This window comes from Delphinapterus leucas, chromosome 9 (assembly GCF_059928025.1).
Source record: "Delphinapterus leucas isolate spDelLeu-1000000601 "Yukka" chromosome 9, BTC_Dleu_Yukka2, whole genome shotgun sequence".
Taxonomy (NCBI): Eukaryota; Metazoa; Chordata; class Mammalia; order Artiodactyla; family Monodontidae; genus Delphinapterus; species Delphinapterus leucas.
The window spans coordinates 33,363,515-33,435,603 of record NC_143137.1 but is presented as its reverse complement, the minus strand read 5'-3'; the positions used below and the strand labels follow the sequence as shown (position 1 = coordinate 33,435,603).

Below are 72,089 nucleotides of genomic sequence, written 5' to 3'. Positions count from 1 at the left end.
GGAATGTGAATTGGTACAGCCACTACGGAGAACAGTATGGAGGTTCCTTAAGAAACTACAAATAGAACTACCATGTGACCCAGCAATCCCACTACTGGGCATATACTCTGAGAAAACCATAATTCAAAAAGAGTCATGTACCAAAATGTTCATTGCAGCTCTATTTACAATAGCCCGGAGATGGAAACAACCTAAGTGTCCGTCATCAGATGAATGGATAAAGAAGATGTGGCACATATATACAATGGAATATTACTCAGCCATAAAAAGAAACAAAATTGAGCTATTTGTAATGAGGTGGATGGACCTAGAGTCTGTCATACAGAGTGAAGTAAGTCAGAAAGAGAAAGACAAATACCGTATGCTAACACATATATATGGAATTTAAGAAAAAAAAACGTCATGAAGAACCTAGGGGTAAGACAGGAATAAAGACACAGACGTACTAGAGAATGGACTTGAGGATATGGGGAGGGGGAAGGGTAAGCTGTGACAAAGCGAGAGAGTGGCATGGACATATATACACTACCAAACGTAAAATAGATAGCTAGTGGGAAGCAGCCGCATAGCATAGGGAGATCAGCTCAGTGCTTTGTGACCATCTAGAGGGGTGGGATAGGGAGGGTGGGAGTGAGGGAGACGCAAGAGGGAAGAGATATGGGAACATATGTATATGTATAACTGCTTCACTTTGTTATAAAGCAGAAACTAACACACCACTGTAAAGCAATTATACTCCAATAAAGATGTAAAAAAAAAAAAAAGTAAATAAATTGAAATGAGTTGAATTAAATTGAATGGAATTAGTAGCCTGCTGTAGGCAGTGAAATGTAACATTCTTTCCTTTTATTCACTAAAAGCAAAAGCACCAGGACAAAATTAACTGTATACCTATTTTGAATATGTATAGGTGTTTATTTTTTAAGGTTACAGAGAACTTGAGTCTTAAGGAGAAGCATACCAGTCAATTAATTCATTCACCTTTGATACTCTTGGAATGTCTTGTGCGCATATGAATACTGATACAGCTTCTATGACCTATCAAAAACAGATGAAATACGATGGAAATTTTATTGAGCAATTTCCTTTTCACGTATTCAAAAAGAACATGCTGGCCTTATTTGGCATACCTCTCACATCATTATTTTGACTAATCCTTTTGTTTAAATGATAGGCTTCTATGAGTTACTACATCCTCTTATGGTAGAAGAAATGCCTTTTAGAATGCATTCCAGGCTAGGTTTTTGTCCAGGGATTAAAAGCCTGAGTTTTAAGTGAACAAAATCTACATCTCTTTCAGAACTATAATTGATTTTCCTCCTTACCCAGCTATTACTGCAAGCATGACACTAAAATAGTCACCAATAGGCTGTTGTTATCCCTTTTTAGGGCTGATTCAACTTATGAAAAATAAATTAGTAGCTTGTGTTCACACTTAGGCTTACCAGAGACTCATATTTATACTATGGTTAAGAGGCGGTCTTAAGAGTACAACATTTCCATTAGCCATAACATATTGAGCTCTCAGGAAATGGTATACCCAAGGAAAATCAGTTTAAAAAAAAATGAGATCTGTGTAAACTTTTAAGGTAAGAAAATTTATTAAATGACAATATATTAGATAGAAGAATATTTTCCTGTAAAGTAAAATTATGATTTTACTATTAAGTAATAATACTCCTTTAAGGCAAGGTATTGTGTTGTAATTAATGTAGAATTAAAATATCTGTGAGCTTTGAGCTGTATAGGAATTGCACATAGTACTGTGTCTTATGTACAAGCCAACTTGTCTTTTTCTGTACTAAAACACTGTACTAGAAAAACCATAATTACATTGTTTAGAATATAAACTGCTAAAACAGTTAAAAGAATGTAAGACAATAATATTTGTTTAATTTTGCATGTTACTTGTCTTAGTCCTTTTGGGCTGGTATAATGAAAATACCATAGACTGGGTGGCGTAAACAACAAATATTTATTTCTCATAGCTCTGGAGACTGGGAATTCTGAGTTCAAGGCACTAGCAGATTAGGTGTCTGGTGAAAGCCTGCTTCTCCCTGTGTCTTCACATTGTTGAAGGGGCAAGGGAATTCCTTGGGGTCTCTTTTATAAGAGCATTAATCCCGTTCATGAGAGTTTTGCCCTCATGGCCTAATCACTTCCCAAAGGCCCACCTCTTAATACTACCATATCGGGGTTAGGTTTCAGCATGAATTTTGGGGGGACGCAAACATTTAGTCTATGGCAGTGCTCATGGTTCTTTTCCACAGCTGTTTTAATTACTGAGCAAAACTAAAAAAGCCCACATTGCTTATTCCTAAAAGGTATCATTCTACCCAGGGAGCGTGCTGCCATAGACAATGATTCCACAAATACCATTCAGCACTCACTGCATTTGCCCACAAGAAAATATTTATTCTAAAAATGATGTGAAATTCTCCATTACAAGACACACAGGGATTCCTAGCCAATTACCTCAATAAACTCCAATGCTATAATGTCTCATCCTTTTATTTTACAACCCTATCTTTTATATCACATTTTCCTTGTTTGCCTAGGAAAGTAGTGAGCATATACTTAGCATTATTATTAACATTTAACAATGACTTGTGGGAGAAACAGATAATTTCTGCTTTTTACATCATTTCTAAATTCATCCAGCAATTCAAGAGGGGTTATTCAGTGCTCTAGGTTTAGGGTAAAAATAAATATTACTAAATTTTGGTGCAATAGTATGGAGTTTTCTCAACCAAAATAACAAAAGAAACATTTTTTTTTCCTAGAATAGAAAAATGAGTATTTTGTGCCAGTATCTTCCTTAAGATTATAAGGGACTTAAATAAATAATAAAACCTTGTGACTCCTTAGTATAATAAAAGAAAGCTTGATTGATCATAGATCATTCCCAGAATTTTTCAAAATTGAACTTGTAAAGAAGAGCCTTATTTTATTTGGTTATGAAAGATGTGAGCTTGGACTATCCGTAGCCTTGTCACCCATGACATGGAGAAGCTTGTCTGAGAGAATGAACCTGAAATACTGCAAGGGGCGGGGGGGAGAGAGAAAGAGAGAGAGAGAGAGTGAGAATTATAATGAAGTCAATAAACCTAATTGGCTTAAACTAGTTCAAATTATGTTTCTGTCCTATGCAACTATATAATGGCAAGACATTGAGAAATTACTATCTGAAAATGGGGTATTGCAAAGGAAAGGCTTTAATATGTGAGTCTGTTGGTGGAGGGGGGTGACAATGAGATACAATTCTTTGAAAATGATATTAAGAAAGTTGGTCAAATTTCTTTCCAGTTTTCTGTTAGGACACAGGCCATACACATCAAGGCTGTCACTTAAAAGAATTCCATAGCAAATGTCAGGGTATTGGAGGGTATGGGTGACATCTTGAAGTCTTCATAAGTTACAAGACAGAGATAAGCTAGGGTCCAGGCTGGCTCATCAGAAAGAAGAAAGGATCCCTCGGGATCAATCAACAGTGTTTTTAAGAGAAGCACTTTCCACCTGTTGCCAGAAATCCAAAATAGCAGAAGCTCAAAAAATCATGTGTTCTGCTCATTACAAAGACTGAACACTTTGTCCCATACTAAATGTAGTGTGTTGGCTTAGAGTGGTGCTTTCAGAAGGAATCATAGGAAGGAAATGGGGAACATTTAATCTCCCATGATTCACCAAATTATCTCCTGTGTACTCCCTACTACACTACTCTCCAAAACCCTCATTTCAAGCCACAGTAACCTGGGATTAGCCCTGTGGCAAGGTGAAGCTTTCTATTATCTCTGTTTGAGGACAGTGGCCTAGAGCAGGCAATTAAATTGAGGTTAGAGGGGGTAGATAGAAACCCAAACTTGTTGCTAAGAGATCAAATCTATGGCTATAGGCTAGAGATACAAAGATTTTACTTGACAAGAGTGGCAGACTGTATTTTCCAAAGATGGCCACAAAAATATCTTCCATGCTATATTCTTACTATGTGATATTGACATCCTTCCTATTGCACAGTAAAGTCTATGACCCCGTGATCCTGAGTGGACCTTTGTGACTACTTTGACCAACAGAATTTAGTGAAAGCGATGCCATGAGACTTATGAGGCTAGTTCAGAAAAATGTCAATCACTTCCACCTTGCTCTCTGATGTTTAATCTGGAACCCAGCTACCATATGTGAAGAAGTTCAAACTAGCTCATGCTGAAAGAACACATGGAGAGACCATTTATAGATGTTCTTGTTGATAGTCCTAATCACCAGCCATCATCAGCTAGACACATGAAACACCATCCGATAATTCTAACCCTAACCATTGAGACAACCTCAGTTTTCAAGTCTTCCAGCAAAAGTGTCAAACATGATGTAACAGAAACAAGCCTTTTCCTATGTCTGTGGTCCCCAAGACCACTCTCAGATTCAATGATTCAGTAGAAAGACTCACAGAACTCAGAAAAGCTGTTATACTCATGGTTATGTTTTATTACAATGAAAAGATGCAGATTAATTTCAGCAAAGGAAAAAGGCACATAGGGCAGAATCCAGGAGAGACATGAGATTCTAGTTGTCTTCTCCCAGTGGAGTTATAAGGACAGCACTTAATTCTCCCAGTAATGATGTGTGACAATATTCATGAAGTATTGCCAACCAAGGAAGCTCTCCTGAGCCTTGGTGTCCACCGTTACTATTAGTAGTCATTCACATAGGCATGGATCTTAGTTACTCAGTCTACAGTCCCTCAAGAGGTCAAATTGATACAGCACAGTCCAAGGCCCTTACCATGAGTCACGTTTTTAATATAAACCATCTAGTATATCCTAAGTCTCCAGATATACAAAGACTTTGTTCTCAGGAAGGATATTCCAAAGGTTTAGAGGTTATCTCCTAGGTGACAATTAAAGCCAATCTTATATTTGGAATGTGCAGGGTTTGAACAACCCAGATCTGCTGAGTTAACCCTCTACTGAGCACAAGGCTAGTTCAGAAAGATGCCATGCACTTCCACCTTGCTGTCTGGGATCTTGGAATTCAGCTACCATGCTGTGAGGAAGTTCAAACTAGCCTATGCAGAAAAAACACATAGAGAGGTCATATTTAGATGTTCTTGCTGATAGTACTGGTCAATATCGATCATTAATCAGACATGTGAAGACACCTCCAGAGAATTTTGTTCCCCAACCATTTTGTCATCCTTAGCCTTTAAGACTTCCAACTAAAGTCCCAGACATCATGGAACAATACTTTCCCACTATGCTCTCTCCAAATTCTTGGCCCACATAATTTTTAACCCTACTAAAATTGCTGTTTTATGCAGCTAACTTTGGGGTGCTTTGTTACAAAGCAATAAATACAACAACAGCTTTTGAGCACTGGAAGTAGGGTCCTTCCCCACCCCAGCCCCCCCAAAAAATCTAAAACAGGTGGCACTGGCTTTGGGAAGAAGTGAGAAGAAACTTAAGGGGCCTTAAGGATACTATCTGAAAGTCTAATGGGCTTCTAGGCAACAGTTATCTGAAGCTAAAGGAAGCTGTCAGTGATGAGGACTTAAAGGAAAGTATGAAAGTGTTACTAGAAGCTGGAAGAAAGAAAGCAGTTGTTATGTAGTGGCAGAAAGTTTGCCAAGACTGTTGTCCGCAATAATGTAGAAAACAGAAAATACCTAGAACTTGATGACCGAAGAATATCGAAAGTGCCATCTGGCTTCTTTTTACCATCTATGATAAAATGTGAGAAGAGAGATGAACTAAAGACTGAAATGCACTGTTAAACAAAAAGGGACTGGTACTGTCTGCATTCAAAAGTAAAACTGTTTCCCGTACCCAACATTTCCATATGTCAAATAATTTTTAAATTAAGAATTGAGAAATGACTTCTGGGAAAAGATCAAATCCAGGCTGGTGTGTAACAGCCTTTGTTAAGACATCAGAAAGGTTTAACAGAGTGACTCATATATAAACTTTTAGACAGATGGAAGGCCCCCTAAGGATCTTAAGGGTGTGCCTCAGAAATCTTCTGCATTTAAAACAGAGAGTTTCTAAGAATATCTCATGGAATCCATGATATCTCATGGAAATTTCACACTGGTAGGACAAGATAAAGAAAGGATAGTATCAGAGAGGTTTGTGGATACGACTTTGGCTTAATAAAATAGATTATACATTGACACATAAGAAAACACACATGATTTTTCAAATAATTATACCAGCTTGGACTGAAAGGGAGAGAGTCAGTACAAAATGCAAAGGGTTTTGGATTCCTAACTTTTGCAATTCAGGAAGCAGATTGAGACAATGACTCAAAAGCAAACATGGAGTACTTTTGATGGAAAAGGAAGAATGCCTCAGAGAGCAGAGCCAAGATTCCAGAGAGTGGAGCCAAGATCCATGAAGAACAATTGCCAGGGAGTAGAAATGAGTCCTAATCAAGAAAGTCACAACATGGTCCTGGCTGGATTTCAGAACTGCTATGGAACAGTGATTGTTATATGCCTCCTGTTTTACCCATTTTTGAAAGGGATGGTTTACAGCAGGTATTCTAGGACTGGCCCACTATATATTAAGTGTGTGTGAGGTACAGATATCTTGTTTCTTTAGTTCAGAGTTTTTCAGATCAAGAGGAATGGTATTCAAAGAGCTGTAACCAATTAACCACACCTGAGTATCATCCACATCTAGACTTGATTTAGATGACAGATAATAGACTTTGTACTGAGAAGACCTGAAGATCTTGGAGAATGAAATAATTATATTTGGCATGTGGAAGGGATGTGAGCTTTTTTGACAATAGGGCAGAAGGTAGAAGATGATATTTTCCAAAGAAGATTGCAACAATATCTCCCATCCTCTATACTCTTCTTAAATTGTGATTTGGATACTCCTCCCATCAAGTTGGGGTCTATGTCTCCTCCACTTAAACTTGAGCAGATCTTTATGATTATCTCAAACAACAGAGCACTATATAAGTGGCACTATGTGACTTCCATAGCCAGATCATAAAAATGCCATAAATTCCACCTAACTCTCTTAGAACACTTGCTTTTGAAACTCAGCCACCAAGTTGTAAAGAAGTCCAAGCAGCTCACAGAGGCCCTAGCTGGAGAGGATCTGAGGCGCCCTCCTACAAACATCACTGAGGTCCAGCACCAACATGCCAGTCATGTAAAACCATTTTGCAGTACTCCAGTTCAGCCATCTCAGCTGATAATGCATGCAGCAGAGACAAGGGATTCTGGCCTTTCCTGCTCAAACTGCAGATTTGTGAGCAAAATAAATTTGTTGTTCTTATTGTGTAAAGCCATTAAGTTTTAGTGTGGTTTGTTACACAACAACAGATAATAGATTTCTGGAATCATTTAAAGCTGAGTGGTTCTCAACCGAGGATGATTTTGCTCCACAGAAGACATCTGGCAATGTCTGGAGATATTTTTGGTTGTCACAAGTGGGGAGGGATGCTACTGGCATCTAGTGGGTCAAAGCCAGGAATGCTATTAAACAGTCTACAATACACAGGACAGCCCCCTGCAACAAATATCAATAATTATCTGGCTCAAAATGTCATTGGTCTCATGCTTGAGAAATGCTGAATTAAAGTTCCCCTGAAATAAAAATGACAGGCATATAGTTACCTTAAGTCTCAAGCCTGGCAAAAGGTGTTATGTTACCCCAAATACCCCAGTCCTCCAAAAAGGTGCGTATGCTAGCACAGCTCTCCAGAAGGAAAACCTCAATCAATGCCTTTCTAGAAATTCACCTTAGGGAACACTGGATAAGGAAGAGTTTTCCAGAAGTAATAATCCAGTGCATCTATAGTAGAAGACAAAGGAACTAGCCCCGCTGACAGTAAATTTAGTTCTTATATTCTCAATTCTGCAAGATATAGTGTTTGCTGTGGAACAATGGCCACTGATTGCTTCTGCTTTTTCCAAGTAGCAGTTTTATTGTGGGTATGTTACTTTTGTTCCCCCGCTGTAATGGGTCATACTGTGTCCCCCCAAAATTCATATCTACCCAGAACCTCAGAATACAACTTTATTTGGAAATAGGGTTTTTATAGGTGTAATTAGTTAAGATGAAGTCACACCAGGTTAGGGTTGGCCCTAAATCGAATGACTGGTGTCTTCATGAGAGACAGGAGAGATTTAGACTCAGACACAGAGAAAACAGCCACGTGAAGATTCCTCAGGAAGGGCTCATGTGAATTGTATTTCCTAAGTTCTATGTTTATAAAAGTTTGTGCCCTTTATACTTGAAAGTCACTTCATACAAAATCCTTGGTTTACACTATCTTTCTTGAATAGCTTAAATATGTTACTCTACTTTCTTCTGATTTAGAGCATTGCTGTAGAAAAAGTGTGATGTTAATATAATTGTCTTCCCCTTGTAAGTCACACCCCTTCCTAAAGCTGGATACCCAAAGGATTTTTTTCCTATTGTTCAAAGTCCAGTAGCTTCACTAGAATATGTCTTGTGCTGGTTATTTTGAGTCAATATATTCTCAACTATGCAGTATGATCTTTCAATATCTAGTTTCATATCATTTTTTTTTAATTCAGGAAAATTTTCTTGAATCACAGTTTTTTAGTGTTTGTTCCTTTGGTTTGGTTTGCTTCTTCAGAGACTCCTATCATCCATATGTTTGATCTCTTTATCTTATTTTCAATATTTGTTACATTCTTTAGAAAACTTTATATTTGTGTCTTCATTATTTTTTTATTTTGTTAGAAAAAAGAATTTTTACTATCCATTGTTTGTAGGCATTATCAGTTTTTTGGCCTAGTATTCTTTTTACTTTAGTTTTCATCTATGTAATATTATTTTCTTCATTTCTAATTCTTTCCTGAGTTCTATCACTTCACTTCTGAGTTTTTCTAACTCTGATTTGTGTGGTTCTTTCATGACATGCATTAACTTTGTAATGTCTTTAACTTGTTTTAAAGTAATAGCTTATAGTTTTGTTCTGTTTTGTGGACACATCTTTCTGACGTTCTTTCTTTATCTGTAGGGAAGTTATTCTGCTCTGTTTTCTCTCTTTTTTTATAACCTTGTATTGGATTTGACCTTAATATAACATTTACTGTTACCTATTTTTATGTGATATTAATTTTCCTAAACTTTTACAATGACGCAGCATTCAGAAAACTGTGTCCAACTTGAGAGAGCTCCATCTTCCCTTGTTTTTATGGAGTGTTTAAAAATACAGCAGGACTTTTAGGGTTTCCTGACTCTGTTCCCCTTTCTGGCTGCTGAGCACTTGAAATATGTCTAAATTTTAAATTTTAATTAATTTTAGTTAATCTAATTAAATTTTAAACAACTACATGTGATTACTGGCTACTCTAATGGAGAGAGCTCCTCTAGCTTTTCACTTTCCACTGTCTCTTCTGCCCCATCCTACTTGATTTTGATTTCCTTCGACAAAGTTTCTTGTTGTGGGATCCTCTCCTAGAAAGGAGTCCTGGTGGGTTAGTTTTCAGATATCATAGGGTGAGATTGCTTCAGCCCCTTCAGTCACTTTTCACTGTTTCAGTTGCTGTTAGAAAATTGGCCTGCAATGTTTTAAAATGAGTAACTGGAGGAGAACATCTTGAATTTTCCTGTCCATCGGACACCAACTTATTGCTTCCCTCCCTCCCCGACAGAATTTTTTATACATGCATGTCTTGTGGCTCTTGGTGGTTTGTCCTTACCTCTTGTGTTTGGGGATTTATGAACATACCTTGTCACCCAGTTTTATTGTAAAGGTTGTCCACAGCTTTCAGTTTTGCTAACCAGTTTTTTTTTTAAATGTAGATTTTCAGGCAGATTGAAAAATTATGCTGCCACTGCCCTATCTTCCTAAAATGCTTTGAATACAGTAAGTCCCCTACATAGGAACCTTCAAGTTGGGAAATTTCAAAGATGCATCCTTGCTGTGCAATACAAGGAGCTTACTAATGAAGACCTGATGGAATTGGAGATCCATAGAAAGGACGAAGAGAGACAAGAGGAAGAAGAAGTAACTGAAGAACTAAGAGATTCATGATGCAGGAAATAGCAAGGGGATTTACTTTATTTGAGGAGGCACTGTTAGTTTCTGAGGCACAGGAACCGAACGTAGAATTGTACACGAAGGTTGCAGCAGCCGTTCAGTATGCAATCCGGCTACCGTGTCGTCTATTACGAGAAGAAAAGAGCTACTATCCAGAAACACTGGATCATTTTTTCAAGAGGGTAGAACTGAATACAGCAAGGAACCAGAACCTGTGCCATCAACGTCAGGTGAGTGAAATTGCAGCTTGCCCTCCGTCTCCTATTGCTGATGACCCTTCAGCTCTACTATGTGCCACCTAGACTCCCTCCTCCAGTCAGTAACTCTTCTTGTCTGTCACTTGATGCCAGACTCTGTATGCCAGCTGTTGTACTACACTACTGCACTTTTCAAGGTACTGTACTGTAAGATTAAAAATGTTTTCTTTATTTTTTGTATTTGTTTTTTATGTATTATTTGTGTGAAAAGTTTTATAAACCTATTACAGTACAGTACTATACAGCTGATTGTGTTAGTTGGGTACCTAGGCTAACTTTGTTGGACTTACAAATGCGCTCTGGGAATGGAACTCATTCGTATGTAGGGGACTCACTATATTATATTTTTAAATAAGGTTTTTCCATTAAGAAATATGCCATGATCATCATGGAATATTTTTTAAAGGAAGGAAGGGATCCCTATGGACCCACCAATCACAGACAAACCACTGCTGACATTTTAGTGAATTTTCCTCATGTTTCTTTCCTGTGCATGATGTTTTTGCATAGTTGTGAGCACAATCTATATAAATTCTATTTTGTTCCTATAACATTATAATTGTTTACTGTTACAAAACAATTTAACATAAACCTATCATGTGAATCATCCATTATTTGCTTAGCCAATCCCCAATGCCTAGTCAATTAAAAAAATTTTTACAGGTAATAGTTTGCTCTGAGAAATGTTGGTATATCCCCATAGAACAATGTGTAATCCTATACAAGCTGCTAATGAGCAATAATAGCTATGTCAGTAGCACAGGAGTTCCTCTAACAGGTGTTAATAAATGATTAATATTCACTAAAGAGGCCACCTTGGACCACATTAATAATTGAGGAGACAGGTACAGTCATTTTCACCTTGAAAATTTACCTTGCCTGCTATAGAAAACTTTCCAATTGGTGTTTCCTTTTCCTAGTGTTTACAGTATGTTGACCATGTGTGTGTGTTTATATGCACATGTGTATATGTAGATGTGTGTGCCTGCATATTTATAATCAGTCATCTGTATCTCCAGCCCAGATGTTTCTTTTGACTGCCAAACTCAGGTCCAATTGGCCTTGCAAAATCATTACATACAAATGAAACCCCTCATCTTTCTCAAACTTCCTCCTCCTGTTTCCTATCTTGAGTGATTTACAGCCATCATACCAGTTACCAAAATAGATTCCTAAGAGTCACTCTATGCTCATCCTCCCTCCCTTCATTTCAACCAGTCAATTCCAATTTTCTACCGCCTTAAAATCATTGGTTACTCCTTCTAACTCTCCATAATTGTTGCTGCCTCAGTTTGGCCCACAGCCTATTTCACATGGGATATAGCTATCACTTCCCAAGTTTACCAATGACTTCCTTTTTGTTAAACCCAATGAGAATTTGACACTTCTCCACAATTTGACATTGTTGATGAATTCCTTCTCTTAGTTGTTGGGACTCTAATTTTTTTTTCTTACCATCTGACTAACCCTCAACTCCTTTCTGTGCTTTTTTTTTTTTTTTTTGCGGTACACGGGCCTCTCACTGTTGTGGCCTCTCCCGTTGCGGAGCACAGGCTCCAGACGCGCAGGCTCAGCAGCCATGGCTCACGGGCCCAGCCGCTCCGTGGCATGTGGGATCCTCCCGGACTGGGGCACAAACCCGTGTCCCCTGCATCGGCAGGCGGACTCTCAACCACTGCGCCACCAGGGAAGCCCTGTGCTTTTCTTGCTCAGCTTTGCTCAACTGTAGTCTTTGATATTCTTTTATTTTGCAATATCCCATGCTGATCTTACTCCATCCATGGCTTTCAATTATTTGTCTAGGTAAGATGTTGACTCCTAAATTACAATAGCAGTCCAAGTCTCATCTCTAAGATTTATATTTGGATACCTTACTTCAATACCCCAACCTCAAACCCAATATATTAAAAACTGTACCCTTAGGGAGATCAGCTCCGTGCTTTGCGACCACCTAGAAGGGTGGGATAAGGAGGGTGGGAGGGAGACACAACAGGGAAGGGATATGGGGATATACGTATGCATACAGCTGATTCACTTTGTTATACAGCAGAAACTAACACAACACTGTAAAGCAATTATACTTCAATAAAGATGTTAAAAAACAAAACTGTACCCTTTGTCCCCACCTCACCCCCAAGAAAACACAACTAAAAAAAACACTGCCTATCATCCTGTATTTTCCCTTTTCCTGAACCATCTATATAAATGATCAAGCCAGAAACATGTGTCATCTTCTACTCATTTTTCTGTTATCAACTACATCTTGTCATCAAACAATGCCAGTTCTAACTCCTTAATATCTCTTTAGCTTAACACTTGAATAGCTAAATAAGAAATTGAAATCTAATCCTCCTAACTTAATATTTATCTACCTCAAAGTTACCTTCTATATAATTGGCATAGTAATGATTCCGGGTAGAAATCACTGCATTTCACCTTGCCAATGATACAGAAAGTGATGCCGGGAGGGTTGAGAGGGAAGAGAGAGAGAAGGGAAAAATATGATGGTAATAAAATGTCTCCAGATATCTTTCTTAGTGTTGTCTCTGAAATCTCACCAAAGAAGCCCAAAATTTATGTTACAACATTTGTTTGATGCCTTATTTAAACTGTTTCACTGGACATTTTAAGCTCCCTGAAAGAGATCAAGTTGCCTTGTCATAACTAAACCTCATGCTCATTGGAGCTTACACTGGGTAAACTTTGCAGGGGCCCAAACATTGTAGGATGGCTTGGGAAAATGGGATGGGAAAGTTTTACTTAAACTGAGTGAGAAGAAAAATTCATGACCACTTTGGTCATTCCATTTTTAGTTTATTCATAGGATAAGGAAAACATCACATTATAAATCAATGTTCTGTTACTGAACTGAACTTGGGTCTGCTCATCCAATGCACAGTAAAGCTAATCTACTGACATGAGATGGTGGTGAGGTAAAGTATAGTGTTTATCGCAAGGCACCAAGCAAGGAGAACAAGAAGCTAATGCTCAAAAGACTGGAACTCCCCAATGGCTTTTACAGAAAAGTTTTTAAAGGCAACATCAGGGGTGTGGGCTGCAGGGTGCCTGACCAGCTTGTGCACAATTCTCTGATTGGTCAATGGTGAATTAACAGGGTGCTGTTTCAGGAATCCCTGAAGATTCATTCATTCCAACTGGTCTGGGGTCTACACTCTGGTGGTCAGCAGTTTTCATCTTGGGGGGGAGTGTCTGCTTTCTGCAAAATCAACTCAAGGATGTGGTTCAGGATATTATCTATAGCCCTTAAGGAGGAACTAAAGGTCCTTGACTTTATTTTATGGTTAAACTATTATTATTTAGCCTTGCTTGACTGTTTTCCTTTGTTTCTGCATTTTCTCAGTTCTCTGTTTAAATCTGCTCTTTGGAACTTGGGAAAGGCCTAGGTGGCTAAAGCTCTTCTACAGACAAGGAGCAAAGGACACCAGGGGTCTGTGCCTGGGAAGGTCCTGCAGGGTCCTGCTTGGTTTCATGTTGAACAACATTAATAAATAGCCAAGTAAGCAAAGGGTTAAAAGTGTTAGCTAAAATGAATTTGGGGTGTTTTCAGTTACCAAATTTCCAGAGGTAAGGGGGAGAGGAATCTGGACCTATATATCTACATGATTTGGGACTTTTTCCTTTTTAAATTTAGATGCCAGATTAAGAGGTCACCTGCTATCTGACCATTTTAATTTTCTGTCATTACCGTGAACTGGGGAAAAAAAAAAAAAAAGGATTCTTCTCTTTTAATTAGTCAAAATTCTGTGTTTGCTGTCCCAAACATGCTGGAGGCATTGCTTAAAGACTCATGAGCACTAGCTCTGCCCCCAGGAGACTATGAAATTGGGCAGGTCCCTATACCTCTGGGGTCCTCAGTTCCCTGCAAAATGAGAAAGCTAGACTCTAATCCTTGGGATCCCTTTCAGATCCACCAAGCTAATGGTGTATTCATTGCAACTGCTCCTGAATCAGGCCATGATTTGTATCCAGCCCTAGTGCTTCAGTGCTGCTTGTTATGTCTATGAAACTGCTTCATCAAAACATGAGGCACATGAGCACCCTCACACCATTTCACACAACGAGGACAAAGGGCAAAGCTCTACTTCCAAAGGAATGGCATAACCTGTCTCTGAAGTGGTTCACATCATCCTCATCTTTGAACTAACAAGTGTTCAGAAAACACATAACCATCTTCATTGACATTAAGGCTGTGAGAGGAGATTCCCAGTCAGTGCTTGGGACTTGGAGAAAAGCATTTAAGAAAAGGCCATCTCCACAACTTAATAGTGAAATTAGGGTGCAACACCCATCACAAGGATCCCTAACAACCTCCACGATTTCTTTGCTAGGAAAAGAAACCAAGAAGCTAGTAGTGGTATATAATACTCCGCTGGACACATATCCAAGGTCCCAAGCAAAAACAGGTACAAGCTTACTGAATGGAAGGGCTCTTCTTCAGTTGGAGGTAGGCTGGGTTCCAATTCTTTACCAGCAGGTCGGCTGAAGGCCAGGGCAGCCTCAGACACCAGGTCAGGGATACTGAAATGCGCTCTGCAGGGCGCCGCCCCGGACGGGGCCCCGCCCCTCACCTTGCCTTCGCCGCGCTCCGGCCGCGAAGGTGCGTGCGGCGCTCGGTGATTGGCGGCTGCCCGGCGGGGCCAGGCTGCCATTGGCTGCCTGGGCCTCTTTGTTCCCGGTCCCCGCCTCAGGCCGTCTGTAGCGGACTGGGCGGCGGAAGTTTGACGGCGCCGGGCGAGTGGCTGCGGCAGCGGCGCAGGAGACCCAGCAGTTCTCCCCTAGTACCTGCAGCGGTGCCGGAGGCCAGGCGAGCCTGGGTGTTAGATACCGGACAGCAGGAGGAACCCCTCTGACACACAGATATGGACTTGGAGGCCAAAGTAAAGAAGGTAGGGCGGCGCGGGCAGCGGAGCAGCGGCCGCTTCACCTGCGCGGGGCGCCGCCCTCTGGCTGCCAGCGGCGGGTGGGGTGCACGGGCCACTGGGCCCGAGCCAGCTCTGGGTCTCCGGAACCCGGAGCCCAGGTACCCGACCCTCCCGGTAGAGGGGATCCCCGGCGGCCTCGCAAACTCCTGAAACCTGGGAGCGACGGAGAGTCGTGAGCGCGCGCGCGCGCGAGGGTGGCACGGGACATTTCTCCCCGTCTAACCACGTCCAACGGTTGGAAGTGTTCGAAACTTTCCTTAAGATGTTTCAGCTGCGCCTGTGCCTCCCTAAAAGAAAAGGATGAGGTTAGGGCGTGTTAAGGCGAGGCTGTGACACTACTTCTTCCTGCCTCAGGAAGTTCAACTTTATTAAGCCTTTGTGGTTTGGGGTCACTGATGTGACTTTGACAGCTCAGACCTCCTCCCCTCCCAGCTCGGCTGTCCGAGGCTCTCTAGAGTGAGCGTTGATTGAATGCGCTTCCTTCGCACCCGCGGCTGGTGATAACGTGAAAGGTGTTGATGTTTTTTATTTTTTCTTTGGTCATTCATTACTTGACTTCCAAAGCACTGCCTCCCTCTTCCAAAGAAAATGCTCTCCCTGTTTGGCAGCCATCCCCAAAGGACGATTGTCACCAGTGGTTTAGCTCCAGGAGACGTTTCCTGCCTGGCTGCCCCCCGGGCGTCAGTACCCACGGCCCTACCTGAGCCGCTCCCTGATTTGGGGAGCCTTACGTTTCTTGGGAGAAAGGGTGGGGGACCACACTGTGTCTGAAAAGGAATGCTGATGTCACATTCCAGTGTAACGTTCGGTGTGAAAGGTCTCATTCCAGGGAATTGCTCATATTTACTTTGCAGTAAATTTAAGCTAGCTGCTCCTTATCAAATAAGGAAGTTTTGCAGAGAGAAAAAGGGGAAAAAATAGAACCTAATTTTCTTCTCTTGCCCACTGTGGGTTGCCAACATTGCCATTATTTCATCTTCTAAAGACAAAGTTCCTGACCTGAGCATTAATTCTGTTTCATGCCCAGAACTGGATTTTTGAAAATGTATGCAAGTGCAAAATAGTAGGTCAGGAGGCTGTTGAAAAATGAAAACCTGCGGTGGGAAAAAAAGTTTGCCCCTTATGGCTAGAACCGGCACTCAAAACGGAATCCAAAGGATGGGAAAACATAGTGTAAATTCTGACAGTCCTGATTGCATTCTGTTATCTTCCAGTTTGGTTTCTTATTTTCTTTGCTTTTAGATGACACTAAAATTTTTTGTTAATTTTGCTTGCTACTAGGAAAGCATTTTGTTTGCCGCTAATTAGTCTTCTGTTGATGAACACTTCTTATTTTGTTTTTCAAGTGGGAAAGAATGAGTAATTTAGTACTTGTCAAAAATTTGGGAGGTCTTGTCTATTCTTAAACATATATTGCTTCAAAAATTACTTTTTAAATGTCAACATCCTTTGGGAGGGGAGGAATGAATGCGTGAAGCACAGAGGATTTTTTTAGGGCAGTGAAACTATTCTGTATGCTACTATAATGGTGGTTACATGTCATTATATATTTTTCAAAACCCATAGAATGAACAACACCAAGAGTGGACCCTAAAATAAACTATGGACGTTGGGGGATGATGATGTGCCAGTGTAGGTTCATCATTTGTAACAAATGTACCACTCGGATGTGGGATATTGACACTGGAGGAAGCTTTGAAAGGGAGTAGGGAGATATATGGGAATGCTGTCCCTTCTGCTAAATTTTGCTGAGAACCTAAAACTGCTCTGAAAAATAACATCTACTTATAAGAAAAAAAAAAAAATCAGCACCCAAAAGTGATTTTGAAATTATTTGAGACAAAGAACAAGTAATCCTGAGGGAGAAAGTACAGAGTTAAGAATTACATGTGCTAGGAAGGGAAAAATCCAGACATTATTTATAAACAATTTACTTAGTTTTAGAATGTGGATTATAATAAGTAATGCTCTTGATATATGGTGTAATTTTTCTCCTCCATCTCCCGTTTACTTTAAAAGGTTATCTTTTCAACCAAGAATCTTATCCTTCTCTCTAATCCTCCTTCTCCCCTTCCCCCACCCTCAAGAAAAAGGATTCCATAAATTTAAAGCTTTTACAGACAATACCATGACTGTAACAAATCCTTGTTTCACTACTTTGTCATCACTGGTGATTCTCAGGACAGAGTCCTTAACTAGTAAATTGGAAAGTACTAAAAGATCCCAAAGGTGTCCAATTTGACTGCCAACCATACCCTCTGTGTCTGTGCAGGACCCTTGACAGACTTAATGTTCTGTGAATTCAACAAAATGTTTCCCAGCACAAAGAATTTAGAGGTCCCAGGAACACATTTCATAATCTCAAAAAGAAACTTGCATTCCCTTTAGAAATTGCTTTCTAAGACACCAGAAGAAGGAAACATTACAAGATCATCTCTGATCTATGATCAGAGCCTTCTTACCCTATTTTGGTAGCAAGATAGTTTTCAGGTCTCCCTTCTTTTTGACTTGGGTATACAAGAAAACTAATAGTTTGAATGTACCTTTTAAAAAGCATGGTTGGAAGTTGGAACAAAGACACAACCATTTAAGTAAAACTAAATTTGACTTCTAGTTTAAGATACATGGCATTTTTTCCTTCTAAAACCCTTGTACTGTTGTTTTCATAAGAAATTTTCTCCAGGCAGTTGACAAATGTTACTTTCCTTTCCCATTAACATTTTGTGTAAAAAGAATTTAAAAGGGTTGTCTTTATTTCACAACCACCTAGGTGGATGATACTATTATAAGATTCTTTGTTTATAAAATGAGAACTTGGGTGTCCATATCATTGGCATAAATTTGGATTCATTACCAGTTAAAACACACAGTCACAAAGGCAAGGAATTTTTATAATTAGATTTTACTATATTTTGTTTTGTTTGAGGTAAGTGAGCTGTTGCTAGGATGTGAGAGCTAGTTTGGTTATACAGAGTTTTTGTTTCAATAATATTTTAGAGTAGAATTTGACTTTTACGTATTGGCCCTGTCGTCTGAGTTATTTGTCTAGATCTCTTCATTATAATTGACTTCGTGTAAGTAGACCCTATGTTTGCTTGGAAAAAGCAATGGACTTTGAGAAGCAGAAAGAGAGTCTCATTTTGGTGGTGACTGGTAAATCATGGCCCACAGCCAGATGTTTTCTTCTTTCCTTTCTGTGTTACTCTTCCATGAGAATCACTTTTTTTCCCTTTAAAAACATACCAGAGAGAAAGAGAACTCTAGTAATTTCCCTTATGCTGCCTGGAATTGCTGCAGAGCTTTAAATTTTACACCTTATTCATTGTTTGTCTCCATTCTAACCTCCATCTTTTGATCCTTCCTGATGTCTTGCATTTTTTTTTCTTAGGACTCTTTGTTTCTTTAATTTAATTTTAAAAAGATGAGATGTACTTTAAAGATTACAAGTCACTAAAAACCCCCTTTCTCAGCATCCAAACATGTTTTGAAAGCTGTCATTTGCCAAAAAACCAAAATGAAACCAAGTGATTGCGCTTGGAAAGAGTACTGAACCACAAAGATTGTTTCCATTAGAAATTAGAATGAGCCTTTTCTCTAAGGTGGCCCCTGATTGAATGGAAAAGGCAAGTAAATGGTGACCTGGAGGCAGAAATCTACAGTTGAATTCTCTGCTTGAAGCCATTCTTTCTGCGAGAATCATTGGCAAGGCTTGGGGTAATGGGAGGGCAGCGTACTTCCAGGGCTTTACCTTAGAGGCAGTTACTCTCTCAGAACAAGTATAGAATAAAGTGGTCCTCAGTGGGGCTTTTATCTCTTCCAACCCATAGTATCAGTCATTACATTAATTGGATATGAAAAGTCACTTTCTCTAACTTGGTCTGAATATTGGTTTGAATAGAACTGTAGTAGGTTATCTATTGATTTTGTTCCTTAACTTTATCCTATGAAGTAGAATTAGTGATTTATGTCTCTGCTGGCTGTTAGCCGTGTACCATCATCTCTCTCCTTGACTTTGCTTGCTCACCTTCAATACTAAATACTACTCATCTTTAAAGACACACTCCTTACCCTACCCACACCACACATCACCCTCCAGGTGATCTTTCTTCTTGTTCCTATCTGGATGGAAAATCTCTTTCTTCTGTATTCCCAAAGTATGTCATCATAACTCTTAGGACATTCATCACTTTCTCCCTCTAGATTATAGTCTTCTTACCTAGATTGCAAGCTTCTTGAGAGTGAAATTCATATCCTATTTATACTTGTATAGTTATTTTGTTTGCTGTTCAAAGCAATTTATGAAGTAGATCTTAGCCTCACTTTAAGGATAAAGAAACTAAGGCTTAGATACATTAATCTGAAACTGGCAGAACCTAACTGTGATCTTGAACCATAGTTTTCAGAATCCATGCAACTCCCACCATGCCACCTAGCCTGAGTCCTCTGATATCCTTTGCCTTGATCACTACATGTATGTTTGAATGAAGTACCCTAATATAAAAAGAGAAATAACCTGAGGTCTGATCAACATTTTTTATTGGCTTGTTTAAAGGAATTATATTGGAGAAATGGTTTCTATTCCAATAAAATTACCACCCTACTGGTTTTCTACATTTTATTTACACTTTATCCATGGTTATATGTATACCCTTTAGTGTAAGTTGCCTTTGACCTTCTTTGCACGGAAACAAAGTCTAAATAAGTAAAAATATCACGAAAAGGAACTTCTGCGAGACTTTTACAGTCAAAGAAATTCCATAAGCTCCAATAATATTCTGGACCGTATCTTCTGGATTCTTCCAACTTCCCAGCTTTTGTTGGGAGCAATGATAATGCTGCCTCCTAGCTACTTAATATGGTTCTGAACAATAGCGACCCTGCTTTTGGCTCTCTGCTTTGGGATTTCAACCAATGACATCTGGAATTGTATAGAGGCACTCATGGTTGGCCTGTTCAAGAATCTGTTCTACCTGCTGAAGCCCAGACTTGATAGAAAGCCTTACACATAGCATGGTAGGCTAAACCTCTCTTTCTCCTAGCAGCAAAGTGCTCAAAGTGCCACTGGAATGCAGACCAGGCAGCTTAGAATAGAGCAGTTAAAAACAAAAAAATAAGTTCAATGCTAGGAAGAGAACTGTTCATTAAAGAGCTACCGAGAAGCAGTAGGAAACACCAAAATGTTGAACTATTTTGTGAGGCTCTCACTGAGCTCTAGGATGATACCAGCATTGTGAGCACGAAATTAACATCATGGACCATCAGGGTTACTCTGAGGGGCCTATTTAGTAGAAAGAGAATGATAAATTGGTAAAAGAGTACTACTTCCTATGTTCTTTTTCTGAGAACCAGAAGTAGTTTGCCCCATGCTAATTTGAATATGTTTTTTACAAACCAGATCACTACAATGTGTTCAGAAATTAGAAAAGGTCAGTAAGTGCCAGTATAGGTAAAGAGCTGTAGTAGTATACAGAAGGATCTTCTGTACTATATCAGCTTTCTCACTCCTGTTTATCAGTATGATATCATTAAATTCACTCTGGGCTGAGAGTTAGTAGATCTGGGTCCACTCTAGTTTTTGTGATCTTGGCTACTTTGGATTTCAGTTTTCATATCTATAAAAATCAATAGGGGGGCTTCCCTTGTGGAGCAGTGGTTGAGAGTCCGCCTGCCGATGCAGGGGGCACAGGTTCATGCCCCGGTCCGGGAAGACCCCACATGCCGCGAAGCGGCTGGGCCCGTGAGCCATGGCCGCTGAGCCTGTGCGTCCGGAGCCTGTGCTCCGCAACGGGAGAGGCCACAACAGTGAGAGGCCCGCGTACCGCAAAAAAAAAAAAAAAATCAATAGGGGAACCAAGTGATTTCTAAGATTTCTTAAAACGCTGTTACTCTTTTTGACTATGGAAAACATTATAGTTTACCAAGTATAATAGTGTTCCACAGTGCTTAAAAATCATACAAGCCAAGAATATATAAATATATGTGATTTTAATGAAATGGCATGTATATACTCCTGTGAAGTCCATGAGAAAAATGAAATAATATTTTTTCATAGATCTTAGCTGTTTTTTCAACTTGTTTTTACTTAATTAGTTTGCCTTTTAAATATTTGTGGGGATTTGAAGACATTAAGTTTAATTAATTTAAATCTGTAGTATAAAGCTTCAAAGGCATATAAACTGCTCTGTTAGCATGAGTCAAATAAGCCTAGGCATGATGTATCACTTTCCTTGGTACTTAATTACAGGAAAATGAAAAATAATGGAGCTTTTATTGTCTTTAAAAGTTATCTCTCCCCAAATAAGATGAGTCATTTAAAAACTATGTGAGTAGTTTATGTGCAAAGCACTGTTCTAAACTCTGGGGGTATAGTGTGAACAAAAAGGCAAGGTACCTTGTATTATAGAACTTACACTGTTGAGAGGAATGATAGAGCAAAAAAAAGTAAATGACAAAATAAATGATAGAAAGTAAGCACAAATGGGATTATACCCCTTAGTGAACTCTTTACAGGTCAGGAGTACATTAGATTTCCAACACAGAATGTCCTTTTTTTTTTTTTTTTTAATAAATTTACTTTTTTACTTTTGGCTGTGTTGGGTCTTCATTGGTGCATGCGGGCTTTCTCTAGATGCAGCGAGCAGGGGCTACTCTTCGTTGTGGTGTGTGGGCTTCTCATTGTGGTGGCTTCTCTTGTTGCTGAGCATGGGCTCGAGGTGTGCTGGCTTCAGTAGTTGTGGTGTGTGGTCTCTAGAGCACAGGCTCAGTAGTTGTGGCGCACAGGCTGTGGCATGTGGGATCTTCCTGGACCAAGGCTCGAACCCATGTCCCCTGCATTGGCAGGCAGATTCTTAACCACTGCGCCACCAGGGAAGTCCCAGAATATCCTAATTTAGTGGTGATTCTTGGTATTGGTTCCCAGTTTTGCAAACTTTGTAATTAGGGGTTATTATTTATCTTAAGTAATGGCAAATGAAAAAGAGATGAGAAGGTAGCTTTTATGTATTAGAATATGAAAAAGCTCATAATTAGATAAAGCTAAAATATTTACAATCTTACACCTATAAAATACACAAACTGTCTTTTGCCTGATTACAAATGCCCTACAAGAGTCATTCCTGTATTGCGTTTACTGTTTACAGTCATTACTAATTTTTGTTTGGTAACTACTGTCATGGTACCTGAAAGAATGACTTTTAAAAATCTGTTTATTAGATCATTAATATATAGTACATTTAGGAAATTATTTTGCTTTTTACAAAGTGGTGATGTTCAGGGAGCATTATATAAATTATGAATTATGAAATCAACTTTTTCAAGGAGAGGAAAATAGAGAAAAGACTAACCAAATTCAAAATGGGTTTTGAAACCTCATAAATTTTCAAGATCTTAAGGAAAAATAGTTTGATAATTGATAAATTCACCCCTAGTCTTTGAGTAAAATCCATGTATTAAAACTTGCCTTAAGCACTGTTATTAGAGGATTAAATTTAGAGGTTATGCTTTTCAGCTGTCTAGCTCCAATCTTTGATTCTCCTATAAAAGAGCTCAAGTCATATTTGGTTTCGCTTATTTTTCTAAGTACCTGATCTACCTAACTCCCTACTTGAATAATAGGAAATTAGATAATAATATGCCTGACTGTAATTTTCTAATGAAAGTTCATGCTGTGACCCTAAAATGACTTTTTAATTACTTTTCTTTCTTTCTTCTCAACCACTTTAATCACTGTTCATTGCCAGTGACAAGAACATTAAGAAAGAACAGAAGGTGATAGAGGAAAGAACGAAAAGAAACTTACTTGGTGTAATTTGGGAACAGTGCTATGAAAGTGTTTCATGTTTCTATCACAATGAGTATTTAGCTATAAAAACTGGTTGATTCTAGGTACCATTACTTTTATTTCGGTCATATTCAACAAAGGAGAAGAGCATAGCTCAGGATTGCCAATTTCTCTTATCCTTGGCTAGTCTGCCAAGAAAGCAGGACTGCTTGGGTTTGAGCATGGCTTGAGGCGGGGAACTGTAGGAGAAGCCAGGCATTGAGCATTGCTGAGAGCTTATCTGCCAAATGACAGCCAGGCTCCCAGTATATAAATATAATTAATCTCTGAATGAGGCTGGATCATCCTCAAATCACAAATGATTCAGCCTGTGTTTATTACAGTGACATTCTGACCACCATACAGATTTTAAAAAGGGGTTTCAGGTTGTCTGTTGGTTATAAAGGTTCTTATCTGAACAGTGAGCCTAGCAAAAAAGAGGCTGAAAGCCTAGCACCAATGCCTTGGTGCTGAGTCCATTAATAAGTCTGCCGCCACCATGAACTTGCCTGTGCTTTGTTTGAAGATGAAGTGATATCATGTTTCATTGCAAAATGATTAGGCAAATGTTAGGTGGATTTTTATTTCTGTAAGTGTAACATCATAGAAATCTTGATAGAATGAGTCACAAAGTAAAGGTAAAGAATATATTTCCTTCATGGGGTACTGGCCTACAATAAAAATAATCGGGGGTTAAACAAAACAAAGTCACCCTCTGTTTTTCATAGAGAATATTAAAAGTTTAGTTTAAATGTAAGACTACAGAATCTCAACTCCTTTTCTATCAATATTACCTGTGGAGCTTGTATCCCCCAAAATACTGTGATGTCAGCTTTGGTGGATAAAAGAAGGAAGGTAGGCAAGCTAGCTAGTGGGCAAGACATGTACGTTAACTACCGTGCTAGATAGAATGAAATAAGTGCTGTATGCTGTAATACAGTGTTGCTCAAAATATCTATGTTGAAGAACCATTTTTTCAAAACTCTGAATCTGTCATGGGCCGATACTTTTAAAACAAACAAAAAATGAATTACTAAAAGGAAAAAAAGACAAATACGAGGCCAATTTTTAAAAAAATAAGTATATCAGACATAAAGCTACTGTCAAATTGCTTAACAATTCCTAATTGCTTTCTCTCAGTTTCTTTCTATGTCTGATCACAGACTGGTAACCAACAGTTTGCAGACTGCCACACTTTGTAGCAGTGCAATAATAGGAATAGACAACTACAGTATCCCCCCGCTTATCTGCGGGGAATATGTTCCAAGACCCGCAGTGGATTCCTGAAACCCCAGATAGTACCAAACCCTATATATACTGCTTTTTCCTATACATACATACCTTTGATAAAGTTTAATTTATAAATTAGGCAACAGTAAGAGATGAACAACAATAATAATAAAATAGAAAAATTATAGCAATATGCTGTAGTAATAAAAGTTTTGTGGATGTGGCCTCTCTCCTTAATTAACTTCTTCAACTCTGCCACAAATTCAGCAGTGGCTTCTTTATTGGCAGATGCAGCCTCTCCAGTAATTTTTATATTTTTCTGTCCAAACCTATTCCTGAATCTTTATAACCATCCCTTACTTGCAGTAAATGCTGTTAACACATTTTAGGGGATCCCTTGCTGAAGTCTTCATGTGGGCTCTATTGCTTTCTGGTGCCACATGTTACTACCAACTGGAACATGTTTTCTGTTTGTGTGTCCCACCCACAAATTTAATGTCTTTTCCATCTTAAATAAGCAATTAGCTTGCACTGTGTGGCCATAACTTCTGCAGTTTGAGGTGCGACAGCAACACATGAATTTCTTTTTCCTTCTTCACAATTTCATGGATAGAAGATTCCTTCTTACCATAGATCTTAGCAGCATCAGCATACAATTTTTGTTTGTTTGTTTGTTTGTTAAGTGGAGAACTTTCACCTTTTCACCTAAAGGAAGCACTTTAAGGCTCCTGTTTGGCAGATCCGAATTGCTATCATCGCTGCTTCTGCGCTTGGCCAGCGATTTTTATTTTGGCTGGCCAAAAATTAATTCTGTTATTTCACTAACACTTTGCAGGTTATTACAGTCTATAGTTACACGTGACACACCTGTAAATTCTTCCAGTTTTCATGAAATGCTGTCTTCAATCCACTCTTCTGTAGAAGCAAAGGAGCATTCTCTAGCACTGTGCGTTTCATTTTCACATTCCGTATCAGAATAGATCACTAAGGTTTTTTTGTCTTTTTGTTGGTCTAATATTCACATCATCTGAATCAGAACTATATTATGAAGAACTATCATTTTCTGAGACACTAGTATATATGTCGCTCAGACAGTCAGAGAAAGTATCTGCATAAAATTCACCGAAAAATTCTTCTTCACTCAACATTTCGCAATGCATCATTTTTGAAAGTTTTACGTTTATAATATACACAAGATTGGAACAAAAACCTAACGGAGCAAAATGTGAATGATAACGACAATCATAAGTTGTATAATGAACCCTTGATCAATTTTAAGCTCTAACAACTTCTCATGTTATGTTAATTGTACCACTGTCTAAAAACGTATTGATACATCTTCGGTCAATAACGTTCCGGTAACAAAACACTAATTAATACGTCTCCAGTCAATAATGTGTTTAAGTAAAAATAAGGGTTACTTGAACACAAGCACTGCAATGTACTGCAACAGTCAGTCTGATAACCAAGTTGGCTACTAAGTGACTACCTAGCTGGATAAACTGGACAAAGGGATGATTCGTATCCAAGGCAGGACTGAGCAAAGGCTGGAGATTTCATCACACTACTCAGAATGCAATTTAAAACTTAGGAATTGTTTATTTCTGAAATTTTCCATTTTATATATATATATATTTTTTTTTTTTTTTTTTTTTTGCGGTACGCGGGCCTCTCACTGCCGCTGTCTCTCCCGCTGTGGAGCACAGGCTCCGGACACGCAGGCCCAGCGGCCACGGCCCACGGGCCCAGCCGCTCCACGGCACGTGGGATCCTCCTGGACCGGGGCACGAACCTGTGCCCCCCACACCGGCAGGCGGACCCCCAACCACTGCGCCACCAGGGAAGCCCTCCATTTAATATTTTTGTATCATGGTTGACCGTGTATAACTGAAACCATAGAAAGCAAAAATGTGGATATGGGGTGGCTACTGTATTATGAAGTTTCAGAAGCAGAAGTAATTTAATTGGGTAGATTGGGAACAACATTATGGAGGAAACAACATTCAAACTAACTTCTGTAGGATAAATAAGGTTTCAGTAGGCAAAGAAGGAATTCCAGGAAGAATAAATAAATGAACCAAAGAAACAAGGATGCAAAAAGTCGATAAACCCTTGGTATTCACACCGTAACATTTTCAGTGTTGAGGCTTCTAAAACAAAGCCAAGGTACATGATCTGTAGTGATTTGTGACTTACCTAGATTTCAGGTTTGAATTTAGGAAGTGTGCCACTGAGCTTGTACAGGAACCTAACCTACTGCTGAGAATCTATATCTTTATCCTAATCTTGATTCTTATTTTTTTTTTTTTTTTTTGTGGTACGCGGGCCTCTCACTGTTGTGGCCTCTCCCGTTGTGGAGCACAGGCTCCGGAAGCGTAGGCTCAGTGGCCATGGCTCACGGGCCCAGCTGCTCCACGGCATGTGGGATCTTCCCGGACCAGGGCACGAACCCATGTCCCCTGCCTCAGCAGGTGGACTCCCAACCACTGTGCCACCAGGGAAGCCCTTGATTCTTATTTAATACACTTTGTCATCTCTTGAGGTAGAGGAGGAAATTTCACTGGAGTCTAGCTGATATAGTCTGGGCTTGGTTCCAAGCTGTGGGTTGGGACTACGTTGGCTCCCCGTATCTTTCATCTTCCTTAGATCATTGGATATCTTAAGCAAAAGTTTGGAGCAATAGCGGGCATGTCCAACTGCAGGAGCACATTTTAAGCCTCTGCTTGTGTCACAGCAGTCACATGTCCAAGTTCAAACTCAAGGGGAGGAAAAGTCCAGTTTAATGACTATGAGGCAAGGGTGTGGATGTTTAATAACTACCTGGGAATGAAGAATTGGGATCATTACTTCAGCCTATCACATATTCTATAGTGGGATTTTTTTTTTTTTAATTTGGGGGTGTAAGTGTACTTTTCTGAAGTTCTCTCATGTATCAGGAGTCCATTCTGAGAAGATATTCTGCACAGTTTCATAGACAGCTGGTATTTCAAAGCAGGGTAGTCTTTGACCCTTCTGAAAAACTATAAAGGAAAGTTGACCTTGGGGTATCCTTTACTTGATTTTTAGAGGGTTCTTTTTTTCATTTAGTCACTCTTCTGTTAGTTTTGAGACTAACAGACTTCTCCAAATTCACCCCAGCTAGGTCATATGATCTCCATATGAAGAAATGTAGAACTCATTTCTTTGGAAAATGTCAAGTTGCCAAAGGTTTTTAAGAGGAGTTAAAAAATCTGACCTTTGAAATACTACAACAAATTGGAAATAGATTCTACAGATATTCAAATGATGCCATGTGTTAGACTCTGCCAGTGGTAGCAGAATAGAAAATTATCTCAAGAGAAATAGGCAGAAATTAATGGTAGAGGGAGGCAAGACAGATTTGAGTGGCTTAATATCCGTATTTCTTTTAAGATGTCACAGGTAAAAACAATTGAGATGTTATTTGTTGGCACTTTTCTCATGGACCAGATGAAATTAAGCCAGAGGATGGAATCATCCAGTGGACCACTGTTGCCCACTCCTCTGGAACACAGGGAGTTTAGAGGGAGAAGAACAGAACTTTCATAGGTTTGAATCCCAGTTTGACACTCCCCTAGAAATTCGGACAAGTTTCTTAGCCTCCTTGGCTTTAGGGGACTTATCGGTAAAACATAGATAATACCTCCTTATTGGGTTATTGTGAGATTAAATAAAGTAATGCTTGTAAACACTTAGAACAGTGCCTGACATATAGAGAGTACTTGATCAGTGTTATTATTAATGTTCTCTGATCGGTTTTGTTTAGTTATCTAGACCTTAGTATCAATAAGTAAATGTTTGGAGAACCAGAATTGCAGGAAGGTTATCAGCCTTAGAATTCTGGGTTCAGTCTTAGCCTTGGCACTTACTGGCTATGTGAATTTGGCAAAGTTATTTAACCCTCTAATCCTCAGGATCTTTATCTGAAAATGTATTGCAGCCATCTATCTCATAGGGGTATAAGAATAATTGACATGAACATTTTAAAGCACAAAGTATGATGCCTGCACATACAATAAATAGATGTATCATAATCATTATCAAGAAATCCAATTTAGAGGGAAGAAAATCCTGCATAGATCGTCAAACCATTTAACAGGTACCTGAATCTATCATCAAGAATTTTATGACAACACGCTTTCAGAAAATTATTGATACTTGATGCTTTGTTGGACACAAAGAAATATTTAAAATTCAATAACTGGAATTTATTAAATTACTAGATTTCATTTTTTCCTTTTTATAATTTGCAAATTATTTTGATTTTAATTTTTTATGATAAAAATTTGTAAGTGTTTCTAGTACTTGTTTGAGTACATGCCATGTGCTAGTCATTATGGGAAAGATTTCAAAGCTATATTAATTAGGTTCCCTAGCAGGGGCACTTGATTTAACATTACCAGGTACTTTGGTCCAGTATAGGAAATAGGTATGTTTTCCTGAATAGAATCTTCCTCAGAGTTTTTGGGGTAAATTGCAAAAATGGCTACAATTCTTTGCAGCACCTCCCATTAAGAAATGGAGTCTATTTTCCTACCCTTTGAATCTGGGCTGCTGGTAGACAGTGGTAGAACTAATGTTGTGTGTGCTGCAGGCTTGGCCCTCACGAGGGCCTGTTTGCTTCTAACTACTTTATTGGAACCCTGCTACTATCATGTGAACTAGCCTAGTCCAGCCCACTGGAGGATGAAAGATGACATAGAAAAGATGAAACATCTCAGCTGAGGTTCCCCTATATTAGCTGTCCCTAGCTCACCTGAAAGGTGACTACAGATGTAGTGAGCCCAGCTCAGACCAGAAGGACTATCCAGCTGAACCCAGTCCAAGGTGTTAAACTGCAGAAGCATGAGCAGAATATCATGACCGGAAACTACAGAATAAATGATTGTTATTTTAAGCCACGATGTTTAAGGGTGGTTTGTTAGGCAACAGATCGTAACTTATACCCCCTCTATTGCTAGGATGTAAGTCTTCTCAGCCTCCCACAGTGAAAGCTATGGAAAAGGTCTTAGAGAAGGCTTTTCTCACTCTGAATTACCCTCATAGCCCTCTGTACATAAGAAAGAGTAAAGAATCAGGACACTGTAGCTTCCCTGACATCATTGGTTACTTGAGAATGGGCCCCCTTTCTAACCTAGTCAAATCTAATTTTGATTTTGAAAGTTGTCTATTTCCCCTGAACCCTAGACAAATCTAAGATGATGTCTGTGTACCTTTTGTAGTGACAAAGTCCTTGGGCTATAGTTTAAATATAGAACAAAAAGCATGTGAATCTAAACCATTTCTCTAATAGATCAAAAATCAGAAGATGGATCAAAAATTAGTTAAGGCACTTATGTTTACACAACACATCATATAAACATAATTCATTTTTTCCAGAGTAAGGGGTGGTGTGAAAAGGCTGAACAATAAGTAAATAAGCATAAGGCATCTGGCAGTAGGGTTTCTGTATCTCTCCCTTCCTTTCCCAGTTTACAAGACCCCTATCTGTGCTATAAGACTTTGTTTTTGCTTTAAATACACCTGAATGCCAATCCTGGGCAAAAGTGGAAAATGAGAAGATTGTCTTTTTGTGCCTTTTACCCCCAATTTTCTGTGAAAGCCTTCTCTCCATTGGGCTTTTCTCTCCAGGTTCCTTTGGATGCTCATGATTCCCTGGGCATCCTTCTCTAACAGCTCTCTCAGCCAGTGCCACAGGCCTTTCCCTTCATTCTGGCTCTGAAAACATGCCTGTACTGTCCTCTTTTCCTGCGTGTGCTCTGATTAGATAGGCAATTAGTGGCAATAATCACTTAATTGTATAGTTATCCTCACCCCACTCCTATAACAGGTTACTCCTAAAGAAATAATACTGTAGCCCTTAGGCCTGGTAAACAATGATGGTAATATTCAAGTTTTGGGATATGCAGTCTTATTAAAGGCTTCTCAATACACAGCACTATCTGTGGAATCCACTCTTTAGAGCCAGCTGTGGAAGTAGTGACAAGACCAAATTAGAACTGTTTGTCATGATCTAAATTCTTTTAAGAGACTCCTACAGATGGCTTTTGGAATCAAGTTTTTAAAATCCCTTTTATAGCTAATAATTGGGAGTCTCTGAGACCTGTGTATAAAAGCAGATGCATTACGGAGTCTTTCCACTGAGCCAGAGTTCAGCCTATCCTAATTAAGAAGCCATTTCATCAGCAGTTGTAGCCTGTGACATTTTTATAGCCTGCATTGTCTTTCTCAAAGTAACAGAGTTAGGAGGAGGCCCTTTTTGAGTAGAATTCGCAGAAGAGGTATTCTATTGGTGAACATCTCAAGTGACTGCCTTTAGGTAAGAGTTTAAAAATAATTTGATAGTAGTCAGTTTGAAAAACGTTTATAAGGAGCCAGCATAAACTGAACAGACACAATACATTTCTTTTTATAATTTGCTACCTAAAATAAGTGCAGTCTCTTAAAAAAAATCTAAATTATTTTGTCCCTAATAATACGGTGAGGATACATTAGGTTTCGAAAAAGTATACAGTACTGAGAAGTTGGTTATGAACTGGTGACTATAAATACTACCTAATTTGAATCAAGTAATTTACATTCTGATATCACAAAGAAGTGCTATATATTTTTTCCTTTACTTTCCATCACCAGAAGAGTTATGTAATAGAATAAGGTTTATATCAGTCTTCTTCCAGTTTTATTCTCTATTCATTAAGGAGGACTATGACATATAAAAATTGTGAAATTTTTCTCTTAAATATATTTCTAGAAATTTCTTGCTAGTCAAACCTGATATTTTGTATTCTGGTTTGTGGCTGTGTTCTAAAACACAAGTATGTGTGCACACAAGTGTGTATGTATATACATTGAGATGGTTAGAGAATAAGACTTAGAGACTAAAAATCATATTCTACCCTGTCTTCTGGAAGACTGTTCCCTGATCTTGACTGAGTGAACAGTTAAATTGAGGAGAATAAGAGCATTTATAAATGAATGAGCAAAGTTTTGTGTTACTATGCCAGTTGGGGTGAAGACACATTTAAATATTTGAAATGGAAAAAAATAAAGTCAGGGGTTGTAGATAAGCACACCCTATATCCTCTCCCTTTGTAAAGTCTGTCATCACAAATCGCTTAGTATTTAAAATCAAAACAGAATAGAGGCCGTGGTAGACAGTCTCTAAGGTGGCCCCCATTGATCCCCACCTCCTAGAATTCATACTCCTGTACATTCCCCTTCCCTTGAGTGTGGGCTGGGCCTGGTCAGTTGCTGCCAAGGAATATAACATGGCAGATGTGATGGTATACCCCTTTCAAGGTTAAAGACTGCAGCTTCTGTCTTGGGTACTCTCACTCTCTGTGGGACCACTTGCCCCTGGGAAAACCAGCTGCCATGTCACAGGTGCCAATGTGAGAGAGCTTAAAAGTGGATCTCCTTCCAGTCGAGCCTTGAGATGGCTGCAGCCCTAGCTGACCCCTGATTGCAACCTTGCAAGAGGCCCTGAGCCTGCCCACCTAGGTAAGGCACTCCCACCTGCCTGACCCACAGAAAGCTATGAGATGACAAATATTTGTTATTTTCAGCCCCTAAGTTTTAGGGTAATTTGCAATTAATACAGAGGTTTTCCATTATAAATCTAGGAATTTAGCGATTTGAAAAAAAAATGAAAAGAATTATTGCAGTTTTTGCCTCATTATGTAACCCCTGGACACTGCATAAATGTATGGATTCGTTTCTATAATGCAGTAAGTCATTTTGAGTACTAGTGATGTCTCCATGTTTTGAATAAAGATCTTTCAACTCTGAGATTCAGTATGTTCATTTGTATTTCGTTGTTTCTTTTAAAACATTTTTTCTCTTGCTATAACATTGGAAGACACCTATTTTGCATCAGGACCCTGGATATTTTCCTTGACTCCTGACCCATTCTTTTGAGGGCCCTCTTGTGTGCGTGAGGGCATCACCTCAGGGCATTCAGTGTTAGTGCAGCTGACACAGGTTTCTTATAATCAGTCTCAGGTTTGTCTAGGAAGGAGAACTCCTGGCTGGTGACGAATGAGCAGTCTTTCAGATCAAAATCTATTGTTCTACAGAAGTTACAGATGAGGCATATTACTCATTTAAATTATTATCTTCAAACTCTCATTTTGGAGAAAAAAAGTGGTGACTTTATAGTCAAGAGCTCAGGAATTAGAGTTAGAAATGCCAAGATTCAAATCTCAGCTCTGCACTTGGCATATTGCCAACAAGATAGCTGGGCAATCTTAGACAAATTTCTTAATCTGTCCAAGTCTCAGTGTCTTTATTTGTGAAATAGGAGTGATAACACTTTCCCACAGGTTGTCTTGAGAGTTTCATAAGGTGATGTATGTATTGTGCCTGGTAGGTATTAACATCTTAACAAATGGTGGTTGAGGTATTTTTCCTACCACTTCCACCTTCACAACTACCAGTGCTCATTAAGAAAAAGCATAATTAGAATCGCTTCAAGGTATCCTACCAAAACTAAAATTCATTATTGTTTCCTAGAAAAAAGCAGCAGGATCTACCTCTGAATTTCATCAAAAACGTTACCATATTTATTGAAGTTGTATGGATGTCTTAGGTAATCTGCTGCAATTTGATTACATCCCAGATCGAAGTAGACAGGTTGCCTTGGTTACAGTCCTTGTATCACTTACCTAATACTGGTACTGACCTAAGAAATGTAGGGGAAGACTGGGTGGGAGTTATCTATTTAATTTGTTAAAGTTCCAGGAAGATTGACCCAGTACCTCCAGAAGAGAATTTATTATAAACTACTTAGACTGAAAGATCACTTTCCTTTTCTTTCCTATCACAATGATTTGTTAGTGATGATTTACTACTATGTGTGAACAAAAAGGTGTCAGTCCATTTGTCTCACAGTGGATTTTATGATACAAATTCATCATGTAGGGCTCTGGCTTTGTACTTCATGTGCTGAAAAGCTGAAGGGATGTGGAAATGAATCCTAGAATCTGCTATGAAGAGTTTTATTCCCACTTACTTCTGAATAAGTGGTCTTGAAAACTAAAGACCCTTCATTGATTATTTTATTCTTGGCTATAATATTTTGATCTCAAGTTAAAATTATATTTCTTTCTATTTAAAAAAATTAGTTACTAAATATTTATCTAACCCAGGGTCTTTCCATGTTCATGACCTATGTTTAGGCACTGGAGGTTAAGAACAGGCATTCGGCAATGCAACTGACATTGGGCCCGTTAACAATTTTCTGCTTTAGTCTTCATCTGGATGAAAATGCAGATAATAATGAATAGTTTTCATAGAATTGTTATGAGTATAAAATGAGATGATCCGTGTAAAAATCTTATAACCATGCCTGATAATATAATTGCTCAATAAATATTTGCCATTGCTCTTATTATCACCATCACCCCTGCCAGAGCCCTTTTATTTTATTTTATTTTATTTATTTATTTTGCGATACGTGGGCCTCTCACTGTTGTGGCCTCTCCCGTTGCAGAGCACAGGCTCCGGAAGCGCAGGCTCAGCGGCCATGGCTCACGGGCCCAGCCGCTCCACGGCATGTGGGATCTTCCCGGACCGGGGCACGAACCCCTGTCCCCTGCATTGTCAGGCGGACTCTCAACCACTGCGCCACCAGGGAAGCCCTAGAGCCGTTTTTTAAAAAATTTTTTATTTTTCTTGTGAAAAGCAATGGGAATTCCTTGGGGTAAAGGTGCTATGTCATAGATCATTTGATAATTAAAACAAGTATTAAATAAATAGATAACACTTTTTGGCATTTCTACAAATCTCAGGCTGTGTAGCAGGCATCAGGAATTCAAATATGAACAAGAAACTCACAGTCTAGTGGGGTAAATGGATGTCATAGTATAGAAAAAAGGGACTAAATAATAGAATTTGAACCAAGACCAATAGGAATTCAGAAGAACTTTGCCGAGGATAGTTCAAGGAAGGTATCACCAAGTAACTGCTGTTTGAACTGCATGTATAGAGAGTAGCATTTTACCAGATGGAGAAGAGGAATGAGATCCAGGCAAGGAGAAAGCTCGTCTAGAAGCAGAGCACGGCTGGAGGGGAGGGGTGTGAGGAAGGGAGCTGTAGGAGCAAGGGTGGTGCCAGGTTGAAAAGGCTTTTTTCTCTCTGCCAGGCTAAGACATGTGAAATTCACTGCACTCATTAAAAATATCTAACAAGGGGAATGTTATGATCATCTTTGGGTTTTATTAAAATAATTTTGGGAGCAGCACTATGACATTATATGAAAGGAGTGATTAGTTTGGAGAGTATGTTCCCAGGTTGATGTGATAGAAGTTTGAACACGAACTGTGGAGTGGAGATGAAGGAGGAAACTGTAGGTTTTAGAGAAGAGACCAGAAAAGACAGGGACCTAAAAAGCATGGCTTAGACGAGGATAAAGAAGGCCTTGTGACTAAGTGACTAAGTGGGTGACTAAGTAACGACTTTTTCTTCATTCTTGTTCTCATGTATTTCAGACTTGAGTAAGTGAGAGATGGGACGTTTTCGTTCTTATGATTAAAGGAAAAGATAACAGCAATTTTAGTAGGAATGATTAATCGTGGCTCTTAATCACAATAAATTATTCTCACCTATAAAGTGTTCTCACCTAAAACACTTGGCAAACTATAGAAGTTAAAGGATGCCTCTCTTTTTACTTTTAAGTCTGGTTTTCTATGCAACCTAACCTTTTTTTTTTTTTTCCTATGGGGGGTGGTTACTGAAAATCTTAGTAGATAATGTGAAACAGGCATTGAGCTAAAAATCTAAAACTGTTTAAAATCTGTCAGAGAGATTAATGAAAACATATCGATTTGGGTTTGGGTGGGGGGAAGTTCACAGATTATACCAGGTTTCTAAAAGAGCCACGTGCTGAGAGGAATTATTATTATAGAAATGCAGTTCCTTTGTCCAGAATATTCATTCGTGTGAACAAGATCTAAAATGCCTAAGAGTGTAATATGAATGCATGTATGTATACATATATATGTATAGGTAGATGAATAGAGATACACGTATACAGAGAGAGAGAATATATGTGTATTTCATATAATCTACCTTGGTCAGCTTCATTCCAAGATGATTAAAGAAGTCTTAGTAACACTTGCTTGTTTAGTAACCACATATGATTTTTTGCTCCAGAGGGAAATTTGGTTATGAAAACGGCATGAATCAGATGATCTCACCATGAATACTGAATAATATCTTCCAGACCCAAATTGTATCCAAATCAACTCAGACTGTGTTTGAAATACCAGATGTTCTCTACTCTTCTTTCCTCTTTCTTTAAAGTATCTGACATGCAGTACCCTTTCCTGGGTCATAAGGGTCACTTGAAATGTTGCCAACCTATCTGGTTGCCTGAAATTATGAATATGGAGAAATTGAACCCATTCCCATTTCTTACTCTAAAATAAGCAGGAGATGATGGATGTTTGGAGGCACAGATCATAGTGCTATAAGCTTAGTATCTGGATCCTATAATTAAGGATATTTTAAAACTCTTACTTGTCTATGACTAGTGTTTCAGAATAAATATTATACGTCATTTTTATTTTTTCAAAGGACCTTGATAGGTATTCCTAAAGCGTGACTGTAGTTTTTCCAAATATAGTCAATCCAAAGAACCTGTTTTCTTGGACACCGAAGAAGAAAAATTAATCTGTCATAACCTTGTATTGATGCTGACCAGAATGCGTTACTAAAATGATATGAAGAAGACAGCTTTGGGACTTGTGTGCTTACGAAAAAACATGTGTTTTCAGGCACCAAGCATTGACTCTGCAGGGAATACTATATCACATTTGCTGTTGAAATAATTATGTGCAACAGAACTGTGTCTTATCCCTCAGAACGTAAATTTTTTGTTTCCTATGTGTACTTTATAAACTACTATTCCAAGCTGAATTCCAAATGATTCTGACCTGTAAGAGCCAATAATATATTAGCTTTCTCAAATAATTATTTTCTATTTAGTGTTTAAATGTTGAGCAGATGACCATGCTGAATAACAACTAAGATGAAGTTAATCTGAAACATGATTTTCAGTCATAACTTTAGAATTAAAAGGTGTCTTGGAATTGATCTAGTTCAATTCCTTCATTACATAGATGAAGCCTAAAGAAGAAAAATGACTTCTAAAATCACTGGACTTGGCAGTGATATAATACCTTGGGGCCAGATCACAGTTTTCCTGACTCTCTTCCAGTGCTCTTTCTACATTTTCACTGTTTAGCCATGTAATTCTTGATCATTTCCTTAATACCTGGTGTAGCTAATTCTCGTGACATACGACATATGAGCATACATATATTGGTGTCTATATTACTCCAAGGATCTGAACTTCACGTTCGAAGCAGCCAGGCTACCTTAGCTGAGGAGCTAATACTTTCTGGACTTCCCTTCCTCTCTACCACCCCCTCCCACACACCATGGGTATCATTAAATAACACCTTCCCTGTTCTCATCCCTCACCAAGAATTCTCCAGCCCAGAAACCTGGGCAGAAACTAACCGGTAAGATCCGGATGTCTAAGAGTAACAGCCATGGCTCTTGAGGAAAGAGAAGGACCCTGACCAAAGGATGCAGTCTGTGCTGCGGGTAGGGGCAAGGACAAGGTATAGTGAGAAGAATTCTGGATCCTGGACTTAAGGGAATCCTGAACACAGAGTAAGGAGGAAGAGAAATTGGCTGAGCCCTTAGGACAGATGGGGTTCCAGACCCTCAAACTGAGACTAAGAAGAGTTGGGGAATCCCAGCTCCTGTGACCTCTGCCCAAAAGGTCTCGGAATAGGTCTTGAGAAACTGTGCCTAGGGCAGCTCTGGCTCTGAAACTTATTTTACTACAGAGTAAAATCCGTACATTTTACTTCATTTGATATATGTTTGACTTGTTAAAGGGAGGGTAGCAGATGCCTGGATGCCTAAATTGGCGTGGGAACAAAAGCAGAAGAAAGTTGCCTCACACCAGTAGGGATGTGTGTGCTGGGGTGCAATTTTATCATCTAAATTGGATTGAACAGGATTAGAGAACACATTGCACTCTGGATTATAACTTAGCCTGGAACTAGGCACATCGACGAAACAGGGAAAGTGCTGGAGTGTGACCCACAGATCTTTGTTGTCTGAGTGGCTTTGTGCTTTTGTATCCTAACTGAGGTTGATAAAAAGGGTAAGATTATGGAAGACGTATCCACCCAGTAAGTGGCATAAGTTAGAGATCTTCAGTGCTGGGTGTCAAGGAGGTTGACTTTTTATAGCTTCATTTACAGGGGAAATTTAATGAACTTCCCTTAAAGAGAGTAAATTCATTGCCAGTCTGAAACTCTCTAATCACTTTAGCTGCTAACAGTGGTTTCGAAAACTAGGTGCTTTTTTGGTTTGAGTGTTGTTTTTTAATTAGAACTGCTTCCTTTGGGTTATAGCAGGAGAGAGTGTATCATATTGCCATGACCTCATTCCACTCTCTTTCATTTACTTGTTGTCTCTTTGTGATTTTTGAGAGTCCCCTCACTCCTTATGTCTGGGCCCTGGGGGAAGAGGAAAGTGTGTGTGTTTGGGAAGGTGGGAAGGGACATGTTCTTAAGGTGGTCACAAACCCAAATTGCAGGAAACAGCCTGTATGGAGATTAAGGTGACCTTCCAGGGAGGCCGGCCGGCAGGGGTGGAAGAACATTGGAGCAGTGCTTTCTGAGCTTTCCAGGGCAGACTGCAGAGCCCTTTTCTCAAATTACTACTTTTCTCAGAGTCGGGTCTCCTGAAAACTAAAATAGCTAGATTCTTTTGTCTTTTGCATAACGTACTTTATTTCCGTGGGTCTCCCTAACCCTGAGGTTTGGCCAGCAGAATTTAAGAGGGACTCTTGCCCCCCTCCCCCCATTCTCCACCCCACCCCCATTGCCTGCATGGCTTTTCTCTAAAGCTTCCTCCTTAGAGTATCATCCTTTCTCTGGGAATGTCTTCTCTGTTAAATCTGGTGGCCTAAGACACCGTACCAAATTGTTCAGGAGATTTATTTCTTCCTCAGGAAAAGGAAAAAAAGAGAGAGAACCCCACCTGGCCTGCTGCAAGGCTGGTTGTATCACCTCTCAAGTACTCTAAGATGTCCTCAGCTCTAACCATCCCTCTTCTGTCACAGGCTTCAAATATGGTGTCCCCTCTGCCTTGAACGTACTTCCTCCTCCTCTTTACTGAGTTAGATGTTGCTCATCCTTTCCAGCTCAGTTCAGCTATCACTTGTTCAAAAGAGCTTTCCCAACCTCCCTGCCTGATTCAAGGCTTCTCTTTATAGAGGCCTCAAACTCATCTCCACTGAGACGTGTTGCAGGAGGCTTGGGGCCTGTAGTTCTTTTCCTTGAAGCAGAAATGAGGCAGGGAATCTTTTTAGAAAATGGAAGGGGTCTCACTGGACACCCTATAGAGTCTGCCCCAGCAGCACTAGCACAGTGCAGCACAAGTCAGACTGGGTTTTAGGTTAGCTTGCTGTCGACTAGCTGTACGACCAGGAGCAAATCAACTCTCCTCTGAATTTTAGTTTCCTGATCTCTTACACCAGGGGGACGCCTAGGCCTGTCCTGCACTAAGAATATGTGGGGCACTTTAAAAGAGTAGATGTTCATGAGACACCACCAGTTCTAATAATTCTAATAAATAAACTGATAACCATTTTAAGAAGATTGAAAAGCAGGTAGGAAAGAAACAACTTGCCCCTTTCCAAGGCCGACTTTGTAAATCAGCAATGAGCTACACTGAGGCCTTAGTGTAAAATCTCTGGTGACTAATTGAGGTTCTAGTTATATTAGCTGAGCTTCCGAGTTTCATTCAGAAATACAGAATGAGATGGTATTGGTCCAGTATGTTTCTGGTATTTTATTAAGGCCAGTGTTGCTCAGACCAGATGATTTAGATTGGAAGGCAGGCAAGAATTTGTTTAGGTGGCCATTAAACTTAGAGGCAGAAGCATACTTAGTTCTCCATTATTATATAAGCCAGTAAATCTTTGTTTCAGGATTTTATACACACTTACATATAAGTTTGTGTATGTCTGCATGTTTTCTTTCATGGGATAAAATGTATTTCTTACTGTGAATTATATACAAGAGAGTTTGAAGCTGATTTAAGCTAAGCTATGTGATTAAGCCTTAATAATCTAATCTTAATTTTCATTTGGGATCAGAGTTTAGCAGGAGATGCATGAAACACAGTATGAGGCAAATCCATATACCAGGAGGATTCAGGATTGTTAACCTCTCCTGTAATGGAAAACTAGAAAGGGCTTGAAAAAGAATAGACCTCTTTTTAGATTTGCTGTTCATTTTACTGTGGATATCGTAATGGAGAAAACTCTTTAATTATGTTCCTTGCAAAAGACCGGAAAACTAAAATAGCTAGATTCTCTCTGTCTTTTGCGTAACCCACTTTACTTCCGTACTGTGAACTATAATGATCAGTGACAAGGAAATAATTTGATTCTTTAAAAAAAAAAGTGTCTAGTTTTAAAGTATACAATTCAGAGAATTTTAAATCTTTGAAAATTGGTAATGGAGACATGGCAAAGGTGACAAAGTTTAGTTAATGCTGGACAGATTTTTATCCCCTTTAGAAAGTATTCTTGAGAGGGTATACCTTTAAAATATTGTAGGTTCTCCTAAGCAGCTGGGTGGACCAGCTGGTTTTGAATATGCCCTTAGTTATCGTAAGAGGATGTGGTCATTTTCTTCAGGGAAAAATGGAAGGGCTTCATTTAAACTTCAGGGCATGGTCAAGCTGATCTTTCAAGGAACAAGTTACAATGTGGTTTTGATTGCACAGGAGAAACACAACTTGGTCAAGCTACAGCAGGGAGCCACTGAAAAAAATCTCTCATCTGGCTTGAACTCTTACTCCAGACACTAGGCAGTAACAAATTTGTCAGCAGTCACTGATGTGATATTTAAGCTACAGAATAATCAAGGAGGCACTGGTGATTTGCCAATGTGCTGAAGCAAAGCCAGTCAATCTTTTTTACTCTAGTATCAATAGTTGGGTAAAAGAGGTTCCACTGCCTTCTTGTGTCCTTCCCTCATCTGCACCCCCCTCTTCTGCTTATTAAGTCATGTGTCAGGAGTTCCAGAGGGTTATTGTTCAATACGGGAAAGGGAAATAGTCTGCTATAATGAGGACAGTAGTACAACCCCTCCACCCCTACCTCAGGCATAAGAGCACAGACCTTGGAATCAGGTAGACCTGGAGTCAGATCTCTTCTCTACCATTTATTAACATTTTGATCTTAAGCAAGCTCTACAGCCTCTCTGAATTTCAGTTGTCATCTCTAAGATGGAGAACAATATTGCCTACTTTATAAGCATTTTATGAGGTTCTGTAAGATTTCAGTGAGATAAGTACTTCAACAAACATTCAATATGTTTGTTGTTGCTATTATTATTATATTTATCAAAAAATAAAATAATATTAAATTGTATTTCCCTAAATCATTTGCATATTCCATGTTTGCCAAAAAATATGTCATTTGGGTCTAGGCTTGCTTTCCGAGCTCTGGCTCCTCTGACTGCTCCCTGTATCTATTGTATACAGGGCATGAAGTGGCCAAAGAGATGAATTCATGACTTTTTGTCACTTGCAATATTTGTAGTCTTCTATGTAGTTGTATTCTAATGCTTTTCTATTCATGAAAAAAAGCAATAAGAATACAAAGTATGTTGTGTGTGTACTTGGAATCGCCATTTAGTGTACCTGGGTGTCATCACTGACTAAACAATGTGACACTCATAAAAGATTTAGGAGTGGTAAATGGAATTAAAAGTATAATTTATTGAATTTTTTAAAGATTTTTTAAAAAAAATGTAATAACAGGTTCACATTGTTTTCTCTTTAACAGATGGGCTTAGGACATGAGCAAGGATTTGGAGCCCCCTGTTTAAAATGCAAAGGAAAATGTGAGGGGTTCGAACTGCACTTCTGGAGGTAATGTTTTGAAAACCACAACCACAATAGTAATTCCTGCTTTTTGTCACTGCTTCCTCAGACAGCAGAGATCGCTTACAGGCTACCCAGCATGGTTGCTAAGTTGTGGATCTGTTTATATTCTGTTCTAAGAAGTAAAGCTATTCTGACTTCCCATCATTATTCGAGCTAATTGGGCCATAGTAACTATATTTAGAATTGTTTGATTTATTTGCTGTTCTTCAGTTTCCCTATGAGACTGAAATACTGAATACGTCTCTTTGCTGAGTGGCAAATAAGTTTGTGGTAATCTTGAAGGACTATTTTGTGGTAATCTTGAAGGACTATTTATTAGTTATTCTTTTGTTAAAAACGTATAACTGCACATCTCATCTGTACATTTGCGATAAACAATAAATATGATGAATTAAGCAGTCATGTCCTAGTTCTCAGGAAATTGACTTGAATCTAGGTCTTTCCAAAATTTTCAGCTGTAAATTTACTACTGAAAAACTTTGAAACACTTGAGTTTAAAAAAATAATAATTCATCGCCATTGTTTTTGTTTGAATCAAGTGCCTATATGTGGAGGATGAATGTTAGTGGATCAAAAATGTGTATTTTGTATAGCTCTTATTTGCATGTTTTAAAAAAAATATTATCAAACCTCATATAAACCTAAAATTGGTATTTTAAACCTGTTCTTTTGAAGAACATAAATGTTCATCAGCGGCTGTCAAGACCGTAATGGCAGTTTATAGGTCTGTTCAAAGTTAGAATTAGCACAATATTGCTAGAAGAAAAATATTAAAACGATCAACCATACATTATTAGGATGGAAGCTGCCTGTTGGAATGAATCTTACTTGAGAGCCACTTCTGTACTGCGTATTTCCATAGGAAATGCTCTAGAATAAAAAATGTCCTCAGCTATTGAGGTTGTATACAGTGCAAGTTACAGGAGAATGTAAAATAAAATTTGGGATATTAGGCTCTTTTAAAAGCTCATTTATTTAGTAAGTTTTAGGAAACAAAGACAGTTGTTTTAAATAGTGAAGGCAAAGGAAACCTTAGCCCTCCCCAAATGATGATACAGTTCTTTATCTGGAAGGAGCTAATATGTTCCAGGGAATTTCAAATTTACAGGACTTTAATAGCTCTCCCTTGTGCTGCCTCTTCAAGGGACATAGTAGTTTGTCAATATGTCTGTCACGTTTTAGAAAGGTAAAGTCACTAGACACAAAATAGTTTTCATGGATTAGAATATTTCAGCTCCTAATGTGAGCACGGCTCTCATTTGTACTCAGTGAGTTTTGTGGAGAGCTGCACTGCCCTCTGCTGGGCACAGTGCTTGCTTCACAGTCTTAAAATATACTCTTTTTAGTTTGACTATACATTTGCCAAAAACTGCTGATGAGATTTTTAAAGCTCATTCCTAAGTGATGGCGTCTTTTCTCTAAAGCAGGTTAGTTTGTAGTAGTTCTTATTTGCTCTGTGTTATTTCTGTATTGTAGATAACTATCATCTGATATTTTCAGATAAAAATGTCAGATAAGAACAGTTATCTATGACATGAAAATCACTTATTTATTTTAATTTTTCCACACAATCTCATCTCCTTACCTGGGTATTGTCTGAGAATCTGCTAAGAGCCATAAAAGACTAGGGCTTTGTCATGGCCTCTAATCTAACTTGGGTTTATAGAGTCTGTCCAAATGGTGTTACTTAGTAGTGCTGTCTTATTCCTGGCATTCCAGACACATTTCTCAGAATTTTTGATAATTCCTTGACCTTTTCACCACAACTGGAAGGCTTGAGGGTAAGTGCCTTTACCTCCAGATGAGCCATTTTCAGTACAGTCTTTGAAGACCTTTTACAGACTTTCTAAGGCTGGTTGTCCTGAGTGTAACAAAGATTCCAGGTCTGGTCCAGGGCCACAGAACTTCAGGGCTGGGACTGAAGTGGACATGGGGTCTCAGGATCCTGTCCACTTAGCTTCCTCCTCCATCTTCACGGTGACCCTGGACTTCTGAGACCCTTAGGGCCTCATGGAGCACATTGTGAAAATCAGAGCCTAATTATTCTTCACTGCTATTAGTCTGGCCTTCTATGCAGCCACAAGAATGGTCTTTTGAAAATGGATACTATTATGTACTTCCCAATAGCTTAAGAACCTTCAGTGTTTTCCCACTGGAGTTGATCCTTTAAGCAAAGTCTTTGGCCTTTGATGTTAAACCTCAATATCTGGCCTCTGCTACTGTTCCAGCCTCCCCTCCCATTTCAGGCACCTGTGCTTCAACTACTTAGACACATGCTGTTTCCTGAAATTTCTGTGCCTTGTCTCATGTTCCCTTTGCCTGGAAAGACCCTACATCTCACCACCTGGAAACAAAAAGTCCTTCCTGTTCTCTTCAAGTCTTAGCCCAAGCACTATCTCTGAGAAGTTCTTTGCTCCCTGTATCAGTCAGCTCAGGCTTCTATAGCAAAATACCATAGACTGGTGGCTTAAACAGCAGAAGTTCATTGTCTTACAGTTCTGGAGGCTAGAAGTCCAATATCAAAGCATCAGCATGGTTGATCAAAGCATCCTCACCAGAACCACTTCCTGGTTTGTAGATGACCACCTTGTGACTGTGTCCTCACATATCCTTTTCTCTGTGTGTGTACATAGAGGGAGAGAAAGATCTCTCTCTTCCTCTTGTTATATGGCCACCAGTTGTATCAGATTAGGACCCCACCCTTATGATCTCATTTAACTTTACTTCCTAAAAGCTCTGTCTCCCAATACAGTCACATTGAGGGTTACAGCTTCAACATAGGAATTTGGGGAGGGACACAGTTCAGTCCATAGCACCCTCTGTCCCTGCTTCCGCACACTCCCAAGTAAAGTAAATCATTTCCCCCCTTAGCACCTTGTACACTTGTAGGAAGCCAGGAAATAAATACTCAGACCTCATTTTCTTCATCACTTGGACTTCCTGCTGGTGCTTTCCATTGCTGGGGACAAGGTAACACACTGCTTCAGTCCTTAGGGGTCAGCCTCCTAGGGCACAACACAGGGTACTGTGCAGAATGGATCTAGAGAGTGAGTGGAAGAGATCCAACAGGCATGACTGTCTATTCAAGGTGTGTCTCGAAAGTTGTAAAAAGCTGAAAATGAACTGTTAGATGTATGGAAGTTTAGAGTGGGACTCGTAACTTAGCTAGCCAAACCTCATTTTACAGATCAAAGAACTAAAACCCAAGGGAGTTAAAAATGACTTGTTTGAGCCTATTAGTTATTAATAAGAAATATAATACATGAACATCTTCTGTGTCACACACCAATAAACACTTGTAATAGTTTTCTGTTGCTGCATAACAAATTGCTACAAATTTAGCAGGCTAAAATAACACCTGTTAATTAACTCAATATCCATTTATGCTTCAGATCAGAAGTCTAGGCAGCTTAGCTGGAGTCTCTGCTTAGGGTCCCAAAAGGCTGAAATCAGAGCGTTGGGTATGTTGAGCTCTAATCTGGAAACTCTGGGGTCAGAATCTGCCTCCAGGCTCATTCCTTAGGTTGGTAGAATTCATTTCCTTGTGGTTGTAGGCCTGAGGTCCCTGTTTCCTTGCTGGCTGTCATCCAGTGGCTGCTCTCAGCTTCTAGAAGCCACTCACATTCCTTAGCACTTGGCAACCTCCATCTTCTAAGCCAACAACATTGCTTAGAATCCTTTCTGCACCTTTGATCTCTCTGAATTCCTCTCATGCTCCCAGCCAGAGAAAACAATATTTTTTAAGGGCGCTTGTGATTAGATTAGGCACACCTGGATAATCTCCCCTTTTCCATATAAAGTAACATAATAATAGGAATAACACCAGGGGTGAAGGTCATGGGACGACTTAAAATTCTGCTTTTCGCTTTATTTACCTGATTGTACCTAATCCTCATAATACCTTTTGAGATAACTGGTAGTATTCCTGTTTTATATACAAGAAGTCAAAGACTAAGAAAGTTAAATAACTTACTAAGCAAGGCTTATCGATGGCAGAGCTGGAATTTGGACCCAAAACTTGCCAAAACCTTCCTTATCACCACCTTTCTACAGGATAGAACAGAAACTCAGAACCATCTTTACACTCTCCTGCCCAGTGAACTGTGGACTGCACCAGACTATCCACCCTACATGTGGCACTTCTGCGGCATAGACATTTTGGTGGACAATAATATTTTAACTGTGAGCTCTCCTTTTTTTTTCAGTGCACCAGTAATTACAAGACCAGAGAAAAATAAAAGGCTGAGGAGACCTGATACTTATCACATAAGAGCTACTGTCTTCTGGGCACACTTTTAAGTAATATTTAGAGATAACAAATATTTATGAAATGCAAGACAGAAACCTAAGATATCAAAGAGTTTATAGCCAATTATTTCATATCATTGGAACCACAGGTTCTTTATCATATAAGTAATATAATTATTTGTTTGTCTTATCCTTGATAAATCCTTCCAATAAAAGAGTTACGTTCTACAAGAAAAGTGTTACTTGAATATAGCATACATCTGTCCGGAGAATTTCTGATTGGGTTAGAGCTGGCTGAAAACTGAAAATTCCCCACCATAAATGGATTAATGCTTGTGCTGAATTCTATAACAGAGGCCCACGCTTAAGTCCATATATGTATATCCCTGTTGTAAAAGGGCAGGTTCCAACTCTTTTAAATTATTGGTTTATAGCAGTGCCATGACCATTCCTATAAATCACTGTGACTGCTGGCAGCATGTCAGAGCACTCCAGTTGCTACTACTTGCCTTGGAAAAATAATAATTTTTACAAATAGTACTACAAAAATAATTTCTCTATTGAGGGGGATGAGGGATAGTTTCTTGACTGCTTTCAGCCTGAAACTGTAAATCTATCTACTTTTCTGAGGCAATGCTTTTGGTAAATTTTGGTACTCTCTCTCATGGACTTAACTCAAGAACTCTGAAGTTGTAATGTAAAATTTTGAGAATACAGTTCTGATTTGTCATGCATATTAATCTTTGCATGTGTATGTGTTAACAGCATTAAACATTTTTGTACAAAAACTTTTTAGTACAAATAACCCTCCTCCTCCCACATCTTAGAGCTTCCCTGTCTACCAGTCTACCCTCACATCTTTTTTAGAAAGTCATAAAAAAGACTGTTTTAAACTAACTTAACTCAGAATCCCCCCCACCCTTTTTTCCCTTCACACAACTTTAATTAACATCCCATGGAGAGCTTGGGGAGAATTGCTTTAGGGCAGTTTAGAAGATTTAGAGATAAGACAACTGTGCTAAGTATGGGAACTGAGTTATATACTCCCCCAAACTGCTATTGAATTGGAATAGCTCAAATCAATTTAATAAAAATAAACTATTTAAGTCTACATATATCATCAGAAGTTATGTGTGAATCATCTGAGGAAAGATACTGTACAAACCTTACAAACATAGCCCCTAGCACATGGATACTGAGCTCACCTAAGCCCTGTTTTTGCTTTGTTTCCAGTTGGCATAAAACCAATTTTTTAAAGTTCCTTGTTTTTCATCCTCACGCCTTCTCTTAGATACAAAGATAATGGTATCTCTTTCTTCCCTAATTCCTTAACAAAATTCTCCTTTTAATAAATTTATTGGCTAGTTTCCAGATGACTTTGAAAGTTCTTAAATGATATTTCTAAAAATAAAATAATTTTAATTTAAATATGGGAGATTCAAATATAAAACACTATAGACTAAAATCCCAAGAAAAGGATTTAAAACATTTTTTTAAACCTAGATAAGTAGTAGATGGCACACATTTCCACATGGATAGCCCTTGGCACCTGGCCCAGATTTTATGGGTTTATTTCTTGCCTAGTGGTTTGTAGCTGTCCCTTTTTATTGTAGAAATGGAGCTCTGGTATTAGGAGTCTGGAAGAGATGTGGTCATTCCAGCTCCTTCAGTGATGACAACTCTGACTAAAAGAACCATCCTACCCTTCTTGAGTCACATTCCTGCCAAGTGCTCTGTTACTGCAGGTTACCATGCTGGGGTAAGGATGCAGATGAGGCTAATAATATATTGGGATTTTCAAAACTATCATGAGTCAACCATAGGTTTTCCCCACTTAGAAAACTGATAATCAGGCATAGTCTGACTTCTTTAGCTACTTCTTTTTCCCTCATCACTGCTGCTATTGGTGTAGTGTTTTAACCTGATTTTTCTTGCTTTAATAAAGGTATTTCAGGTGGGTGAAGGGGTGGACAGGGAATATAGATTTTCTCAGAATGTAAATATTCCAAGAATAGCCAAGATGAAAAATAGGAAAAAATATAGAGATGGTTATTTTATCGCTGGTTCATATACCTCTTTTATATAACATTTTCACAGTAAATATAGTTTATTTAACCATGCTACAGCTTGTCATAGTATAGTTCATGCTTTAGAAAGCCCGCAGGCTTTATTTCACTTACTCTTTTACTATTTGTCTTTCAGATTCTAGAATCTTAACTCCCCTCATTTCATAGCATACATGTTGTACTGGTGTAGAACTGGATAATAAACATTTCCAAAGGAACTCCAGTATTCATCACATCCTTGTAAAATTATTACTTCCTTCTTTAGTGAACCACTTTGTTAATATTAGGATGCATGCCATGGTTCACAGCCATATAAGGATCTATTTATCTATATTAAGAACTAAATTCCCAACCCACCTCTCTACCCTCAGGAAGGTGTGATTTAAAACTTGATCCAAAAGCAATGTGATAGTTTTATGAATAATTATATTGTTTTTGTTAACCGAAGAACAAGAATGAAGAACGTACTGTAGTAGAATAGTATGCTCCTTTCCACTAGATGGAAGTATGAGATAACCAGATGTAAGAGTCTTTTATAGCTGAACTGGAATATGCAAAATCTTCAGCGAATTCTTACCAAATAAAGAATTCTGACCAATGTGTGCACAAGGGAAGTATTTAGCCTCTCCGCCTTCATATCTCTGACACTCTGTCTCTTTCTTTCTCTCTCTTTCTGGGACTGTATAAATCAGATCTAATGTTTTCAGTTTGCATACCTCACCTTAAGAAAACAGGACACAAAAATCAATAATTATTTAATAATTTGTTATTTGGCAATGAGTTTTTTAGTTGTTTTGTTTTTTGCTAATTTTCTGATGTAGAGAAATCCAATGATTTATATTAATTTTAAATCCATAAGACTTATTAAACTCTTAATGATGGTGATACATTTTTATATGATCAGTCATAGCATGTGTGGTTAACAACAGTTTAGTTTCTTCCTTTCTGATGAATCCTTATGACTTGTATTTCTTTGAACTTTCTTACTGCTCTGGTTAGTACCCACAGGACAAAATGAATGAAGTCACGGTGGCAAGGTTGCTTTCTTGCTTCAGATCCTAAAATGAATGCACTAAGTGTGATGGATGCTGAGTCTTGTGGGTTTTTTTTCCAGAAACCCTTTCTAAAATCCTAATTCCCTTCTACAGCTAAAATTACTTTAAAATGTAATCAGAAGAAATGTTGAAATGTATTGAATCCTTTTCCTATATCTGACGCGAAGCAAACATTTACCTTATCAGTTTCCGCTGTTATCTTTATTTTCCTTCTTTTTTTACTTCAGGTTTAGTCTGAATTTTTCCTAACTTCCTGAATTAAACACTTAGCTTATTAATTTTTATTCTTCTAATTTGAGCATACCTTAACTATAAATTTCCTCCTCAGCATCCCTTTAGTTGTGTTCTACAAGTTTCAGGAAGTAATGTTTTTGCTTTCTTTTTCCCTAAAATGATTTTGGTTTTAATTTCTATTGTGATTTTTTCTTTCAACATTGAATTTTTTAAGAGGCTTTTTTAAAAAAGTACTTTGTAGTTACATTTTTGCTGATGATTTCTAACATAATTGCATTCTGTTCAGATAATGTGGTTGATGATGTGTCCTTGGGCATTTCTTGAGCCTTGCTCTATGGCATAGTAGACTTTTAGATTTTCAAAGTGTTTCAAATACTTATAAAAAGAATGTATGTTCTCCAATCACTGGATGATATTTTTATGTGTCTGTTAGATCAAGCTTGATAATTGTGTTATTCAAATATTCATTTCTAATTTTTTTAGTCTCACCATAATGATGGGTTTGTTATGTATTTCTTATAGTTCTGTTACTTTTGCTTATATATGTTGAAGTTAGGTTATTAGGTTGTATTAAGTTCAGAATTGTTATATCATAGAAGTGTTTTTAAATGTTTGTTACAATGAAGTGACTCTATTAGTCATTAAAGGAAAAAGCATTAATTGTATGATATTCATATAGGTATCTAACTTACATTTTGTTGGCATTTACCTGGTTAATCTTTTTGCATCTTTACACTTTCATCCTTTCTGTGTGTTTAAACTTTAAGCATTTCTTACAGACAGCATATTGTTTAATTTTGTTGTATTATCCTTCTGAAAGCCTTCATCTTTCAGCTGGAGAAATGGGTCCATTTATTGTGACTGTTGATATGCTTGGGTTATATCAACCATCTAATTTTTGCTTTCTGCATGTCCTAATTGCCTCCGTTTATTTTTTTCTCCTCTCTTATTTCACTAATTACATCTTTATACTTTCATTCCTTTTTCTTTTAGTTTAGAAATTACATTTCTTTCTTTAGTTATCTAGATATTTTAACATACATGTTTAACCTCTAATGTTAATCTATATCTTCAGTATCTTCCTGAACAATATAAGGATATTAGATTGTTTTCTTAAAACTCAGATTCCTCCCTCTAACTTATATGCTATCATTGCCCTGTATTTTAGTACCAGTATATGTTTTTAACCCCACAAAGTCTCTCTACTCCTCTGTTTTCCTCTGTCACCTTTTCCAGCTTCTGCTCCTTTACCAGACTCCTTCCTGAGTCCTCATCTTCTTCCTCTGCTCTTCGCCCAGGAAGTGAAAGTGACCTGTTCAATTAATTCCCTGACTTCCGAACTTATATTTTCTATCAGGCTACAGTTTTTAACACTAGATCTATATATCCTATAATCTACTTGATATCTTTACCCTGTCTCATAGGCATTTCAAACTTATTATTTCAGTTTTGGATAACTTTTCACCAACCTTTTGCCCCATACCTCAGATCTGTTCTTTTGCTTTTACGATCTAAGAAATTACATTCCTTTCACCAACTTACTCATCCTGGAAACCTGGGTTCATTTTTTAACAGACTGGACCTTCCCTTCACCATCACTATATGCACAAAGTTTAGTCAGTTTCACATTCAAGGATATCTTAAATTTGTTCTTTTCTTTTTATCTCCAATATCAAATAATCTAGTCCAAGCTATTACACATCTTACCCAGGCCAAAACAATAACCAGCCAAGTTGTAAATTCCACTTGCGAAGTAGCAGTAGAATCTCTGTTATTTAGAACCTTGCCATTGCAAATTGGATGCACCATTGACATGTTAACTGGTCTCCCTACTTTCAGTTATGTCTACGCCTAATTCATTCTCCATGTGACAAGTATTACAATTTTTGAAAATGATCTAATCATGTTATTCCATTACTTAAAAGCCTTCTGTGCCTCCTGATTGCTCTTATAATGAAAGCCAAATTTCTTAATGTGCCCTACAAGCCCCTGCATGATCTCAGGCTTGCCTACCTCTCCAACCTTGTCACCACCCCATTTACTTACCTCACTGTAGTCATACCAGACTTATCTGATCATGGGACCTAAGGGCACAATCTCTTTCCTAATTCAGGACCACCACAAATACTCTTTCCACCCAGAATGTCTGGAGGCTTTTCTTCTCCTTTCATTACCTCTTCTCAAATACACACACATACACAATTCACACCTGTTTTACACATCCTTCAGATATCAACCTAAATGTCACTTTCTTATGGAGTAATGTTCTTATGGAGTCCTCTCCTCAACAGTTCTAAGTCAAAATTATACCCTCTCGGGCTTCTCTGGTGGCTCAGTGGTTGAGTACGCCTGCCGATGCAGGGCACACGGGCTCATGCCCTGCATGGGAAGATCCCACATGCCGCGGAGCGGCTGGGCCCGTGAGCCATGGCCGCTGAGCCTGCGCGTCTGGAGCCTGTGCTCCTCAACGGGAGAGGCCACAACAGTGAGAGGCCCGCGTACCACAAAAAAATAAATAAAAATTAAAATTAAAAAAATTAAAAAATTATACCCTCTCAAAGTATCCTGTACTTTTCTTATCACAAATGCAATTATAGGGGTGTGTGTGTGTGTGTGTGTGTGTTTGTATGTGTGTGTATTTGTTTAATATCTGTCTCCCCACCAGGTGATAAGTTCTAGAATGTCAGAGACTGGGCCTAATTTTTTCACTATTATGTCCTACTATCAAGTTCATTGCTTGGCACATGGACGCTCATATACATTGCATGAATGAAAGATTACATGCCAGACCAGTCTGGGGAAGGGAGTCGGTGTCCTTCAACTATAAGAAGGCCAGAGACTTTATCTGTCTTCTTATACATAAGGGAGCACATGATAGGTGATCACTACGTGTTTGAAGAAATAAAAGAAGGGGGAAGGAAAGGGAAGGAAAGAGAAAGGAGAAAGGAAATAGAATATGAGAAAAGAGAGGAAAGGAAATTGGAAAGGGGACAGAAAGGAAATGATAAAAGCTAAACCTAAATCTTGGATTACCGTCCTTGATCAGAAAAGGATATATCAACCTCCTTCTCTCTCACTTAGGGACAAAAACAAAAACAAAAACCCATGGGCAATGGCTGTTATCGTGCAGTAAAATATGAAACTGCTTACTGTGATAGTTTTTTGGTGATTTTGTTTTATTTATATATCTGGTTGAGAGAATGAGGAATACCAGATGGGGTTATCCTCAGACATGCCCCCTTGAGCATGCACTTTTTAATCAAAACCTAACTTTTTTCAAAGTCTTATAAAGCGAAGATGCATTTATATGTTTCCTTGTTTAAATTTATGGATGGCTACTTGTAATCTCCTCACCCCCCCCCAAGACTTGACTTTGCATACCATTATGTGGAATATTTGTAAAAGTATATTTTGAACTATATATGTATGACTGATTAGATCTAATTAATCATTGCCTACTTATCTCCAAAATTATAGAAAAATATGTCGTAACTGCAAGTGTGGCCAAGAAGAGCATGATGTCCTCTTGAGCAATGAAGAGGATCGAAAAGTGGGGAAACTTTTTGAAGACACCAAGTATACTACCCTGATTGCAAAGCTAAAATCAGATGGAATTCCCATGTATAAACGCAATGTTATGATACTGACCAATCCAGTTGCTGCCAAGAAGAATGTCTCCATCAACACAGTTACCTATGAATGGGCTCCTCCTGTCCAGAATCAGGCATTGGTAAGTAATAAGGGGGTGGGAAGTCCTGGTATTAAAGTTCATGGGCTACTTATTTAGGGCAATTCCTTTAGTGACCCTAATCGACCTCAGGTCTATAATTTTTCTGGGGTCCCCATTACTTTGACTTACAACTCCTATTGGTCTTTTGAAAGTAAGATTAGATACCTCATAGAATTTTTGACTACCTAGATAATCTGTGTTAACTTTTTCAAAGAAATGGTCTGACATTTTTAATAATTAAATGAAAAACAGAGGTTTTGTAAAATCTAGTAACTTCTGTGTTACTCTTGAGAAGATTTCTCTTAAGATAGTTAAGAATATCTAAAGAATAGAATTTTCTTTCATTTTTTATAATTCAAAAGATGTTCAACACTATATTTCTTTTACTATGTAAGGCAAAAAAATGCAATTTTGTGTCAAGCTACTTCCACTAATACAACAACTAGAGGAGACATTTGGAAATCTTTTAAGAAGGTTAGTTAAATCATAAGAGTGAATCCTGTGATATCATTTTCTTATAGTGATGAAAAGACTGATGATCCTTAGACCATTCTAAACATGCTGCCTAAAAAATTGTATTCTCTTGCAACTATACAGTTGTGTTTTTTTGGTTTTTTTTTTTGTGGTACGCGGGCCTCTCACTGTTGTGGCCTCTCCCATTGCGGAGCACAGGCTCTGGATGCGCAGGCTCAGCGGCCATGGCTCACGGGCCCAGCCGCTCCGCGGCATGTGGGATCTTCCTGGACTGGGGCACGAACCCGAGTGCCCTGCATTGGCAGGCGGACTCTCAACCACTGCGCCACCAGGGAAGCCCTTTTGGTTTGTTTTTTATAATTTTTATTGGAGTATAGTTGATTTACTATGTTGTGTTAGTTTCAGGTGTACAGCAAAGTGATTTTAGCACATGTAAACATTAAAAGAAACTGGAAAAAAGAAAAGCTTTAATTTCATGAAGAAAAATGTGTTCATTTTTACTGACCTCAGTCTATTTATTGTACCATTTTTAACATGTTAACATCTCAAGATATTAATATTATGAAGATCAATTGTTAGTAATGGATAAAACTGACTTCTTTCTTCAGTATTTTGATTCTAATGAGTGTTGTAAAATATCATTTATATGATGGCCAAGGCATCTCCCAGTTAACACCGGTCTCCTTGTGGTCTAGGCCAGGCAGTACATGCAGATGCTGCCCAAAGAGAAGCAGCCAGTGGCAGGCTCAGAGGGGGCGCAGTACCGGAAGAAGCAGTTGGCAAAGCAACTCCCTGCTCATGACCAGGACCCTTCAAAGTGCCATGAGTTGTCTCCCAAAGAGGTGAAGGAGATGGAGCAGTTTGTGAAGAAATATAAGAGCGAGGCTCTGGGAGTAGGAGATGTCAAACTACCCCGTGACATGGACGCTCAAGGGCCCAATAAAACATACATTCCTGGAGGAGATAGAAGCACCACAACAGCGGTAGGGGCCATGGAAGACAAATCAGCCGAACACAAAAGAACTCAGTATGTAAGTGATAACAGTCACGATGTTGGGCCAATTGGTATATTTTACAGGTTCATTCCATTTCTTTGAATGGCTGGTGGGGGTCGGGGTCGACGGGGAGGAATACAGTTACTCTGTTTCCAAAAGGGAGTAGGTGAGGGAAATAAATTGAATTATAATTCAGTTTAGGCTTATTTTAGAGAATTATCTACCACGTTTGAAGCCTTGGTCTAAAGCCAGGTTTTCTGATTATCTGTTGCCGAAGATAATTGTGAGTTTTATGTATACATAGCAGTTAGCATTGGTGTCGTGCTGGAATACAACATACAATCTAGAGTCTGTTTCTAAACATAATTTTGATGTTATCTCTTCCCATAAATAAGAATAATACATGCTTAGGTTAATTCAGTTTTGCTTGTGAGAACATGCCTAAAGTTCAAACTTAAATTTATGTGGATATATGGTCAATCATACTTTTAAAAAGTCTCTCTAGAGAGGGATATTGAAGTCTTTTTTTTAATGCCTTGAAAGTAGAAGCAAATTGTGACACAGATGAACAAAAAATAAGAACTAAACTTACTGTAATGTGTTTCTCACAGATCCCGTTAGCACATCAACCAACAAGGCTTAGTCCTGTATTAAAAAAAAGGAAAAAAAAGTACAATAATTTCTAAAGTATTCATTTTTGAGAGAACTACTAAAATTGAAGTGAAAATTACTATTAGCCTTTTTCCATAAGCAGCTTTAATTCAGAAAACAGTGCTCTGTTACACATAGGGTGCAAGAATTAGGTTTGGAGAACCTGGAGAAAGCCTAGAGATTCCTTTTCACAAATACTAACACCATATTGCCTACATGGACAAATTACTGATTTCAGTAGAAATTATTTTTCTTGAAAGTGGTTTATCTGAATTCCTACTAAAACGGTTGATGAGAAATGCCAGTCTTAGGATGACTAGATTGTTTTGGCTGGTTTTGCTTTCAGTCCTGCTACTGCTGCAAACTGAGTATGAAGGAAGGAGACCCAGCCATCTATGCTGAAAGGGCCGGCTACGATAAACTGTGGCACCCAGCTTGTTTCGTCTGCAGTACGTGCCATGAACTCCTGGTTGACATGATTTATTTCTGGAAGAATGGCAAGCTGTACTGTGGCAGACATTACTGTGACAGTGAGAAACCCCGGTGTGCTGGCTGTGATGAGGTATGTTCTCTGGGGCCACCTAAATTCAGGCTCCTTTTTGCACCCATCTATGGTTTCTCCACCATGGTAACCAGGCCACCCTTAGCGAGAAGGTAAGATGAATTAACCAAGCATTAGTTGCTTTATTTATATCCAAAGAAGTTGAATGAAAAAAACTTTTAATTTCAGTCATTCTGAGTGTCCATGTTAACTGAGTTACCTAATGAAATACTGTCCAGAAATGTAAAAGATTGATTTGAACTAAACTAAATAATCACCCAAGTTCAAGCTTTCAGTTGTTTTCAGACTTCACACCCCAAAAAGTTGACTGATACTCCTTGTGCATCTAAATCCCTTATTGGTCTAAAGAACCTAGCTTGGTTATTTGTTGTAAAAAGGAAAAAAACATGATTGATCTTATTTTTATCCTCTTCCCAGCTAATATTCAGCAATGAGTATACCCAGGCAGAAAACCAGAACTGGCATCTGAAACACTTCTGCTGCTTTGACTGTGACAACATCCTAGCTGGGGAAATATACGTGATGGTCAATGACAAGCCCGTGTGCAAGCCCTGCTATGTGAAGAACCACGCTGTGGTAAGAGACATCTTGGGATGTGGTAGCCTTGACCTGCCTTATTTAAGCCTCCTACAAAGGAGAAACAGAAAGCACTACTCTTAAGTAGGAAACATGTGATTCCTACCATAGGGTGTTAAAATCCAGGTAATTCAAAACAATACATGCACTGACTAGGATGAACCACCTCAAGATTCTACCTGTGCAGTTTATAAACTGCTACTTGATAATCAAATCCCCACCAAAAAAAAGTTCCTTAATGGGAGTGAGATTGATTGATTCTCATCATACAGATCAGATTTCACTTAAATTAAGGTGTTTAGGGGCTTTTCATATTGCTTTAGCTCTATTTTAATGTTTATGTTTCTGTTCTTGTTACCAGATCACCCACTGTGGCTTTGTTTTTGCTACCTGTAGATTGTACAGTGCCTATTTCTTAAACTCTCATTGAATTTATATATATAACAAAATTTGACTTGCATATTTATTTGCATGAGCCAAACATTCAAATATTTAATGTGGAAGTACATATATATATATGTATATACACATACACCCTGCTTACACAGAGCTTCTGTTGAATGATTGCCCAGAGATAGATAAATTAAATAAAGACTAGATAAAGAAAGAGTTGACCATATGTGGTAAAGCTTATAACCCAGGGGGTATTAAAAGGATAGATGTTTACTTTATATGCAGATAAATAAGTACTAGTTAAAGATCTCCCTGAGCTATCAAGTAGAGGAGACTTCTAGCTAAGGAATAAAATGACGTATTTATTATGTATAGTTCTCGGAGTATGATACAATGAAAATACGGTAAGAAGTTTTGGTGTCAGTGCCAGTTTTCAACCTTTACCCACTGCCCCCAGATATAATCTATCAGCTGTCATCTTCTCTCAACTCTGCCTCATCGATATATCTCAGATTCTCACAGTTACAACTACTCTACTTCAGATCTTTATTTGTTTGTTGTTTGGATTATTGTAGTGACCTCAAATTTGGCCTCCCCACTTCCATTCTTCTTGTTCAAAGCCACCTTCCATAAAGATGGAAGATAATCTTTCTAAAATGAAAATCTGATCATTAAGCCTTTGCTTAATAGATCCAGCCCCTTCTTACCTGTCCAGCCATTTCTACCAGTCACCTAACCCAAATCATACATTTCCCAAGTTACCTGCATTTCATAGTTTATACACTGTGCTTTGTCTTCTGCTCACACTAATTCCTTTGTCTGATATGTCCTCCTAGTCCCTGTTGGTTTTTTAACTTATTTATTTATATATATATTTTTGGCCACGCCACACAGCTTGTCAGATCTTAGTTCCCCAACAGGAATCAAACCCAGACCCCCGGCGGCAGTGAAAGCGCTGGGTCCTAATCACTAGACCGCCAGGGAATTCCCTCCCTGTTTTACTTGACTGTGCCTGCACATTCCTCCAGACTAAGTTTAGGCTTAACTTTTTTTCAGAACACCTTTCCTGATTCCCTACCCCAAGCTCCACCCCTTTCTCTCTGGCTAGGCTGGATGCCTCTCTTACCACAGGGCTCTGTGTGCGCTTGCCCACGTGTGTGTAATTGTTAATATCATTCATCTGTCTCTTCCACCAGACTGTAAACAGCTGGAAGATAGAGCTTGCCTCTTTATTTTCATACCCTCAATGTTTGTACTTAGGAAATGTTTGAGTGACTGACTTGTGTTTTAACATTTCTCATTTGCTTTGGGGGTCAACATGGACCTTCCTTATACCTGGGGATAAGGTGTTGAATCATCATATGGCCTGATACGTCATTTAGCTAAAAAAAAAACGCTTCTCTAAATGTTGTTGCAACAATTTCTCTACAGAAGAAGATTATCATAATGTGCATTTTACACATTACAGGGGTATGTTACCTTGGTTTCAAGGACTAGAAACCTTGAAACCAGGGATTTTGTCTGCTTTTTTTCTGTTCTATTTCCAACACTAGAACAACACAGTAGGTACTCAGATATTTATAGAATAAAGCTGTAAACAAATGAAGCTCCTTTATTGTTACAAGCTTCTTTCCATTGCATTGCAATAATCATTGGAGAGGAATAACCACAGATATGATTAAAAAGAGAATGAGAGAATCTCTAAATTATTTAGCTTTATAATATGGCATGATTTCTTTTAGAAGGTTTACTTTCTCAGTAAGATACACTATTGCCATTTGCTTAATATTAAAATGAACATATCTATCCATCACCTGAATAAACCTTAGCTGATAGCAAAGAGAGGTACCCATGCAACATGCTAAATGATATAAAAATGGGAAGATTATCTAGTTCAGGGAATTGATCTGCTTAGATCTTTTAATCTTAAAAAGAAAAAAAAAAAAAGGAGTGAGAATACAAATTATTTTTAGACCTGAAGCCAAGAACCCAATTCAAAACAGGGCTTTTCTGAGGAAAAAATTAACCTGGAAGGAGGAAAATGAGAAATAACTTAGTTTGTCTCTTCATGGTCTCTGGAATTCTAGTCTCAAATGGCCACCCCCAGAATTCACATCTCTGAGATTTCACAGGATCCTCCTGATAGAGAGCACATTACAACAAATGTCATTATCAATTTTATATTGTGTATACAAATAAATAAAAAGTAGGAGGGATTGAAGGAAATAAGAACTTATTGAATTATTAGCGGTTTAATTAAGAATCCAGGAAAGGGCTTCCCTGGTGGCGCAGTGGTTGAGAGTCCGCCTGCCGATGCAGGGGACACGGGTTCGTGCCCTGGTCCGGGAAGATCCCACATGCCGCAGAGCAGCTGGGCCCGTGAGCCATGGCCGCTGAGCCTGCGCGTCCGGAGCCTGTGCTCCGCAACGGGAGAGGGCACAACAGTAAGAGGCCCACGTACCGCAAAAAAAAAAAAAAAAAAAAAAAAAAAAAAGAATCCAGGAAATATCTAATGCCAAGCAGAAAGTGGCGAAGTACATCATCTCCCTGACTGGTCCTGGAGTCTCCAGACCTTTGGTTGGGACCTGGGCAGCTTTCAGATCTATGAAGAATGAGGGATTGATAGTTTTTACCTGGGATCATATCAGACTTTGGGATGAATGGCAATCAAATTATTAATAAAACTAAATTTCATGAAGCTCACAAACCCTAAATTCCTATACCATTCAGCGTGCTAATTATTTTTTTTTTACCAAAACAATTTCCTTAATTTTACGTGCAGTTGAACAGTAGTTATCACTTTTTTTAATTGCAAATGAAAATGTGAGTTTTGAAAAATTATAAAAAGATCTACAAACATGAGAGGGCTGAGATAAAGAAGGTAGATCATGGTCTAAAATCAAGGGAATAAAAACTTGAGTGTGAAATGCTTCTATTGTACACAAACAAGTTTTAAAATATTGAAAAAATAATATGAAATATAGAAAACAACAAAGGGCAACATTCTAAATGAATTACAAAGCTATAAAAAATGAATATACACAAAAGCAATTGCTTACATGGTGCAGCTACAAATTAGGAGTATGTTTGTAATCAAAACACTCATTTTTGTTGTATTCAGGAATAGTGGATCAATCATGCAAAGAGAGTATCTCCCTTGCTTCTCAGGGAAGATTGGGTTGACATAACCTGTGAATTAAGGAGCTACAGTCTCTGTAATTAGAAGCCTTGTAGTTCTAAAAAATATGGAAAGTATATTGCAGGTCTGAAGTGAATATTTATAACAAGGCCTCACTTCACATCCTAAGCCAGTTCACCCACTGAGTGGCAGCCACACTTTCAGGTCTTTTCAAGTAAGAAGGCTTAGGCTGTAATGCTGGACAATCTTGTTGGTTTCTTCATTTGTTATAAAATATTTAAAACAAAAACTTTAGACACATTTATTTATAATATATATAAACAAGAAGGCATATGAACTATCTAGTGTTCTGGAGCTCTCAACTGGGTAGTTTTGTTTTCTGCTGTAATATTGCCAGTTATTCATTCATTTTCTTTCTATACATGTCCAACTAAAGAAGAAAATTATGTGTGTTTGTGGGTGTGGATGTGTGTATGTCATATGTTTATTTGTACATAACATACATGTACACTGAATGGTATATGGAATGTAAGTGTTAATGTTCCATGATATTAGATTATACATAAATTATGACATGACAGAAGCCAGTTAACTACAAGTTATATTTTTAGTGCAAACTAATTATTCTCAAACACTGTCAGTATTTTTTGACTGAGTCCTTAATTACTTTGAACATGATTTTCATTTACTACTGTCTAGAAATTAGTGGTGTTAATAATCTTATGTGTCATAGGTAAGACTGGTAAAATTACCACTTCAGAGCTTTAGTGAGTGAGGAAAAATCTCTTTTTTTTAAGCCTATTTTTTAGAGCAGTTTTAGGTTTACAACAAAATTGTTAAGGAGATACAGAGATTTCCCATATCCCCCCTACTCCCCTCACATGCATCGCCTTGAGCATTATCCACATCACTCACCAGAGTGGTACGTTTTTTAACAAGGGTGAATCTACGTGGACATAAATCATAATCACCCAAAGTCCACAGTTTACCTTAGGGTTCACTGTTGATGTGTATTCCATGGGTTTGGACAAATGTATAGAATGGACAAATGACATATATCCATCATTGCAGTATCATACAGAATATTTTCACTGGCCTATAAGCCCTCTGTGCTCTGCCTGTTCATCTCTCCTACCTCCCTGTCCCCTACTCCCTACCCCTGGCAACCACTGATCTTTTTATTTTCTCCATAGTTTTGCCTTTGCTAGAGTGTCATATAGTTGGAAACATACAGTATGTAGCCTTCCCAGACTGGCTTCTTTAACTTAGTAATGTGCATTTAAGGTTCCTCCAAGGCTTGACAGTTCATTTCTTTTTAGCTCTGAATCGTATGAATGTACCATAGTTTATTTATCCATTTATCCACTGATGGACATCTTCCAAGTTGTGGCAATTACAAATAAAGCATCCATGTGCAGGTTTTCGTGTGGACATAAGTTTTCAACTCATTTGGGTAAATACCAAGGAGCATGATTGTTGGATTGTATGATAAGAGTAAGTTTAATTTTAAGAAACTGCTGAACTGTCGTCCAAATTAGCTGAACCATTTTGCATTTCCACCGGCAATGAATGAGAGTTCTTATTGTTCCACATCCTTGTCAGCATTTGGTAGTATAGGAAAAATCATAAAACTTTTTTTTATAATTGCTAATGTACAATCTAATAGAATACACTAGAACCAAACACACTGCTTTGGAACTTGCCGTCAAGACTTTTTGCCGTGGGGATATCTTACAAGCACTGAGTCCTGTTTGGACTTCAACTGTTATTTCTCACAGTGTTCCACATATAGACCCCCATTAACAATTGTTGGCTATGGAGGTTAACGAGAAGAAGGTCATTCTCAGTTGTATATCTCTGAGGTTGTCATTCTCAGTTTAATCTGCCATCTGAAGCAATGCGCTGAGTTTGTTCTAACATGAAAATGTTACCATCACAGTTCGATCTCTCACCTTCTTCTCTTCTTTGTATAATTGACTTAACAGGTATGTCAAGGATGCCACAATGCCATTGATCCCGAAGTGCAGCGGGTGACCTATAACAACTTCAGCTGGCACGCGTCCACAGAGTGCTTTCTGTGCTCCTGCTGCAGCAAGTGTCTCATTGGGCAGAAGTTCATGCCAGTAGAAGGGATGGTTTTCTGTTCAGTGGAGTGTAAGAAGATGATGTCTTAAGAGGGGGTACCAAGCAATATTGAGCCATAGCTAACCAGAGTGTTCTGCATTTCTACTGTAAAATGCAATTTAGAAAAACAAAAGGAAAAAAAGAAACTATAAAGGAAACCAGGAGATTTTGTTCAGTATCTTTCTTTGATGTTTTTCCTTATCAAATTTTTCATATCAATTTTTAAAACCTGCTTTAAGCATTTGATTTTAAAAATGGTAAAGAGTTTTACCTTTTCTTGGCTTTCCAGATATAAAATCTTTTGAGTTGGAAGCTTGGGTTTAATCATTCTTCATATTCCTGCCCCCTTTGTGCCAAACACAGTATATATGAAACATTTAAAAGTTAGTATTTGAATGGAAAGATGAGCATTTCATGTTCTATATTCTTTTTCACTTCTTGTATAAAATGAAAAGGAAATTAAACTTGCCCTAATGCCAAGGTTCTACGTTTATTGCCTCATCATATTCACTGAATTTTGTAGCGATACACAATGAATTCTTTTGACAGAGAAAATAGAAATGCAGCATAGTATGAAGAGCCGTTATCATTTTAATGCCTATGCATTTGCTATTTCCTAACTTAGGCAGAGGTGGCTTTATCGCATATCTCTATTTTTTTTATTTGCTCTGCCTCTCAGTATTCTCTTTGTAAGCTGATGACCTCCATCTGTGGCCTTGAATATTCTATTGTCACATGTGGCATCCACACTTTTTAATTCTATAGATGATTTTTGGCTTGGACGTAAAAGCCAAGCCACTCCTTTATATTATGCTTTCAATCCAAAGAACATGCATACTTTTTGTATCCAAGAAACTATAACTTGTATTGTTTGCACTTGCCTGCTGTGGTTTGGATAGACTTTTTGCATGGTTTTCTTTCTTTTCTAATGGATACTGTCCTATGATGCCTTTTCATGGGTATATATCAAATGCCTTCTTTGCCTGTATACTTCCATCCTTAGACATTTCTAATGTTGATTCTGCCTTATCTACTTCCATACATAGCTATGCACTATGAAAATTAAATGGAATGAATGATATGTATATTATTATTCAAAATAAAGTCTCTTTCACTTTAGTACTTGTATCTTTATTCTTCGCATCATTTTCATTTCAGAGCAAAAAAATCCTTCTGCAATTAAGCATTTATTACAGCAGGGGGCGGTGTTTCCAAGCATAAAAAAATAACCCCCCCCACCCCACCCCACCCCGCCCACACACACACATAAAGGCTACTTCTGACAAAGCAGGACAGAAACTAGGCTTTTCATTATGGTGAAGGGATAAATTTTATGAAACTTTATAATAAATGAAAGCATTTAAATTGTTGGTTTTCAAGTCATGCATGAGTTTTTTCTTTCAGGAAAGAAAATGTCATTTTAATTGAAGTTTGGGAAAGCTGTATTTTCTTGAGGTAAGTCTAACAAGTATTACTCTTATACTCAAATTGCAACTCTGTTTGGTTTTCTAAGAATTTTTTCATGGCAGCCTATTGTGAAAAGGGAAGCAAATGTGGAATAGTTTTAACTTCATTCTTCCTAATATTAGCAGGTCATGAGATTTCTTTTCTTCTTAGTCTGAAGCATTTGTCATAGCAGGAGTAGCACTTTTCTCTGACACATACCCAGAATAATTTGATTTTGATTTTTTTCAGCTCATGTCTGTTTGGCTAATAGCGCTTCTCCTAAATTCCACAGCCAGCTCCCCTGGCCCACCCTACCCCGCACTCACTAACATACAGATATCTGCACTTATTCCCTCTGCACTGTGCCTTCCCCAGGCATGAAAAGAGTGTCTTGAACACATCACCTTATCTAAGAAGTACTCTAATCCTGCACACAATTTTAAATGCTGATATCACAGATATCCATCATTGTCTATAAATACCACTTTATGCTTTCTCTCTTTTACCCTTATCTCAAATGGCAACAGATATATTTCCATCTTTTCCACGAAGTTGAACAAGTTAATTTTCCCACACATGGCTAAGTGGGAATAAATTGAAAAAATTTCTTTGCATGCTAACAGGCCTACTCCACATGTCTGCCTGCGCAGCCTGCAGTCTCCTGCGGCTGAGATTGAATCAGGCTGTTTTGGAGATGTAGAGGCTCAAGAAATTTGGCTAAATCCATCACTTACTGCCTGAGACACTGATTGCGTGTATATTAGGCATTTCCTAAAAGAATAAACTACTTTGCCTGAGAAATACAGAACCACTTGTTTTGACTCATTACCCTGACTAAGTTTTAGTTTGGCTTTCTAATACAACAGAATGAACTGTAATGAAATGTAATGCAAGAGAATGTGCACCATTTTTAATTGTTAATCAGATTTTTTTTTAAAGAGGTCTTTCAAATACTTTGTCCTATAAGCACTTAACAAGAGTGTAAGATGGTTACTAGATTCTATAATTTTTATTTTTCCTCTAGCCCTTAGGATATTCACCGCCTCACTTTCCACCATCATTTTATATTCTGCATTGACCTCAATTCTACATAATGGCTTACTTGGTACTGGCGCCAGAGTTAAATCCTTCCTTTGCAATGGGGAAAAGATAGGAAAGTAATAAATATTTCTATCTGAATGTGTGCATTTTTTTCTTCAAAAATAGATTATGAAGAATAAACTTTTGATCTACTTATTTCTTATGGAGTCAATAAATAGAAATTTCTATCATCCAAATCTCATTTACGTTCTATTTTTCAGATACATATAGCTTATCCATTTTTTGTACTCAATATAGCGGGCATTTGACTAACATGTCTATGTAGTTAGCAGTTGAGAGACCCTTACCCTGAAAGGGACTAGACAGGGAGGAAAAGAATACCAGAATATGAACCACGATAAAGGCACCACAGACAGTAAGAAAAGAAATGCCTTTTTCCCTTCTGCAGAAGCCAACATCTTGAGGTATAATGATGACTTCTGATTCTCTTATTCCCCTGTTCAGCCGTGGGTACTTGAGAATAACAATGTTGGATGAGGAAAGAGAAGGGAGATATTTCTTTCCTGAGACCCAGGAAGTTCAAAAGAAGATTTTGACACATCAGTTGCTAAAGTATATTGAAGTAATAAATTTATCATCCTTATTGGAAGAATCAGACATGTTAGAATGACTATATCATGAACTCATTCACAGAATCTGCACATAGCCTATTCATCTCTAAGCAGAAGGATTTTGCTCTTAACCTTTGAATACAGTTGTAATTTTGAGAAATCAGTGGATTTGGTTATCCAATCCCTTTAAGAAATACAAGTTACTCAGGAGACTCTAGTCATCATACTTTTTGGTATGGTATCTTATTTTATTTTCTTTTAATTTTTTTGGAAATGAGGGGATGAGGGTTGTTTTTCCTTTAATGAACTCTATCTGAAACTTCTGTGACTCTGAAGTCTTCAAGCACAGGTTTCCAAATCTGACTTTGAAGTATTTCAGCCCAATTTCACCAAAGGCAAGAAATTCATTATTGACTCATTCTTAAGGAATTTTCAACATGCAGTGTTTAAGCTCATCCAGCTTCACCATGGTTACCAAAGAGACACCACAGCCCAAGATCAGCATTAAGCCTCTGTCTCAAGATGCCCTGGCATATCTGAACTTGTCTTCTGGCTATTCACTTAATTCCTTGGAAAACTTATGACTCCATCAATGTCTCCATAAAATAGCACTTTACCACAAATTCTTACTAGATATGCCCTGCCCCTCCCTGACGTCTCCCGATTGAGGTGCTCAATGACAACTCTGACGACTGTACTGAATATTCACATATATGAAAGGGGTACATGGGTGTGTTTTGATCAAACAACCTGAAACACATTCTGGCTTGATTAATAGATTTTTTTCATATATTTACTACATGTTTAAATAGCTTTAGCTAATTATTTTGTCTCTTCACGGGGACAACATGTCATTGTAACTTCTATTTAATCTGATAATGTATTTTGAAACCCTCAAAGCAAGGTATCATTAACCTTTTATATTGTTTTCAATGGCATTTTATGCTGACATTTTTGAAGGATGCTCTTGATTTTTCTTCAATGATACTTTCCCCCAGGATATCTCGACCTTCAGACAAATAGCAAAAACAACCTATACCCTGGTACCTTTACTAGAGCCAGCCATTATTGAATGCAGAGACATTCGAGTTGATGTCCCCATAAGTAGTGACTAACTGTGAAGGCAACATGGCATAGTTCAAAGGTGGGCTGGGGTTAGGAGCCTAGAGACCTTCTGGCTAAGTCCCACTGATCCTCTCCTCCTCACAGTTACACTGAGTAGGACAGAGGACAAGATTGTTGGATTTGAGGAGTCTAGGAAATAATAGGCCCAAGTGTGGGTTGGACATCTATGAATATATTGAAGTCACCAAGAATAAAAACAGGGAAATCAGTGGAGAGAAGAGTGAGCCAGAGGCTAAAGTCATTTAAAACAAAAAAAAACCCATGAAGGAGTGTCCTGGAATTTGATAGAAGATGGCATCTAAGGGTAGAAATGGGTGGTAAAGTCTGTGGCCACATACTAGATATGCTTCAAAGAGCTGTGATTGTGAGGAAACAAAAAGGAATTAGTGGAAATAACAATGGAGAATGAGGAAGACACCTACCCCACCGGCATTGTGGGATGCCCATATGGGAGAAAAAGTAGCTGGCCTCTGCTTGAAAGGTCTGGAAGGAAAACCAGGAATCAGTTGGAGCAAGATGAAGCTGTTGAGAGTACAAGGGAGTTTGCAGTTCACAGAAGTTGAACTTCAGCGAGCATAGAGGTAAATTTTGGGAGTGTAGGAAGGGATAGAGCCAAATTAGGGGATTTGCAAAGAAGAATGGATATCAGGTTTCCAAACGAGGCCAAAAAAAAAATCTAGATACCTGGGGCAAACAGGACTGAGGGGCATACCAAGGTTAGTTTGCTAGAGGAGGATAAGTAATCAATTAGGAATGCTTTTCGTTGTAAGTAACACAGTTAAGAGTAGCTTAAAGACATAGGCTAGCCCAAATTTGGCTCAGAACAAGCTCTTTTTAATCTCTGGGCTCTGCTATCCTCTATGTGTTGCATTCCATTCTCAGGTTTGTCCTTTCATTCAAGCACCACTCCCTCACATAACAGCATCCAAGATACAAAGCAGGGAGACGGCAAAAGGTTTTACTTTCTTAACAAGGAGATAAATCTTTCCCAGGAGGCACCAGCAGACCTACCTAACTTTTCCATTTCATTGGCTAAAACTAGTTCACATGCTCATTCCCATCTGAAGAAAAGGAAAATAGTAGCTATGGTTGAGTTATCCAATCATAATTCATACCCTGAGAGCTGGGCATATGGCCACCCAGAAGAAAATTAATGTTCTGATAGAGGAAGAGAAGAAATGGCCGTTGAGAAGGCGAATGACAAAAACCACTAAGGTGAATGATGGTTTAGAGTTCAGAGTCTTTAGCTGGAAGGTATGGGATGCCCAGGCAGCTGTTTAGTTCTGAAGCTTGGGGTTTCTGTTGGCCTGTTAGATGAGCCAGGGGCATCATTTGGGGGCGCCTTTCTTAGGCAGGATGCCACTTACGTGGCAAGAGATGACATGGAGTCAGAGGAAGAGACACTGTGAAGTCCTTGGGGTGACATTACTAGATTTTGCTTGGCTTGCTCCCCCCACCAGCTCACTCTACCCAATCCATTTTCAAGCTGCAGGACATTGTTACTTCCCCTGTCAAGCTCCCTCACACTCTCTTGATTTCTCTCTCTCTCTCAACCTATAACTTGTTCCTTGGTGCCCCTACCATGCTGACTTATCTGGCCATCTGAAACACATTTCAGTCTGTCTGTGCCTGTCTCTCCAAGACCATAACCAACACTTTAGTGGATAACCTCATTGTTTCTCATCAGGGATATTGTAAGTTCCTTTCAAGCCCTCCTGTTGATAGTCTCACCCTCTCACCCTCATTCTAACTCAGTGGCTCATAAGCTTTAGTATGCAGTTTTGTCCAATAGAACATGAACAAAAGTAAAGCAGTCCCCTTCTAGGCTTGGCCATTAAAACTCAAGATCCCCTAGAAGATGGTGGAGCCAAGAAATAAAGAAGGCCCTTGGACATGCATACTGGAACATATGTGAGCAAGAAACAAGCTTTTACTGTTTTAAGCCACTGAGATTAGGTTTGTTTGTCATAGGAGTTAACCTTTCCTAACTAATACAGATAAATAAAGCAGACTTTTTACTCCTTTTACAAACATCCCTTGACTAGGTCATGTGTTATATTGGGGAACTGGGGGTGAACAAGGCAAGACTTCTGCTCTCAATTCTCCATAGTCTCATGGAAGAGATAGATAAGTAAACAGAAATTAAAGTAATGACGGGGACTTCCCTGATGGCACAGTGGTTAAGAATCCGCCTGCCATGAATCCGTTCATGCCCCGGTCTGGGAAGATCCCACATGCCACAGAGCAACAAAGCCCATGAGCCACAACAACTGAGCCTATGCTCTACAGCCCGCACACCACAACTACTGAGCCCGTGTGCCACAACTACTGAAGCCCGTGTGCCTAGAGCCTATGCTCCACAAGAGAAGCCACCACAATGAGAAGCCCGTGCACTGCAATGAAGAGTAGCCCCCGCTCACCGCAACTAGAGAAAGCCCGCGTGCAGCAACGAAGACACAATGCAGCCAAAAATAAATAAATCTTTAAAAATAAAAATAATGAAGACCTGTCCCCAAGAGAAGACAATGGAAATGATCCCAGAGTGACTGTGATATTGAAATGTCTTCTCTGATAGCAGAAGTTATTTTCACTGTTTTCTTAGATGAGTGGATGGATAAATAGAAGAAACACTGCAAATACAGAGTCTAAAAGACCTATCACAGTGGGATAGAAGGACAGGGAGGAGTCAAGGACAGCTCCGAAGCCCCAGCCCCGCCAACTGGAAGGATGATGGTAACAACCACAGAGATGGGAAATCCACTTGTGGAGGAGCTAGGTTGAGAAAAAAATGATGGGCTAGCTTTGGAACATGTTGAACTTGAGGCGGGTGGAAGGGTACAGTTTAGAACCTGAAATCTGATGCTCAAGAAAAACCTGTGGCTGCAGATGTAGATAAAGATAAAGAAGTCAACGGAGGGGCTTCCCTGGTGGTGCAGTGGTTGAGAGTCGGCCTGCTGATGCAGGCGACGCGGGTTCATGCCCCGGTCCGGGAAGATCCCACATGCCACAGAGCTGGGCCCGTGAGCCATGGCCACTGAGCCTGCACGTCCTGTGCTCCGCAACAGGAGAGGCCACAACAGTGAGACGCCCGCATACCACACACACACAAAAAAAGTCAATGGATAAAAGTTACATTAGCATCTCATATTAACTTTCAAAAAGGAGCCCGAGTTTCCTTATGAAATATGACTATATGTCAAAGATACTTTTGAAATGATTTCCATGTTACTCTATTTTTTCCAGGGTAAAATTATGACAAGTTTAGTATATTTTCTCTTGAAAAAATAAAAATTATACAAATAGTTTTGGTACTGCCACAATAGGCATTGCAAGTTCTGAACAACCACTTAAACTTTGTCTCAGTTTCTCCTCTATAAAATGAGAATATCAATCCCTATGTGGCAGACTGCATTTTGAAAAATAGCTGTGGTAATAATTCTGGTCCCATATGCTCTTCCAGAACCTTGCCACTCACCATCTGGAGTCTATCCTCCCTCCCCTTGAACCTGAGCAGGGCCTTGTGACTACCTAGATGAAGAAAATGTGGCATGCGTGCCTTCCTAGGCTAGGTCATAACAAGTGATATGACCTCTCCAGGCTCTCTGTCTCAAGGGTTATGCCTAGTCACCATAGTGTGAGGAAACCAAAAATAGCCCACCCAGTCCATGTGGAGAGGCCCATGTGGAGAGGAACTAAGGCTCCCAGCCCAATGCCAACATCAACTACCAGAAACATGAGTGAATGATTCTTCAAATAATTCCAGTCCCCAGCTTGAGTCTTCCAGCTGAAACCCTGACATCAGCAGAGAAAAGTTAAACCCATGTGTCCTGACCAAATTCTGGAACCATAGAACCCATGAGCATAATGAACGGCTGTTTGATGTCACAAAATTTTGGGGTAATTTGCTATGCAGCCATGATATCTGTAACACTTATTGAACAGAATTATTATATGCATGTTTTGCAAGAATTCTCCTTTCTGCATTATTATACATAATACATAACATTATACATAAAGGAGCATTTCTACAAAACATGTAAATTTGCTCCAGACACTACAAAATGTTACTTATATAAATGTATTACTTGGGATATTAACTTTCATCCTTTTATCTACCTTTCCTCTCCCTTTGCTTAAGGATTTCTGCAGACATACAGTCAATAAATGTAAATCCATAAACTCCATCTGCAGAGTTTATAAACATCAGAAACAGTTATAATAATCTGGATTCAGAAAACCTGGTGATCAGTATTTCAAGACAGTACATTCCATGGGTTAGGATCATGGTCCTGGAGCAAGTGGAAGGCCTATATTCCTATGAGGAGTCTTCAGGTCTTGATTCCTACTGGACAAATGGAATCCTCAGCACTCCAGTTGCCAAGGTGAGAAACACCTTCAATGCTGCTGAAGATTCAGGGAAAGAACTTAGAATACAGGATACAGGGCCTTGTTTATTCTCCAAATCCTATGAAATAAAAGTCACTTATTTAGGGAAGACTGAGGGGGAATTTATTAAAAACCCAAAAGTTCCCAAGTACTGTAGGTATAAAACTATGTACAATATAGGCCTTGCCCTCAAGAAGTCCACAATCGCATAAAGGAGACAGACACTTAAACAAACTAGCAATCCATTGTGATAGAAGAGTAGAGATAAAATCTGGAAATTAGCTCAGGAGTTTATCAAAACTTACAGTTTATCAACGAATAATACTATCACAATCAGTGATTTACTCGATTTCTTATAATTTCTTTCTCAAATTTAAGATGCATGACTTCCCTTTAATTGCAGTTTATATAATACCTTCAAAGTATTGAAGCATATGTAAGGGAGTATGTGAGTTTTGACAGTCCTGCTTAACAAAGGCATACAGTACATTACTTTATTTCCACACACATTTTCTCTTTTTTTTCTTGTTCCAAACGAAGTTCTGCTAATAGATTTGAAATGGAGCAGGGGGAGGTGAGGGGAAGAGAAGCTAGAGGACAACATAGGACCATAGCAACATACAAGACTTTCATTCTGAATCGATTTTCCATGCCTCACTCTATTTTCCACCAAATGGCACTGCACCCAGCATTTTCCAATATCAGGAAATCCCTTTGCAGTTTTGCAAAATCTTTGAAGTAACTGTAGGGAATTATTGTGAAATCGTCATCACCACTTAATATTTGTTAAGGATTCTTCTCTGCCCATTCCTACTGATGGCAGCATAAAGCAGAGAAAGCACTACAGGCGGAGCTGCTGACATAAAGTGTTTTATCTTAGAGGGAGAGTTCAGTATTCCCATCGAAGGCTGAGAATAATTTTTGCTTCTTCACTTATAAAATGAACATAGGAATTTCCATTACTTATCTCCAGCAAAAAAACTCATTGCGGGATAATCACAGAGCGTTATTCGGAGTACTTAATAAGGATTTTACCAAAGGAAGAGTTTAAAGCTTTAAAATGGCATTTCTTACTTGTGTGTGTTGGGGCAAGCATTATTAAATGAGAGCAAATTTGGGCTGGAACATTTTTTTTTTAAACAAATTTCATTCATAGTCACTTTCTCCTTTTTAAAATTGCCTTAACATTCTTTTTTTTTTTTTTTGCGGTACGCGGGCCTCTCACTGTTGTGGCCTCCCCAGTTGCGGAGCACAGCCTCCGGACGCGCAGGCTCAATGGCCATGGCTCACGGGCCCAGCCGCTCCGCAGCATGTGGGATCTTCCTGGACCGGGGCACGAACCCGTGTCCCCTGCATCAGCAGGCAGACTCTCAACCACTGCGCCACCAGGGAAGCCCCGCCTTAACATCCTTTTGAACAGCAAAGCTAGTCACTGTTCTAAGTGTTTTATACATATACACCCAATCCTTATAACAAACCTTTCAGGTAGGTATTTTTTACTATATCATTTGACAGATAAGGAAACTGAGGACAGTGCAATTATGTAATTTGGCACAAGTCACAGAGTTAGGAAGGGGAAGAACTGAAATTCGAACTCTGGCAATCTGGCCCCAAAGTCTGAATTCTTACTCACCTCACCATACTGCCATAGTGAGTACATGTCTCTTCCCTTTCATATAAACTATGTCAGGACCACATAAAAATAGTTTTCTTTGGCTTGTTTGCCCTGTACAGGAATTTCTCCCATGCACCTCTGCATCTTCCAAAAGCTTTATTAGCGCATCCTTTAAAGAAAGGTCTTCTCTCCTTAAGAAGTTGCTCTACATCACATTGATTCTGGGCCATGCAGCCAGCAGCAGCCCCATGTCAGCCTGCTAAAGACAAAACCCTTTCTGTTTCTCAACCAAATTCCTCATATTTTGAGCAGAAAACAAGAACTGCCCTGCTGAGATGCCAA

The 72,089-nt window shown here is 38.7% G+C and overlaps 1 protein-coding gene across 2 annotated transcripts; it reads left to right on the top strand.

Annotated features, from left to right (window-relative positions):
* Positions 1-15,029: 15,029 nt before the first annotated feature.
* Positions 15,030-64,198, top strand: TES (testin LIM domain protein). Of its 2 annotated transcripts, XM_022582751.2 has the most exons (9): positions 15,030-15,187; positions 41,176-41,261; positions 52,357-52,609; positions 53,779-54,114; positions 55,076-55,291; positions 55,709-55,867; positions 61,385-61,553; positions 62,928-62,978; positions 63,994-64,198. In XM_022582751.2, coding segments are annotated over exons 1-8 (1,248 nt in total). In that variant the 5' UTR covers positions 15,030-15,160; the 3' UTR covers positions 62,930-62,978; positions 63,994-64,198. The 2 variants fall into 2 exon arrangements, with proteins under 2 accessions (XP_022438459.1, XP_022438451.1); XM_022582743.2 differs by lacking the exons at positions 62,928-62,978; positions 63,994-64,198 and having other exon boundaries at positions 61,385-62,642.
* Positions 64,199-72,089: the final 7,891 nt, after the last annotated feature.

What these genes read in the sequence shown, in the direction of transcription:
- TES (XM_022582743.2), top strand. Translation starts at nt 15,161, where the DNA reads ATGGACTTGGAGGCCAAAGTAAAGAAG. An exon ending in TGGAGGCCAAAGTAAAGAAG is followed by an intron (nt 15,188 to 41,175) that starts GTAGGGCGGCGC and finishes TCTCTTTAACAG; the next exon opens with ATGGGCTTAGGACATGAGCA. An exon ending in AACACAAAAGAACTCAGTAT is followed by an intron (nt 54,115 to 55,075) that starts GTAAGTGATAAC and finishes TTTTGCTTTCAG; the next exon opens with TCCTGCTACTGCTGCAAACT.